The 72,089-nt window shown below is 36.0% G+C and overlaps 1 protein-coding gene and 1 pseudogene across 1 annotated transcript; one reads left to right on the plus strand and one right to left on the minus strand.

The window, feature by feature from the left end:
- The first annotated feature begins 14,524 nt into the window (after window positions 1-14,524).
- LOC149203386 (protein argonaute 1B-like) lies at window positions 14,525-46,340 on the plus strand (annotated as a pseudogene).
- Window positions 46,341-53,181: 6,841 nt separating this feature from the next.
- On the minus strand, window positions 53,182-59,099 carry LOC149203387 (serine carboxypeptidase-like 45). Its single transcript, XM_089403420.1, has 10 exons — window positions 58,318-59,099; window positions 57,621-57,722; window positions 57,399-57,494; window positions 57,210-57,302; window positions 57,024-57,091; window positions 56,251-56,535; window positions 55,488-55,627; window positions 53,987-54,079; window positions 53,716-53,833; window positions 53,182-53,587 (listed from the first exon to the last, which is right to left on the minus strand). Exons 1-10 carry the CDS (start codon window positions 58,544-58,546, stop codon window positions 53,435-53,437), a joined length of 1,377 nt encoding a protein of 458 aa, XP_089259546.1. The 5' UTR covers window positions 58,547-59,099; the 3' UTR covers window positions 53,182-53,434.
- Window positions 59,100-72,089: the final 12,990 nt, after the last annotated feature.

Raw genomic sequence — 72,089 nt, forward strand, 5'->3', positions numbered from 1 at the left:
TAATTTGAAGTTCAGGTGTCTATTCAAGAAACCAAGGACCATTTTGGCATCAAGGAGAAAGAGAAGAAGGTTGGATGTTCTTGCAGAAGCATCATAGCACATGGATTGAGGAAAAGAACTAAGTTTTGGTTGCATGAGGACATGCAACACCTTCACAGTGGGGGTATGTAGAGCCTTGAACCTGTACCTCCTTACACACCCTCTCAGCCTTCTTTTCCCATTCATTTCCTCCTTTTCCCACTCATTTCATCCACCAAGTTGATTGAATCATTATATTTTAGGACTTTTTACATGATTTTCTAACTATGCTAAGTGACTATTGTTTGGTTTAGAATTTTGGTTCAGTGTGCTGCGTTTCCGCAGCCAACACAGGTTTCCGCAGCTGATCCAGGTTTTTGCAGCCAACACAGGATTCCGCAGCTGTTTTATTAAACGATATGTTACAGGTGTCCTCCAAGAAGATGAGCCACATGGGCAAGTTCCAGGGGTCAAGGACATGGTACGTGTCCCTCCAGATCACCCAGAACAGCCATAAAAGCCCGCGGTCAACGAGGAGGCAAATACCGGTCAACAGAAGTGTCCAGTGGTGGCACGGCTCTGCGTTGCTCTGTTTTTGGGCACGTGAAGCTAGGTGGCATCATCCTCAGCCACGGAGACAATCTAGAAGCACGAATCCAACAGCCACATTCTCCAGATTGAATGAACACGATGACAGTTACCTAGATCCGGGGACGCAGAGGATTCACGTGTTTTTAAAACAGCTGGTTAATAGCATAGATCTCGTTAAAGTAGTTTGCTTTTCTCCTTATAAATAAAGCGTCCTTGAACGCTGTAGAGTTAATCGTTGTTGTAATCATTTTGTATGTAATTTTGAACTCCCCACTGTACTTTACATTTGCTGTCAATACATGAGAAGACTGTTTTGCATTTAAGCGTATAACTGTTCCTTGAACCGGCTGAAGTAGGCAGAGGGCCCCTGTTTGCTGAAGTCTTGTACAGTAACCTTTAATTTCCTGCATTTCTTTTTCTTGTTTCATGTATATTAGCTGTACAGATGTCTTTTAATTGCTGCGTTTTTATTTCTTTCCAACATGTATATTAGCTGTACATAAACTTTGATTTCTGTTGATTTACATTTCTGCACTTTTATGTTCATGACTGATCAGTGTGTTATGCAGGTTTCTTAGGCAAGCTCGGGACAATTTTCTTTCTTTTCTTTTCATAACTAGTGGCATGCATGATCATCTTGTCTATGTTGCTGACCTTCATTGTTTTGCAGTTTTGATTTTCCTTACTGTCATTTCTTTAACTTGCATATTTACTTTCTGCTCTTAGACATCAAGTTGTTCATCTATTGATGGTTCCTTTTCCATAATCAAATAACTTTATTGGGAGCCAAAATATCATTTAGCATAGCATGATTTAGTTTGCTTTAGAACTCACATTACTTGACTTATCCATAACTTTTTCTTACATGATAAACTCAGCTGAAAGGCAAAATGTTAAGAGAAAGTTAAAGTATTGTGACTAGTCTCTCTTATGTAGTTTCACTTAGATTTCACATTGCTTAACATTTCATGATATCTTTTCATAGAGAAGATTAAATTGAAGAGTTGAAATAGTGTGAGATAGTTGTTCCTACTTTTAGTGGATTTAATATAGATTTCATTTTTCATTTTCATTCAGCAGCAGAGATACTGGGCCGATGTCATTAGTGTTTTATTTGATGTCTTTATTTTCCTTTACGAGTTGATTTTATTGCAGTTGTTGTTCAAGCTTTCTTGTAGAATACTTTTTAAGTTTAGAGAAATCATTTAGAGATCACCACAATCATCCACATTCCACTTGCTTTATTACACTTCCATCACATCACAGCAGGAAAGATACATTCGAAAACAAACCTAAAAAAAACTAAAAACTACAAAAGATTAAGAAAACGGTTATCTAAGTACATACAGTACACCTCACTTCATCAGCTTACAAGCCCCGGGTTGACATTTAAAAGTTGCAATTTAGACTTCACTAAATTGACCAAACACACACCCAATACTAACAATACTTCTTGACAAATTATACAAAGGTACAATATGAACTCCTCTCAACAATACCATTCCTCCTCGAACCATCCTATAAGTATCCTTTTCAAACACTTGTTTTACACATGCATCACTCATATTGCTTACAAAAATCAAATTTCTAGCTAACCATGCGATGCACAAAAAATGAAGGAGTGTATTGATTCTTCCATCCATGAGGTTCAACTTGAATTTTTCTCATCCTATGATTATTGTTCTTGAGTCATCTCCTAAGAACACATCACCACCATCGAATCTTTCATACTCAGAAAACCACTTCTTGTGAGGAGTCACATCAAAAGATGCACCAAATTTGACCAACCATGCCTCATGATCTACTTGTGTACTTGAAAATTCCAAGTGAACATCCCATCCTTCATTTGAGGAGGTTTTTTCTTCTATATAAGGAGCATCTTCATATCTCTTCCTTGTCTCTGCAATTTTGGCTTTATTGTCTTTCTTTTAATTCCCTTCTTTTTCACATTTCCAACATACCTTTACAAACATTCATGGAGATTTTGATATTCCTATATATTTAGATCTCCCAATTGAGGATTTATTTCTATTTCTATTTTTGGAGCACCTCCTCACAGACAAAGCATATTTATTTTTTCTCTCCATGTTTTTCCATCTCATCTTCTCCAACAACAAGGATGAGACTATTTCATCAAGTTTTAAGGTAGTTACATTACAACCTATGGTAACAACTAGACTAATGCACTTATCCTCATATGAAATCTTAATATAAAAAAATAAAATTGTCTCACGACAATATTGAAATCGTTTAGATGCTCTGTCACCGAGTCTCCATCCTTCATCCTCATATTCTACAACTTTTCCATAGGAACAATTTGTTCACTAGAGACTTAGACTACTACAAAGCCCCTAAATTTTTCCACAAAGCCTTTGTTGTTGCTTCTCCTGACACATTCAATAATATTGAGTTTGAGAGACATAATCACATTGTGCTCTTTGCCTTCCAATCCAACTTTATCTAGTCTTTTGTTTACATCCTTGTTGGTGCAGTACCTGAATCCACAACAATCTAGTTATCTCTATCCACCAACAATTCCATTTTGATCTTCCATAGCTCACAATTTTGCCCATTAAATTTCTTGATCTCTATTTTTGAATAGTTCACCATTTATTTTTATTACAAGAATCACTCCCACAGATCTCCCATTGTAATAAGGCCTAGCAAAGGCTCGAGCCAAACCCCTTAGCTACAAAGGCTTCCGCTAAAAGCCAAAACTACTTTGATGCCAAATTTATGTTCTATCCCTGTACAATTAATCATTGAAAACATATTCTTAATAAAAATAAAATGGATACAATCACAAACACACATTTACACAAAGAGATTTTATCCTGGAAACCCAAACCTGAGAAAATTAACAAGCTTTTGTTTTCATTACATTTTATGTATAGTATTACAATATATATATATATATATATATATATATATATATATATATATATATATATATATCCCACAAGGTATATGAGTCGTCAATATAACCTTAATTCCATAACCAAAACTACAAAACCATGGGAAAAACCACCATGCACAACAAAACCACTTTTAACAAAATTGTGGGCTAAAAAATGTTGATGGAAAAGACCATCCAAAAAATTCTTTCAAGACATTTCCCCAAACCCTGTGTAAGGGGGTTCCCAACCCCCTACATAGCCCCAACTAGGGGGGATGAATAGCCTCCTTGGGAAATCCCTTTATCACTTGTCTCAATTGAAGTTTAATGGTGAGGATCGAACATATATAATTGAGCACATTTATATTTTTCTTAAATTTTGTGAACATTACGAAAAAAATGATGAAGACTTTTTTCTTGTGTGGCTTTCTTCCTCACCCTTGAAGGTCATGTTAATCGATGGTGTCATACCTTACCATATTCTTCCATACATTATTTTCATCATTTCCTTAAGGATATTTATCAAGCCTTTGATAGGTATGATTATCAAGATATTCTTAAAAGAATAAATCAACTAAGAATGAAGCCTAATGAATTAGTTGAGGATTTCTCTGATTGGTTCTTTCATCTTTGTTATGAATTTATTGAAGAAGACACATATTGGGATTTCCTTAAGCAAAAGTTTGAGAATTTGGTTCACATCTCTCTACACGGTGAATTTGAACCTCCTGATGTTTCTAATTCCCCAACTCTAGTAAATCATGAGACACCTCTAATTTCAGAGGAGGAGTTTACGATTACTTTTGTTCCTTGTCCTCCTCCCTTTTCAGTTCTGATGTGGGTGCCTCCTTGTGATGATAATAAAGTTGGGAGATATGATATTCAAATTCCTAATCCAACTCCTCATTCTTCTTTCCCTTTTCATGACTCAGAATCAATGGAGGAAATCTTAGAATGGCTTATGAAGCCCATGGTGAAGACTAACTCCTCCGTCCCACAAGATGATGTAACTATTCATAACTCTAGTCTCGAATCTGATCTGTATTTCTGTTATCCTTTATCATCTACATGCCATGACTCTTTGTACCATGATCAACCTGATCAATTGGATCCACCATCTAGTTTTTCACACTCTCTTGATTTTCGAGTTGCTAGTTCAAATTGCGACCAGATACAAGGCAGTCATATTACATAGATAAAGGAGAAGGAAGGTGAAGATGATTTCAATATTTCTTCTCTTTTTCAAAATCCTCCATGTGAAGATGACACACTTCCATTCCTGGATGATTTTCAATTTTATAATCTCAGTAGTGAATCAAATGTAATCAATTCTTTCAATCAATACGTACCCTTGGGAAACAATCATTCTGATGATGATGACTTCGTTGATGTATGAGATCATGAATGCCCAGGTGTATCATTTGATATTTTGGTTTCTCATGAAGACTTTACTTTAGATCTAGAATTTGATTCACTCAAAGAATATGGCCTTATCAAAACTTCCTCTTCATCTCACTATCCCTTGCGCTCTACCATTTGCGATGCATCTACTTGTGACGAAGATACTCCATGCTCTTCAGGTTCTTCATCCATTGAGTTAACTTTTCAATTGACACAAGGTAGTGGGATTATCCATGATGAAAATGAAAAAAATCAAATCATTGAGTATTATTTCCATCCCTCATCCTCTCTTCTCTTGCATGAAGAAAACTCTCCAAACCAGTTTGCTCATTAAATTTCTCCAATTCATACATCTTCAGATTTGCGATCAAGTGAATCTTTCAATTTGAGTAATTTGGTTGTTGAAGTTTAAAATCCGGTCAAGTCAATAACATATATTTCTGCCATCTGGTGAGCAGTGGTTTTATTGAAATGAGTGGTAGCAGCTATCCTCACACCATGCACGATCTAGTTCAATCTTCAAGATGCAATTTTACAATCCTTGAAAGTTTCGGGACTTTTCGGGAAGTCGAGTTACTTCAACTTCTGTTGATGGATATGTTAGGATCTCATGACTCTGGTAAGCTCCCTGAACTAAGTTAGATCTTGTTTCTCTCGCAAAATCCTTCTCTTTGCATGGTTTCATTCGATGTAAATCTCTTTTTGAAATATGTTTGGCATCTTAGATGTAATATTTCGAACTTTTGAGATTTGGTTTTTGATTGAGTTCAAGAATATTCTTCAGTTGATCCATCTTCATGAAAATATCTCACATCAAACTCAAGTTTGGAATGTGTATCTCTCATAGAGTCATGGAATTGCGAATTTGGTCATTTCAAAAACGATCTTTGGCTGGATGGATCATTCCTATTAGATTCATTTCTTAATAGTCAACACTTGGTTTGCGAATGTTGTATTGAAAATATTTCCCTTCATCGCACCTGAAATCCTCTTGAGTGATAATGAATGCATGATTTATTGCGTGAATCAAATTATTCTCCATTCACTATGTCCTGACTGGTCTCATGTGTTTGTTTTGATGGCATCCCTTTTAAATTATTTTGATGATTATGATTCTTGTATAGTTTGTCACTAGTTATAGGGAAATTGTTTGTCGCGTTCATCTTGCGAGGAAGTTGGTTCGATTATTCAGAGCATTCATAGAGCTGTTCAAACTGATTTATCTTCATTAACTACTCACTGGGAATATGATGCCTTAATCAATCCATCTGATCATAATATTAACTCTCATTCATTTTATCATTTTACCTCTAGTATATTTGATGATAGTTGTTTCACATCACTTAATATTTATGGTTTATCTCACCATTCAGATACTTGTCATGTAGTTGAGGCACTTTAGCCTTTGATGATGGTTACATCAAGTCCTCACTATCTTAACAAGCCTTCTCAATATGATCATATTTATTTTCCCTCATCAAATTCTCATCCTGATCCCATAGTTTTAATTGAAAATTAATCTTTTCAAATATTTCGGGGTTTTCAAGAGGATTGTCATGAATTTTATGATCCAATTGCTGAATGGTTGGAGCAATCTTACCTAGAAAACTCTGTCACAAATAACAAGTTTTGATATTTCCTCGTGATTTCTAAGGAGTTTGGTGTAGATGAGGACACATTCACAAGAAGCTTCTGAGGTTTGTTGAATGATGGTTTTCATCGAAAAGGTAAGAATGTGAACTGAATAAAAGTAGTGGTTGTGACACATATTTCTGCCCACAGAAAATGCCTTCCTTTTGTTGTGCAAGTTCTTCAAGCTTTTATCTTTTCTCTTACCCATTACTTTATATCTGTTTTAATCAATCGTATCTTATTGCGGGTCGAGAACAACTACGATGGCTTCATTGTAAAATTCATTATACGCAACCCTGACCTTCTAGCTATTAGGTTAGGAGTACAATTACCTGCATTCTAGTTTCCCCCTCTCTTGCACCCATTCTGAACTTGTTCTCTTTAGTCTTTATTGTATTTTCTTACTTCTATCTTTCATCATGTTTGGTTTAGACTCCTTTGTTTGTGCTTTGGTTTCACTTCCTTGTTGTGTCCTGCCTTTTACTTTCTATTATGTTGATAAGACTTTGTGACACTGCAACATTTGGCTAACTCTCCATCCTTATTCATTGTCTTGGTTACACCTTTTGGTTTATGATTTTCCAACAGAAAATACGATCCTTGTGTTAGGAAAGCCTTGTGTTGAACCACGATCTCCATGTCTATTCTGGAAAACATAATGCCTACACTCGGCCTATATGTTTTAGTTTTTTCAGGTTGATCCAATCAAGTAGAGAAGGGCAAGGGGAAAATATAAATGAGAAAACCAATATTAGAGGTCTTATATATGCTTCTCTGAAGGGAAAACCTCATCTTCTCTCAATAAGTCAGGATCCCTCTTCCACCCATGAAATAAATAAGTGTTGATGCACATTCCTATATAAATATATAAATAAAGGCGAAAGAAGAGAAAGGCTTCATGCGTAGAGAGGTGAAGTAAGAAACTCTGCCGGGGTACTATCTAGGCTCAATGGTAGTGGAGAAATGTTTGTGTTCCTGAAGTGACTCTGCTGGGGTACTATCCAGGTCTACTCATAATGGAGCAACACCAGAGATGAAAAACTACACTTTGAAAATCTAAAGCTCACAAAATTCATTACCCTTTCCTGATTCAAAACATTGTGTGATCACTGACCTTATGTTTGTGTTTAACTGAGTAAAGGAATGAAGGGGACTATGTTTATGCACATGGTAAATGGGGAAGCCATGGTAATATCAATGATGAATCAATACTCCCTGAAGAAATAGACCCTACACAAAGGAATTAACCAATGCAGAGAAGCAAGAATTCTACTAGTGTGTCACCAAATGTTGTCGCTGTGAGAACAACCTCCAAAATTTTTCTTACACTCAAATTTTGGATCCTACTATGGATCTCATGATCATCAGTTCCTTATTCACTTCTCGGTCAGTTGATGCTTTTGAGCTCCCTTCTTGGATTGGAAGTTTTAAAGTCACTTGCTCATACATGCTTAGTCCTTAACAAGTGGACGAGTGCATTCTTTTACACAATCTTAAACAAGCATAGTACGGTCCATCAATACTATGCCTGTGCAATTTGCAATCCATGTTGGTAGTCAGTGCACACTGACATCATCAATTTCTCACTTCTACCTGCGTTTGTACTTATATTTTGATGAGTTTTGCAAACTGTAGCTTCACGCACCTTTGTTTTAATGAGTGTCGTTTTCATTTTTTTGGTTGTCTCTTTTGCTTTATTTCCTTTAATTAGTGTCGTTTTCATGTTATATTCACCACAACATGTGTTGTTTTCACCATCACTCACATATTTCAAGTATCATTCACACTTTTATTTTCATATAGCAAGTGTCATCTTTGTGCGTGGGAATAACCACTTATCGTGTAAAGTGAAGTTCTGGTTTGTTTCAAGGGGAAATATTTGTGATAATGAGTTTTTATTATCATGTAGACATGTTCCACACTCATTTCCAAAGTTTCACACACTGTCACTCAATTGTCATCGTTATCGTCACAAAGTGTATCTTTAGTGTCACACTTGGAATGGGCTGTCGCAATGTTGTTACATTGAGGAAAGTATGTTTTTCATGTGTTCTGAGTGTCCTGTGTTGGTTTGTTAAGTGAACTAAGTGTGTGATCATGTTCAAATATTTATTTTACTCAACTTCCTCTCGCTGATCCAACACTTAATCAAAAATGGAAAAAACTCTTGATCGAGCCACTTAGCCTCGTCTAACCCCCCTGAACTACACACTGCACAATCTCAGTCCTCATGTAACAACCTTGTTTCTTGGAATTGCACAATGTGCAGTCTCTGCCTCCAAGAACTGCACATTTTGCGACCTCAGTGTTTAAGCCCAACCCCCGAGTCCTAGAACTACACAATCTTTCTCTCGAGCCAAGACAACATAGTGCATTGCATAGTATTAGTCCTCAAGCATCAATCTTGAGATCCTGAAATATTAAACTATGCAATCACCTAGCCTCCTATCCTCCAAGTACTGCACATTTCATAATTTTAGTGCTCAAACCCATGCCTTGGCCTCCAAAACAATGCAATCATGCCCTCCAACCAGACTTGAAATGTGCATTGCATAATCTCAGACCTCAAGCCCAACCATTGAGCTCTTGAGATGTGAAACTATGCACTCACTTGGCCTCCTTTGCCTCCCAGAACTGTGTATTTGGAAGAAACAATGTAAAACCCCTCAACCTGACTCACTGACTCCAAAAAATGCACAATCTGCTTTTTGAGGCCAACCTGAATTGCACATTGCGCAGTCTCAAGGCTCAAGCTTCAGCCCTGACTACCTATGCCACACAACTGTGCAGTCACTAAGCATCTCTCTTAGTCTGTCTTGACTAAGTCAGTGGATCATCATGCAACATTTGAGAGTAGGGTTTTATTGGATTGATGTCATCTTGTCATGAGTGGATTGCAGATGCAGGTACTCTATCATGCCATGGTAAGATGATGAAAAAGGAGGTGGATAAAGAGGACGTGCTAGAAGAGACATATGGAGCTGAAGAGATAAGATGATCATTAGGCGAGAAGATGAAGGAACACTAGATTACAACAGAAGATCAAAGATCAAGATTGCATGAAGACTCCATCTAATTCACAACCCTTTGGAGGGTGGATATGAAGAACAAAGCATATCTTTCATGAAGATGAAACATTGAACATCTCTTGTTGAAGAAAAAGGAGAAGCAAGAATGGCTTGACATTGCCATGTCATCAAGAAGTCCTTGTCAGTAGTGTCATGCCATGTCATGTCATGAGCCATCATATTCCACGTCATTCTTATGGATTATGTAATCTCTTATTTGAAAATGTATTGTAAAGTGGAACTCCAAAGGAAATGTAAAGAAGATGAAGAGTCATGCAAAGTTGAAAAGTCATAGGAATTCAAACAATCATGAGGGTAGTCAAAGAGTCACCAGGGAGGTGAAGCATCACCCCATTGGTTATATATACATCCTCATTGTATGAGCAAATACTTTTTCACCTTGGCTCCTCACGCAAGGCATTAGAGAGACACACTAGTTCTTTTGGGTAGCATGTAGTGGCTCTAATGCTCCACTATTGGAGCTAGTGGTGTTCATTGTATACATGTGCTTTGGATTATGAATATTTATAAGACTATTCTGTGCATGTTTGTAATTCATGTTTGTTTTCATCTGTGCTAAGTTGAACTATTTCAGTTATTTTAGTATTGATCATATTGATAATGTGCTGTAATGGTTATTATTGATGTCACATCCTCGTGAACTATTCCATTAGATATTAGACAAATCTTTCTTGATTGGTTGTAATGACCATCACATATTTGTGGTCTATTCCGCTGGATGTTAGACACATCCTTCTTGGTTGTGTGTGTCTCTACTAAGGTGGTACTATTACCTCTCTCTTAAGGGCTCACTTTCTTTTCTCTCTCCGTAGTAGAACAACCTTGACACACTTACAATCGATCACTCACCAAGCACACTCACTTACTTTTAGAAGGCACATTTTCATTCCTTGCTCTTGGTGACATTTAGAGCTAAGGAAAATCTATAAGAATACATGGAAACCAGGTTAATACTCCAGTTGGGGCTCCTATCACTAGTAGAAAATGATGAAATTATTGGCAAGGTGACTAAAATGTTAGTCACTGCAATTATTTCAAGTGAATTACTAATAAATTTGAGCAATTTTAAGTGACCGAACTAAAAATGACTAACTTAAACGATTAATTTAGTTTAGGGATAAAATATGCGACAAGATAATAAGTGGCCAAACTAAAAGTGGCTAATTGGAATGACTACTTTAGTCCATGACTAAAATATATGACTAGATAATAAGTGAAAAAATTAATAATGATTAACGTAAATGACTACTATAGTCCAAGAATAAAAATACGATGAAATAATAAGTACATCAAATATATGAATTAGTCATTTATGGTAGTAATTTTTAACTGTGTCACTCAACACACAATTTTGACACATCTTGTTGTTGCATGTCACTCCCCCTTGCACCAAATTCTCCTTTTAAGATATTCCATGCTTCCTTGGAAGATGTAGATTTTTCTACTTTGCACATAATCATTTCACCCATCACTTGCTGAATGAAACTCAAAGCCAAGGCATATGAACCAAAAACACTTTTCAATGGTTTGCCTTCAACCTTTAAAAAAATGACTTTGATTTGTTTAATGCCGCTCGACTTACGGAGGGCCTGCGTACCAACGTTGTCTATGACAGAGAATTATCACGTTATTTCTCTAATGCTCCCAATGGATGAGGGAACCCACATGCTTACAAAATTTGCGACCTGTAACGTGGCTCACTGTTGAGCCCTTGTGCGTTATAACACCTGATGTACCACTACAAGATGCATTATAGCTCAAACAAGAAATATTTATTTTCTCTCACTCACAGAATGTTGTTAATCCACTCTCCCTAGCTCTTTGTAACCTCGCTTTGATCTCCATGACCATATCTCTCTAGGTTCCTTGATCAACTAGGCTCTTCCTATAATGACGGGCATAGTGACCAAATTTATTTCAATAATAACATCACACCTTTGATTTGTCAACTCTTCGATTATTGATGAAGCTTCTGTTGTTGCTTCCACTTTCATGTTCATGCTCTTCTCGATCGTCTCTCTGACCACCATGTCTTCTGCCTTGTCTTTTGCCTCTCGATCTACTTCTGCGTCAACCTCTGTCTCTTGAAATAGGAACATGGATTTTGAAAGAAGTTTCTAAATTGGAATCCTTATTTTTGTCTATCCTTGTCTCATGTCATAGAAGTGATCTCATCAACTCTCAATGATGCCAAATCCTTGGCTTCTTCTATGGCTGTTAACACAACATCAAATTTGGTAGACAAAGATCTGAGGACCTTCTCAACCACTATTTGATATTTAATTTCATCACCATAAATGTTTAGATGATTTACGACTGTCATGTCTCGATTCATGAAAGAATCGATGTCCTTTGTCTCCTTCATCTGCAGACTTTCAAAATCTCTTCTAGCATTTTGCAACTTAACAATACTGACTTTGGCGATGCATTTAAAGATTTTCACCAAGGTCTCCCATGCTGTCTTTGCTGAATATGTGATCATAACCTTCTGAAACACTGCTCGGTCCACTCCCTGCTGGATATGATGCAATGCTTGTGCATTCTTCTTTTTGGCTTTTACTAGACTGGGCAGTTCCTCGGCTGTGGCTTGAACCTCTCTAAATACGACAAGGATATTTGTCTATTCTTGTTGATTACTTTTCTTAATATGCTTCAAGCGCGCTTTGCGACCCATGACTACGGTCTTTCATTTGTCTTATAGCTTCTTTCTTGATTGCAAGAAGTTATCTTCCATATCACCCCCCAAAAAAATATGATTTTCAATATGCGACCTCATAAGGCACAATACTCACCCAAAAAACACTGTCATGCTTGACAAAACACCAAAATATTTTTGTAAACTGACGAACTTTACAAAATACTAAACTTTTTTGTCAATGAAATATATTTTTTTAAAATCCTTTTGAAAAAAATCTTTATTTGCGAATCTTTTCTCCTTCCAATAATAAAACCTTTATATTCCTTTTATAAAAACACCCTCTTTATAAAAACACTCCTTTCATAAAAGAAAAATCTATATCCAAAAATTATTTCAATAAGCACTTTATAATATTTTATGAACTTTTTATTAAATCCCTTTTCGAATAAATCACTTTTAATATCTTCTTTAATAAATAACCTTTTGAAAAAATAAACCTCTTTAAACGTGCTCGCCAGTGAAAAAAAATTATTCGTGCTCTCCCAAAAGGTTTAAGGACTTCAAATTTTCCCGCAGTCCAGTCCTGGACTGATTTCACCTTTTTAACTTCAAACCTTCTGCAGCGATTTCACATTTTTAACTTCGAACCTTCTGCTGCGTGTATGGATACGACCCCGAACTATAGAGAGGAGAAACACAAATTTCTAGCCTGACTTTGTCTGCATATCGCTATTGTTTTTTCGTTCTAATTGTTTGAGCTCAGTTGGGGGTGTATTCACTCTCGCTGTGGATGGATCATAAAACAAAATAAACGTACTTCCTTGGCAGTGTTCTTTTGTTAACCCCTGCCCTGGGTTCGTTCGATCTAGCTTTGGTGATTTTGGGAGCTTATGTCTCTTTCGGATGGATTGAATGGGCACAACACTTGGTTAGGGAATTGGATCTGAAGTCTGAGAGGGAGGTGGGTATGAAGTCCGATAATTAAGATCTGTAAACCGGTAAAGAGCTCGATGACCAGCAATGGAAATGGAATCAATGGCTGGCTGGCAAGGGAAGGTCACTATAGTGTTTTAGAGAGAGAATCCAAGATAGATTCTGATTGAAATGGTTGTGAGCAGCATTCTAAAGAATCTGCCTCGGATGTGCCTCGGATGGGCGTTGAAAATGCATTGAACGAGTTTGCGACTTGGGGTTTCAGTCAGTATGTGGAGGATGTGCTCAAATTGTCCTATGGAGCCGACATCGATGCCATAAAGTTTTTTCGTTGGGCTGGCTTGAAACTTGGCAGGAAGCACAACCCCCTAGCATTTAATTTGGCAGTGGTTTATAATAAGATTTTCTGGAAGCTTTTTTGGTGGGTTTTTACGGTCAAAATCCGACAGCAATTTATTGGAATCACAAGTTTGATAGCTAGTTTCTGCACAATCAAAGTGTCCCAGGGTTTTCCAGGGTGCTGAATCCAAATATGCAGTTAAAAAACCATTTTAAATAATACACATCAAGATTTAATCTCAATTTTTTCCGCCGGATTCTGTCACCGAAATGTCCAAAAAGTCGCATCATAGACAACTCCTTTAATCTATTTGTTGATTTTCTCCACAAAGAAAAACTATTTGAGGCGATGTGGCATTGCATCAAGGTAACGAAGAACGAGGGGATCTAGCCCATGGAAACATTCTCCTCTGTGTTTGGGAAATAGACGTTTCAAAGAGGTTATCGTCCAACTGAATTCTAAATCAGATCTGGTGCGGTTCATAGTCTGCATCGGGAGATCGAGGAGATCTAGCAGGCCATGCCCATTTGCCATTTGCATTTCCAACAGCAAGGCGGGATATAAAACCTATCAATCAATAAGTTGCAGTGCTTATTGACAAGAGCTGGATCTCTACCTGAAGATTTGAAGGGTTTGTTCTCCCCAACATAGCCATCCAGTAAATGGAGATAAACCTCTAAACTATGGAAGTCAGATAGATTATGAGTGGGCTTCAAGAAGGGAGAGTTTTCGTTTTGCAGCGAAAGCTGGATGCCCACATGAAAATATGTCCAGGGAAGCCAACTGAGTAGTTTGCTCACCCATCCCATGTTCTCGTTCATAAAAAGCCCAGGCACATTCGGAACAACATCGTGCTTGTTGACCAACCTCAGAACATTCACGCCAATCTCCTCCATACGTTGGGCGAATGTTAAGTTTCCTACAGACGGAAAGGCGAAAGAAAATACGTTGTCATGAGCAGGTATACCCTGCATGTTAACTATTCTATGGAGGCAATTGCCAGAGCAGTGCAATTACCTGTTATGAAAAAGTTGAAGGCGGCGTCGAGTCAAGTAGCAATTACTTGTTACCAAAAATTTGAAGAAGGCATTGAGTCAATCAGGTAAGAAAAAGGGCTATGCACAATTTGAAAAAAAAAATGAAGTATGTAAAGTCATACCAAGCAATCACCATTTAAAATTTTCAAGTCAATCTCGTTGTGAGGGGAGATCCCTACCTTCGAGCTAAGCCATTGTTTACAATGTTGGTTTCCATTTCTGGTTGTCATGATGTGGTTATTAGTGAATTTCAAAAACCTGGAGAACATTGACTAATGCAATATAGATGAAGCTCACCAATGGAATAAGCTCCTCTCGGTTTTGCCTGAATACTCATTCCTTTTTTGGTAGCTATTTGTGTTATACAATGTTTAACTCTGTGTCTTAGGGCATCATTTATCTTGATTAAAAAAAATATTGGACTTTTTGGCAATTCATTTGCTCCTTTTTCTTCTTTGCCATTTTATTGATTTCAATTTGTAACTTTTGTATGTTGAACTATAGATTAGGAGGAGGTTGATTTCTTGAGGAAAATTAAAGACATTCTGGTTGTTTAATGTGTGCAAGTGTGTCTTGAAGTTACTAGTGATGGATGCAGCTCCTCCTATTGTTTCTCCAACCATTGCCTTAATGAAAAGACTCTTGGAGGAAAAAATGTAGTTTATATCTTGGCTCTATCTCTAGGTAGCCAACTTCCTACTGGAGAGGGTTTGACACACACTTGTGCAAAGATCCTCCAACAATATCATAATATAAGCTATAGCTCTTTCTTAGATTCCACAATTTCAATGTTTGTATCCGTTTGTGGCTTTTGGGCTTGAATATATTTCTTGAGCTCAAAGGCACAACTATTCATTATAGGCTCTTCCTTCAACTTGTTTTCCCTAACCTATTTGTATTGCCTTTTCTATAGGGTTCATTTTTTTTTTGTTGATAATTCCAATAGACTTTTCTATAAAGGTGAAAGAATAGATTCACTAAGAATTTGATATGATACCACAATATGCTTGGAATATGCTTTACAAGGCAGTCAAAATCACGCCTTGTGAACAAAGGCTCTCATAATGAGATTTATTTCACAAGACTACTAAAATGAAAATAGGAAGGCATGTATCACTTAACATTAACTAATATTCTCCTTTCTTCCATAGGAAACTTTCCTCTTGGTCTTGATTCATAATCACAAATGCTTTGAGAGAGGTGAGATAATAGTTTTGATGGCTACCTCAACCACTCCTAGATAAAATTCTTTCAAATTATCATCTTGGAATTGAATGCCTCTTCTTTCTCATTAGCTAGTTCTTGTTGAACCTTCCTGTAGTTCTCATCTCTGGTATCACTGTTTATTGCCAATTGAAATCTTGCTTTATAAATCAAGAGCAAGGAGTGTAATTTTCACCTTCAAAATATTTTGTTTGTATAAATATTTATGTTGTTTGGAGTATTTGTTAATTTTTTTTTTGTTTTTCAATTTTGGAATCTTAGTGGTACTGAATCCACTATGTGCATTGTTTAGTTTGAGGACTTAAGTCATACAATTTATTTTGTAGCCATTTGCGGATGCAGAGGGTGCTAATCAACAAGCTATGATTGGAATTCTAAAAGAACTTGGTGTAGAATATTTGGTAAGTTTGTTGATGCAGTGCAAATTTTTTTTAGTACATATTTATTGTTGACAACTTGACCCTTGATATGTGTTATGATTCTAAGTTAAGGTTTTCCATCTCCTCTCTTTATCATCAACATCAATTTATTCTATTTGACATCTGAAGGAAAACTTGCCCAAGATTAGTTTGAAATTCATAAACGAGTGTAGCATTAGAAGATTATTCCTATATTCATAAATCCAACCAACATGAACTTTTTTTGGGGGATTTGATCCTTGCATAAAAATAAATATTTGGAACTGATCAAGTGTCAAACTATGACATAAATTATGCAAGGACACTTTTGTAAAACTTAAAAATATATCTATTGAATATTGGATATATGCGCTTTAGCCATTTCATTATCATTTTATCTTGTTATGAAATTAAAATATTGATGCCTAAGAAATTAATATTGTAAACATCTAAGGTGTCTTTCATTTCAATTTTTAGAATTCACTTATTTCCTTGCAACACAATTTATTATAATTTTTGCACACTATCTCATCCCAATTTATTGAAAAATGTTCACTGACTGAAAAATGGTCGCTTATATGCACATTCTTCATGCTTATAGCAATTACTTGTTACGAAAAATTTGAAGAAGGCTTTGAGTCAACCAGGTAAGAAAAATGGCTATGCACAATTTGAAAAAAAATGAAAAGTATATAAAGTCAGACCAAGTAATCACTATTTAAAATTTTCAAGTCAGTCTTGTTGTGGGGGGAGATCCCTACCTTCAAGCTAAGCCATTGTTTACAATGTTGGTTTCCATTTCTTGTTGTCATGATGTGGTTACCAGTGAATTTCAAAAACCTGGACAACATTGACTAATGCAATATAGATGAAGCTCACCAATGGAATAAGCTGCTCTCAGTTTTGCCTGAATACTCGTTCCTTTTTTGGTAGCTATTTGTGTTATACAATGTTTAACTCTGTGTCTTAGGGCATCATTTATCTCGATTAAAAAAAATCTTGGACTTTTTTGCAATTCATTTTCTCCTTTTTCTTCTTTGCCATTTTATTGATTTCAATTTGTAACTTTTGTATGTTGAACTATAGATTAGGAGGAGGTTAATTTCTTGAGGAAGAGTAAAGATATTTTGGTTGTTTAATGTGTGCAAGTGTGTCTTGAAGTTGCTAGTGATGGATGCAGCTCCTCCTACTATTTCTCCAACCATTGCCTTAATGAAAAGACTGTTGGAGAAAAAATGTAGTTTATATCTTGGTTCTATCTCTAGGTAGCCAACTTCCTACTGGAGAGGGTTTGACACACACGTGTGCAAAGATCCTCCAACAATATCATAATATAAGCTATAGCTCTTTCTTGGATTCCACAATTTCAATGTTTGTATCTGTTTGTGGCTTTTGGGCTTGAATATCTTTCCTGAGCTCAAAGCCACAACTATTCATTATAGGCTCTTCCTTCAACTTGTTTTCCCTAACCTATTTGTATTGCCTTTTCTATAGGGTTCATTTTTATTTATTTTTGATAATTCCAATAGACTTTTCTATAAAGGTGAAAGAATAGATTCACCAAGAATTTGATATGATGCCACAATATGCTTGGAATATGCTTTACAAGGCAGTCAAAATCACACCTTGTGAACAAAGGCTCTCATAATGAGATTTATTTCACAAGACTACTAAAATGAAAATAGGAAGGCATGTATCATTTAACATTAATTAATATTCTCCTTTCTTCCATGGGAAACTTTCCTCTTGGTCTTGATTCATAATCACAAATGCTTTGAGAGAGGTGAGATAATAGTTTTGATGGCTACCTCCAACCACTCCTAGATAAAATTCTTTCAAATTATCATCTTGGAATTGAATGCCTCTTCTTTCTCATTAGCTAGTTCTAGTTGAACCTTCCTGTAGTTCTCATCTCTGGTATCACTGTTTATTGCCAATTGAAAGCTTGTTTTATAAATCAAGAGCAAGGAGTGTAATTTTCACCTTCAAAATATTTTGTTTCTATAAATATTTATGTTGTTTGGAGTATTTATTAATTTTTTTTGTTTTTCAATTTTGGAACCTTAGTGGTACTGAATCCACTATGTGCATTGTTTAGTTTGAGGACTTAAGTGATACAATTTCTTTTGCAGCCATTTGTAGATGCAGAGGGTGCTAATCAACATGCTATGATTGAACTTCTAAAAGAACATGGTGTAGAATATTTGGTAAGTTTGTTGATGCAGTGCAAATTATTTTAAGTACATATTTATTGTTGACAACTTGACCCTTGATATGTGTTATGATTCTCAGTTAAGGTCTTCCATCCTCTCTCTTTCTCTCTATTGTTTATCATCAACATCAATTTATTCTATTTGACATTTGAAGGAAAACTTGCCCAAGATTAGTTTGAAATTCTGAAAGGAGTGTAGCATTAGAAGATTAATCCTATATTCATAAATCCAACCAACATGAACTTTTTTTGGGGGGCTTTGATCCTTGCCTAAAAAGAAATATTTGGAACTGATCAAGTGTCAAACTATGACATAAATTATGCTAGGACACCTTTGTAAAACTTAAAAATATATCTGTTGAATATTGGATATATGTGTTTTAGCCATTTCATTATTATTTTATCTTGTTATGAAATTAAAACATTGATGCCTAAGAAATTAATATTGTAAACATCTAAGGTGTCTTTCATTTCAATTTTTAGAATTCACTTGTTTCCTTGCAACACAATTTATTACAGTTTTTGCACACTATCTCATCCCAATTTACTGAAAAATGGTCACTGACTGAAAAATGGTCGCTTATATGCACATTCTTCATGCTTTATAGTGATAAAAGTACTTTTGTAAATTTTTTGTGACACATATTACACTTTAACTTTGCTTACATTATATATTGTAAATTTGACAGGTTGAGCTTCAATATCTGCATGATTATGCAGGGGTCAGTACAAGCATTAGACTGACACCATCTCCAATAACACATTTCTCAGGAGTAATTGGAAACGAGAATCTTTCTATAGGGGGTGAAGTTGCGTTTTACATTTCATTAGGAAACTTCTTGAAATATGATGCATACTTGAGTATTTCAAAGCTTTATTTTGTTTCTTCTTTGACCTTGGAAGATTTGGTCCTTGCCATTCTTATAAATTGAAATAGTGAAATTTAGTGGGTTTTTTGGTACAATATAGGGGCAATTGCAAACTTTTTTATGAAGCATTGCATAGAAATTTTTATGGTGTCATACTAAAAGTTACCCATGCTTTGTAGAGCTGGTATACCTTGAAGGCATCTTACTTGCACACTATGAGTCCTCTAACAAAGAACGTTGTTGGACCGAAGATACCGCATGGTTTTTCAAGGAACGCAAATATGTTCACCATAGGCACTCAACATGATTTGGACCCACTAAAAATAGTTAAGAGGTCCCTCAATTATTATGGAAGGGCAGATGCACTACTTCAACATGAGTGGAAGCCTAAAAGTTTTGTTACTGTCTCTGGTGAGGTGGACACCAAATCCCTTCACAAACATGTGAAGGTGGGGTTATCTCTAGTTTTGAAGCCTTTAAGGATATGTCATGGATATGCACTATTTGGTACAAATTTAAGCAAAGGTCTGTGCCAAATTTTGATTGGAATTTTAGAGTTTTTCCTTTCAGAATAATTATTTAAGTGCTTGTGTTTTCCGTTGAGGCACAAAGTAGCTCAACACCTTGACGTAATTAGCAATCTAGTTTTGTGAAGTCAGATGTAATTTTTTTAAGGCATATGCTCTTGAAAATGGGTGTTGTCAAACATGGTTGGCTGGAGTTTCAATCTGGTTGAAAAGTTGTGAAACATTTTTGGTTTTAGGTAATGGTAAGATTATTAACTGAGCTCTTCAATATTTGATATGGGTGGGGTTTTTTTTCAGGCCCTTCATTTCATATTGTTTCAACATTTGGATGAGGGCTTATACCTTCCCATTTTGATTGAATTAATAATTTGAGGGTGTGATGGCCTGCCTAAATTTTCCTTGGACATTAGTTCAATGCATACATTTTCTATTGAGGCAAAAAACAACTCAATGCCTTGACACAATGAGAAATGTAGTTTTGTGAAGTCAGATGTTGTAAATTTTTTAAGGCATATGCTCTTGAAAATGGGTGTTGTAAAACATAGTTGGCTGGAGCTTCAATCTGGTTGAAAAGTTGTAAAACAATTTTGGTTTTAGGTAATGGTAAGATTATTAATTGAGCTCTTTAGATTTAATATGGGTGTGGCTTTGTTCAGGCCCTTCATTTCATATTGTTTCAACATTTGGATGAGGGCTTAGACTTTCCCATTTTGATTAAATTAATAATTTGAGGGTGTGTTAGCTTGCCCAAATTTTCCCTAGACACCAGTTAGCATCAGTTCTTGCCCTTCAACTGATCCAAAAATCATGGAAACAAATGGTGTGTAGAAATTCTCACTGTAGATCACCTGATAAAGCAATATACTAGAGCAAAATACTTGATCTACTTCTACAAACAAACTTGCGGAAGCTTAATCAATTTTGAGAAAGATCAAATAGAACACATATAATAGATGAAGAAGAAACAAACGCACATGAACGCAGAAGAATACTCTGGGGAAAGCCTCAGCTAAAAACCTCGCTATCTATATTATCATATAAATGGAAATATCTCAGGATTACACAAAGCTTTAGCTCACAAGCTATCCAGCTCTCAGTACAATTCCTCACTACTGCTCATAGATAGAATAGACAACACATATTCCTTCCTTCAGTCCTCCAAGCCTCCTATTTCCTTGTGCAGTTTCTCCTGGATACTCAAGCTGCCACCTGTGTGTAATTACCTCACACACTGCTCTGTCCTCAGACTAAATTGCGCAATCCTCATGGAATGAATTCCTTCTGCATGCAAGAGATATCCTCATGGGAATATTCCTGCAAATGATAGTACACTGTCACTTCCTCTGATCTCAACTGGGTCTCTGACTGGACTGGCATGCATGAGTTATTGAAAAGAGAATATTCAGTTATCGGAAGTACACTAGTTGCATGCATGCATGCATTAACTAAATGAACTCACAATCAGTTCCACAAACTGTTGGAACTAATCTAACTGGACTTAACTTAGTTAACTGAGCTAACTAATTACAACTCAAATTACAACTCATCCTGATCTCCTTAATTAAGGGATAAATTCCTCAATCAAAGGGATAATTGTTGCATGTCTTCACATAGACTTCATGTTTGATTTTCTCCAACTAATTAACTCAAGATGAATTAATTAATTATTTTTCAAACAGCTACTAAGATCAAATTCGAATTTTAATTCTCAATTTTAGTTCAGCGACTAACTAAAATTGGAATGCATCTCGAAATGCTATTTATAGGAATGCTATTTTGAGCACTTCTATTTTTATCATTTATTGTTGCTATTTTTAACACTCCCTCTCAACAAGAAAGGGATTATTTGTCACCTCGATCTTGTCCCTGTGGAACTCGAATTTGCATTTTGACAATGCCTTAGTCAAAATGTTTGCATCCTGCTCCTCGGTCAAAACATACTACAACAACATGATCCTCTTCACCACATAGTCTCGAAGATGATGATATTAGATATCGATGTGCTTGGACCTGTCATGAAATACTGGATTTTCAGAGAGTTTGATACAACTCTGATTATTGCAATAGATCACAGTTGGATCCATCCTTTGATCAAACAATCCAACTAGAATTTTCCGCATCCAAATGGCCTCACATACTGCCTGACTGGTAGCCATGTATTCAGCCTCTGCTGAGCTAAGTCCAACTAACCTATATTTCCTGTTGTACCAAGAAACTGTAGCTAAACCAAGGTTAAAAATTCGTCCTGAAGTGCTCTTCCGATCTGATGGACTCACTGCCCAATCTGCATCTGTGAAGCCCTGAAGCTTCACTCCCTCTGTCCATCTCTACCATAATCCATACTGAGATGTGCCTCTGAGGTATCTCGGCACATGCTTTGCTGCCTTCCAAAATATCTTGGTAGGCTGAACCATCGCTTGACTCAGCTGGTTCACCGCAAAGCACAAATCTGGTCATGTGTTCACTAAATACATCAATGAACCCACAAGATGTCGATAAACAGTAGCAGCTACTACCTCACCTGAGGTAGCATCCTCCTTCCTCCAGTTACCTACTAGAGGAGTCCACATGGGCTTGCACTTCTCCATGCGGAATCTCCTGAGTATCTCATTGGCATACTTGCCTTGAGACACAAACACTTCCCCATCCTTTTGCCACACTTCCATGCCTAGAAAGTAGTGCTTGAGACCCATGTCTTTCATCTCGAACTCTCTTGCAAGGTCCTCCTTGCAAGACTTGATCAGCTGATCATTACTTTTCAATATCAGATCATCAACATAAAGAACAATGATAAATGGCTTACCTTCTACCATGATGTGTTAAAGGTTCACATCCACTTCACTCTTTGTGAAGCCCAACCTAGTGAAATATTTTTCGATCTTGGTGTACCAAGCACAAGGTGCTTGCTTCAGCCTGTTTAAAGCTCTCTTGAGTCAGCGCACATGCGAATCACGATCAAAGGTCTCAAATCCTTCCGACTACTCTATGTACGCCTCTTCCTCAATCTTACCATTGAGGAATGCAGACTTCACATCCATATGATTGATCTTCCAACCCATCTGTGCTGATAGTGCCAACATCGATCTGATAGATGAGTACCTTGCAAAAGGAGCAAAAGTCTCATCATAGTCAATCCCCTCGACTTGTGAGAAACCACGGCAACGAACCTTGCCTTATGTTTCTCAACACTACCATCAGCTGCTTGCTTTACCTTGTAAATCCATCGGGAACTCACCACTGAATTTTCCTCTGGTCTTGGAACAACATACAAAACACTGTTCTGAACTATGGATTCATACTCCTCCACCATAGCGTCAACCCAGACTGGCTGCTGCACTGCTTCCTCGAAGGAAGATGGTTCGGTCTCTATACATTCCCCAACCAAGGCCATGTAACAAGTGTACCACTCAGGTGACCTCCTCTGTCTGCGCTGAGAAGATGGTTGTCCCACATTCTCTCTTGCATCCATCAAAAATTTGTCAGCTTCCCTTAAGCGTTTCCGCCCATCTCTGGAAGACTCCGCATGAGTGGATGTCTACAATCCTAGATCCTCTGCATGCGGTTGCTCCTCATCAATCTAAGGAAACTCCTCCTTAGGAACCAAAAGTTCCCCCTCTGCATGCAACTTGAGCTCCCTCTCAAGGGAAACTCGCATGGCCTTCTGCTCATCGAACTTTAGATCTCTGCATACCACTGTCCTCTGACTGGTAGGAAAGAACACCCGATAATTGTGGGGTGTATCAACGTACCCCACAAGTATCCCCAACTCAGTTGTTGGCTTTAGCTTCTTCCAGGCATCTTTGTTCACATGGAAAAATACCGATGAGCCAAAGATCATGAAGTGACTCACATTTGGTCTCTTCCTAGAGAAAGCCTCCTTTGGTGTCTTCATCCCTAGTATACGATGCGGGCTTCTATTCTACATGTATAATGCCGTATTGCATGCCTCAGCCCATAAATGAAGTGGTAGGCCTTGGTCATGCAGCATCACCCGAGCTACTCCCATAATCGTTTTGTTCTTCCTTTCGACCACCCTATTCTGCTGTGGGTTATGGGGTGCTGTCAATTCCCATTTAATTCCTTTTGCTGCACAGAAGTCCTTAAACTATTGAGAGACATACTCTCCACCATTGTCGCTTCACAAGGCCCTTATCTTCTTTCCTGATTCTTTCTCAACCAAGGATTTGAACTCACAAATCTTGAGAAGGTTCGATCCTTCTTCTGCATGAAGTAGATCCAACATCTACAAGAAAAATCATTAATGAAAATAACATAGTACCTTTGTTTAGCAGTGGAAGATGTCGAGAATGGTCCACACACATCTGTATGAACTCGCTCCAGGATTGCTCTAGCTCGACTATCTCGATCCTGAAAGGAAGATTTTGCATACTTACCCAAGGTACAACCTTTGCATGTATCCACTTTCTCCAGTTTACCCTTGGGAAGTCTGGTAGAAATATGTTGCATGATCTTCAAGGCCCCATGGTGCAAGTGGCCCAATCTTCTATGCCATAGCTCACCAATATCTTGGCTTTGCACCAACTCTACTTTGGAACTCAATGCAGCACAGTCATCTACCTCCAGCTTGTAGAGATTCTTTACTCGAATCCCAATCCTCTTGGTCTGTCCAATGCCGATGTGTCTCAGGAATGCCTTTCCTTTACTAAAGACTACATCATAGCCTTTGTCTTCCAACATTGCGACAGATACTAGGTTCTTCTTCAGTCCAGGCACATACTTTACATCAGTCAGGGTGAGAGGAGCTCCATGCTCCCTCTAAAACACAACCGTGCCTTCACCTGAAACATGATACTTTCCATCATCGCCCATCTCTATGCGCATCTAGAGGTCCTTCTCCTCCAAGGTACTGAATAAACTCTTGTCGTCGGTCATGTGGAATGAGGCTCCACTGTCCAGGTACCAAACACAACCCACCATCGATGAAACCATGCATGCGATGAGGGTGAAATCCAATTCGAACTGTGAGGCCAGTGCCTCACCATCTAATCCTTTCGAGGATCCCTTCTTGGATTTCTTCTCTGGACAATTTGTTGCATAATGTCACTTTCGATTTGTCAATCTTCTTCCCACCATGGGAAGACCTCGATTTTGAATGGGAAGCCTTCCCTTTCCCTTTCCTCACCTTGTTGGGTTGTGTTATATTCTTTCCATGTAGTTAATAGGGGGTTTAAAGGGCACCCGTAACCCCACTTTATGGGGTCAGTTTTGGTTTTGGACCATATGTTAGGTTGGGCAGACCCACCTATGGTTTTGTGCATGATTTTCGCACATGTTTTTTGGACGCGATGGTTTTCGGTCCATGGTATTGGACGCGATGGTTTTCGGTCCATGGTATTGGATGCTTCGGCATGTATAAATATGTATTGTAACATTGAAAGGAATATAATGAAAAATCAAGCTGGTAGTCCCGGTTTTGGGATCCATGGAAAAATCTTTGTGCATATGTGTTTTATGGGTTATGCTCTCGCATTGTTTATTTTCTTTGTTTAAGAATTCGTATGCAGGTAATTTCTGTACAGGGTTAAAACCTACATTTGGTATTAGAGCTGTTTTGGCTTCAAGGGGACGCCTTTGTTGCTGAGGGGTTTTGCTCGAGCCTGTGGTAGACCCTGTTCAGTGGGAGATCTGCGAGATCGATTCTGGTGGTGAAAGAAGATGGCGAGCAGTGGAAAGATAGAGATTGAGAAGTTCAATGGTCAGAATTTTGAGTTGTGGAAACTCAAGATGGAGGATCTGTTGGTGGATAAAGATCAGTGGATCGTGGTAGATCCGGGTACTAAACCATCGGGAGTGACTGATGAAGAATGGAAGAAGTTGGATCGGAAGGCAAAGAGCACAATACGATTGTGTGTCTCGGATTCAGTATTGCTGAATGTATCAGGGGAAGCTACGGCAAAGGCTTTGTGGGTCAAGTTAGGGACTTTGTACCAATCTAAGTCTCTGGTGAATAAACTGTTCCTATGGAAAATGCTGTATAACCTTAGGATGAAAGATGGAGACTCGGTGACAGAGCATCTGAATGCATTTAATACTGTGGTAAGTCAGTTATTATCTATTGATATTAAAATTTTAGATGAAGATAAGTGCATAAGTCTATTGTGTTCTCTACCCGATTCGTGGGATAGTCTGGTAATCGCAATAGGTAGCAATGCAACTGCTTTGCAGTTTGATGAAATAGTCTCAGCCTTGCTGACGGAGGAGATGAGACGGAAAAATATGGACAACCAAAATGGTGATGCCTTGTCTGTACGAGGACGGTCCCAGAACAGAAACAAAAATAAGTCATCAAGTGGGAGATCTAAATCTAGAGGGAGATCTAAATCTCTAAGAAAACCTACAAAGGTGGTGTGCTGGAAATGCGGAAAGGAAGGGCACTTCAGAAGGGATTGTAAATCTAAAGCTCCTGATAAAGGAAAGGGATCTGATGATGCTCCTTTTGCAGAGGCGAAAACCACCTCAGATGAAGGTGGGGATGTGTACTTGGCTTCTTCAAGTACACATGTATATCATGAGGCATGGTTGATTGACTCAGGTGCATCCTTTCACTTCACTCCCCATAGAGAGTGGCTCTGCGAGTATGAGAAATACGATGGTGGTGATGTCTTCTTAGGAGATGATAGGAAGGCTAGAATCATTGGTCGGGGAAAAGTAAAGTTGAAGTTGCAAGGTGGAAGGGTTAGAACACTTCCGGGTGTTCTACATATTCCTGCATTGGCCAGAAATCTGATTTCTGTAAGCAAGTTGGATGATGCAGGTGTAAAGACGGTGTTCGAGAAAGATACCTGCAAGATGGTTCGAGGAGCACTGATATTAATGCGGGGAGTTCGGATTGGAACTCTATACAAGCTGCAAGGTAGCACTGTTGTTGATGGGTGCAATAGTTCTATGGTTCCTGGAAATGGAGTAGAGAATCTAGTGGTCTCTAGAGAGAAGACCATGTTGTGGCATCAAAGGCTTGGACATATTGGAGAGAAGGGCCTTCGAATACTTCATGGTAAAGGTATGGTAGAAGGTATGAATAATAGCTCTCTGGATTTTGATTTCTGTGAAAATTGTGTATATGGGAAGCAGAATCGGGTGAGTTTCCCCTCTGGTGGTAAGAGGACGAAACAGATATTAGAGCTTGTGCACAGTGATGTGTTTGGACCTGTGAAGGTTCCATCACTAGGTAAGTCTGTGTACTATGTATCATTCATAGATGACTTCTCAAGGAATACATGGATATATTTTCTTAAGAAGAAATCTAAAGTCTTTGACAGGTTTAAAGAATTTAAGGCTCTGGTGGAAAATCAGACAGAGAAGAAGATAAAGGTGCTGAGGACAAATAATGGTGGAGAATTTTGCAGCAAGGAATTTGAAGAATTTTGTAATAAGTGTGGTATAGCACGGTAGAAGACTACTCCATATACACCTCAGCAAAATGGAGTCGCAGAAAGAATGAACAAGACATTGATGGAAAGGGCAAGAAGCATGCTCAGTGGTGCCGGGTTAGGACAGGAATTCTGGGCAGAGGCGGTGGATACTGCATGTTACCTGATCAACAGATCACCTTCATCAGCGTTGGAGGATAAGACTCCACAAGAAGTATGGACTGGTAAGAAACCCTCTCTTTCACATCTAAGGGTATTTGGATGTGATGCATATGTACATGTTCCAAAGGAGAAACGAACCAAGTTGGATAGTAAATCTGAAAAGTGCATCTTTATTGGGTATAAGGATGGTTTAAAGGGTTATAAGCTTTGGAACCCAGTCACACGGAAGGTTGTGTATAGCCGAGATGTGTTGTTCAGAGAGGTAAAAGATGTTATTCAACATGAAGTCCAACCAAAGGAACCTGAGAAGATAGAGTTTGAGCCAAAGGAGGAAGAATCAGACTCTGCAGCAGAGGAGGAATCAGAAGATGAAGAGCCACAAACTCCAGCTGTGAGAAGATCAGTTCGAGAAAGAAGGCAGCCAGAAAGGTATAGTCCATCTGCTTTCAGTTCAAATTTTGCTTTGTCTGTTACTGATAATGATCCCAGAACTGTGAAGGAAGCAGTGGATTCAGAGGATGGAAAACTCTGGAAAGAGGCCATGGTCGATGAAATGGTATCTTTGCACAAAAATGAGGCTTGGGATCTGGTGGAGTTGCCGGCTGGAAGGAAACCCATTGGCAGCAAATGGGTGTTCAAGAAGAAGACAAATGCAGAAGGAAAGGTGGAGAAATACAAAGCTCGGTTGGTAGCAAAAGGTTATTCCTAGGTGCCGGGAATTGATTTTGGTGATATTTTTTCTCTTGTTGCCAAGGTAACTTCTATTAGATTACTTTTATCTGTTGCTGTTGCTTTTGATTTTGAGGTAGAACAGATGGATGTGAAGACAACATTTCTTCACGGGGATTTGGAAGAGGAAATCTACATGAAGCAACCTGAAGGCTTTGCGGTGAAGGGTAAGAAAGAACTGGTATGCAAGTTAAAGAAGTCTTTGTATGGGTTAAAACAGTCACCAAGGATGTGGTATCATAAATTTGATACATTTATACGGGGACTTGGCTTCACCAGAAGCAAAGAAGATCATTGTGTGTATTTTAAATTAAGTGGTGACCATATTATTTATCTGGTCTTATATGTGGATGATATGTTGCTGGTTGGAAATGACAAAGAAATTATCCAGAATTTGAAGACCCAATTGTCCTCCAAATTCGACATGAAAGATCTTGGTGCTGCAAACTATATTTTGGGCATGGAAATTAAAAGAGATCGGTCAAAGAGGAAGCTCTAGTTAAACCAGAGGAAGTATGTCGAGACAATACGTTTAATATGCAGGATAGTAAACCGGTGAAGGTTCCTATTCCTGTAGGTGTGAGGTTATCTGCTGAACAGTGTCCCAAGACACAAGAAGAGGAAGAGGACATGTCCCGTGTTCCATATGCAAGTGCAGTGGGTAGCCTGATGTATGCAATGGTCTGTACTAGACCAGACATTGCACATGCAGTGGGAGTATTGAGCAGGTTTATGTCAAAACCTGGGAAGGAGCACTGGACAGCAGTGAAGCGGGTTTTCAGGTATTTGCGTGGCACTAGTGATTATGGTTTGTGCTACCAAGGAAGACCAGGATTGGACAGAGTGTTGGATATTCATGGCTTTGTTGATGCAGACTGGGCTGGAGATCTGGATCAGAGAAGATCTACAAGTGGGTATGTGTTTGACCTATTTGGAGGTGCAGTCAGTTGGATGAGTAAGAAACAATCTGTAGTGGCACTATCAACTACAAAGGCAGAATACATGGCAGCCACTCATGCAAGCAAGGAAGCAGTTTGGTTGCAGAGATTGTGTTCAAGTATGGGGTTAGTACAGGGAGCTATAAGAATAGACTGTGACAGCCAAAGTGCAATTTTCTTGGCAAAGAACCCTGCTTATCATTCAAAGACAAAGCACATTGATGTTCAGTATCACTTTGTGAGGGATATGATAGAAGACAGAAAGGTGTTGCTGGTAAAGGTGGACACTTTGAAGAATACTGCAGATGCATTGACAAAATCTGTGAGCTCTGAGAAGTTCTCTTGGTGTAGAGAAGCAATGGGAATCTCAGGGCTGAAAAAATGACTAAGCTCTCCTGTGGCCCCCTATGGAAAGAAAACAACAAGTGGGAGATTGTTGGGTTGTGTTATATTCTTTCCACGTAGTTAATAGGGGGTTTGAAGGGCACCCGTAACCCCACTTTATGGGGTCCGGGGCAGCGCCCCAGAAAATTTTGGTTTTGGACCATATGTTAGGTTGGACGGACCCACCTATGGTTTTGTGCATGATTTTCGCACATGTTTTTTGGACGCGATGGTTTTCGGTCCATGGTATTGGATGCGATGATTTTCAGTCCATGGTATTGGATGCTTCGGCATGTATAAATATGTATTGTAACATTGAAAGGAACATAATGAAAAATCAAGCTGGTAGTCCCGGTTTTGGGATCCAGGGAAAAATCTTTGTGCATATGTGTTTTATGGGTTATGCTCTCGCATTGTTTATTTTCTTTGTTTAAGAATTCGTATGCAGGTAATTTCTGTACAGGGTTAAAACCTACACACCTTTCTCGCTAAGGCCAGATTTTCTTCATCATCATTCTTTGATGAAGAACCATCTCTGGTGCTTCTCCTTATCTCCTCATGCATCAGATATGACCACAGTCGTTCCCAATCTGGCAGTTTCTCTCTTCCATTTATTGAGTCTTAGTAGCTATGCTAGCTCTTAGGAAGACCAAGGAGAGCAAGACTCACCATGTCATCATCGACTGTCATGATTCCTACACTTCCAAGCTCATCCCTGCAGGTGGTGAGCTTGTTCAGATATGTAGAGATCGTGTCGCCCTTTTCACACTTGATTTTCTGAAGCTTGTCTTTCAGCGCCAGCTTCCTCTGATTGCTTCTATTCTGATATAGATCCTTCAATATTTTCCACATTGAAAATAGTGTCTCCTTCCCATGGAGACTTGAGACAATGTGGTTTCAAACTCCCTCCAGAAGAATCCTCCTCACTCTAGGCACACATTTCTTCCATTTCGCCAATTCTTGGGCATTAGCAGCTGCTGGCTTGGGGACTTCTTGATCAATGAAGTCCTTCAAACCGTTGTCCTCTAATACCATTTCCATGTGATCCTTCCAGGCTATATATTTCGAGCTGTCATCCAAGGCATACTTAAGTCTCAAACCGTTGAACGCCATTGGTGAAATTTGAGATGTGATAAGAATTCGATTTCTATAATCAAGAACTTCAACCTTCGAACTTCTCCCTTCTTTTCATATTATTCTCTGCTTTGATCACCTTTGCTCTGATACCATGTAGAAATTCTCACTGTAGATCACCTGATAGTGCAATATACTAGAGCAAAATACTTGATCTACTTCTACAAACAAACTTGCGGAAGCTTAATCGATTTTGAGCAAGATCAAATAGAACACATATAACAGATGAAGAAGAAACAATCGCACATGAGCACAGAATAATACTTTGGGGAAAGCCTCAGTTAAAAACCCCGCTATCTATATTATCATACAAATGGAAATATCTCAGGATTACACAAAGCTTTAGCTCACAAGTTATCTAGCTCTCAGTACAATCTCTCACTACTACTCATAGATAGAATAGACAACACATATGCCTTCCTTCAGTCCTCCAAGCCTCCTATTTCCTTGTGCAGTTTCTCTTGGGTCCTCAAGCTACCACCTGTGTGTAATTACCTCACACACTGCTCTATCCTCAAACTAAACTGTGCAATCCTCAAGGAATGAATTCCTTCTGCATGCAAGAGATATCCTCATGGGAATATTCTTGCAACTAATAGTACATTGTTCCTTCCTCTGATCTCAACTGGGTCTCTAACTGAACTGACATGCATGAGTTATTATGAGAGAATATTCAGTTATTTGAAGTACACTAGTTGCCTGAATGCAAGCATTAACTAATTGAACTCACAATCAGTTCCACAAACTGTTGGAACTAATCTAACTAGACTTAACTCAGTTAACTGAGGTAACTAATTACAACTCAAAGTACAACTCATACTGATCTCCTTAATTAGGGGATAACTTCCTCAATCAAAGGGATAACAGTTGCATGCCTTCACATAGACTTCATGTTTGATTTTATCCAACTAGTTAACTTAAGATGAATTCATTAATTATTTTTCAAACAGCTGCTAAGATCAAATTCGAATTTTAATTCGCAATTTTAGTTTAGGGACTAACTAAAATTGGAATGTATCCCAAAATGCTATTTATACGAATGCTATTTTTAGCACTTCTATTTTTAGCATTTCTTGTTGCTATTTTCAACACAGTGTTGTTCATCTAACTGTATTTCATGATTTAGAAGGTGTATTTACCATCTTGAAGTGGTTTAGCTATATTACTCCATATATAGGAGGACCTCTTCCTATTGTGAAGCCTCTAGATCATCATGATAGCTATTCTCTAGAGAATTCATGTGATCCTTGCGCAACTATTCCTGGTGTAGAATATAATGGTAGGTGGCTTGGTGGAATGTTTGACAAATAGTGCTTCATAGAGACATTAGAAACATGGGAAAAAAAAGTGGTTACTAGGCGAGAAAAACTTGGGGGAATTCCTGTGGGTGTTATTGTTGTTGAGACCCAAACTGTGATGTGGGTGATTCCTGTTAGCCCTGAGGTGCAGTGCTGACGTTTTGAAGGCTAAAGGAAGAACATGGTCTGCTTTGTTGTCCCAAAAAGGGCCCCACACGGGCCATTACCCCACTTTCTTCACTCTTCCACTTACATTTCATTCCACTCATTTCCTAATCCAACCCTCACATTCCGATGAAACCCTCTTTCACCTTAGCCTTAAGTGAATTAACCAAAAAAACCTCTAAAAAAAAAAAAACCTTACTTTTCTACCCTTACGCACCCTCCGCACATTTCTCGAGGACATCTCATACCTCTGTGTCCCTCTGCCGTTGATCTTCTCCCACCGATCTGACAGCCCACGTTTCACCCGATCAACAAAACATGCCTGATTATTCCCTGCCAGATCTAATGGCTGTTACCCATATCACGCAAGCAACAAGCGAGAGGAATACCTGCCCGATAAAGGTGGTTTTTCTCTCTCCTTCGCTGCTACGTGTCATCCACTAAGTGGAATCAGGCGGACTTCACCATTTAACACTTACCGCCCAATGCCCTTCCAATTGAAACCATAACCGCGCGAAAAAAACCACCCCCGTGTGTTATCATCTGCAGGCCTTCTTCGCCCGATAGCCGTTTGATATGCTCACCTGAGATCTAACAGCCCAGACATGTTCCACTCTCGCCACGACCTCAGGCCTCCTGTGCCCGATATCCACCGTGCATTCCCCTCGATCCAATGACAATCATTCATGATCGCTCACGCTTGTCCTCCTCCGCTTTGTCATTTCTCCATCCGTTTGATTCGACACGTCCTCACATCCATGCACCTCGTACTCCACTTCCTATCAGTTACCCGGGGAAGAAGGTGGTCGACTCTGTCAGTATTGTGACAGTCAGATCGCTGAACCGAATTAACAGAAAGCATGGCCGAAGGAAGAAGGACACAACACAATCTCTGCAAACAGAATTAAACAGTCATGGAGCCTCACCGGCACAATCAATCCAACCATCTAACAAGGTAGTGTTGTACCAATATTAATTATCGCTTTCGTGATGGAGGGGAAATTGTGTCCTTGAACGAAACTAGGCAGTTAATGACAATAGGGGATATATTAAGACACCTCTAGCCCTAAAAGCTGGAAAACATTGTAAAGAGCTATAAATAGTTGAAAGCAAGATGTAATCAGGGTTCAACTTCTGGAGACTATAGATATTTTGTTCCTTGCAGTGTCTCATCTTCATTCTCAGTAATACAAGCTTCTTTTGCCGTTACATGTTCAATTTCCATTTCCCCCCTATTCTAAACTTGCACATGGATTAGTTTATTCATGTTTTCTCCTATATCTAATGCTAGATAACTCTCATCTTATCTCTGCATTGGTAAATCATATTTGCTATTGAATAGGTCATCCATGTTTCTTCTGTATCTAACGCTAGATAACTGTCATCTTATCTTTGCGTTGATAGATTAGATTTGCAAGCTTCATTTACTGGCTGCAACCGGCCATCATATGTCATATATGTATCTGCTAGTGTGGTCAATATTCTCCATTCATTTACTTAATCTGCAAACTATTGAGCATTAGTGGTCTAAAGCCTTGTAGGCTAAGGGTGTTCATGCATGTCTAGAGTGAAAACATAATTGAAGTGGTTATCTGGCTTGAACCAAACCATCATCAATTCCAATAGTTCCTAGAACAAAATTGAAAAGTATATGTTACCAGGCATCTCTGAATTACAACCTAGGAGAGTTTCTTGGAGTGATAAAATAATTGGCGTCGTTGCTTGGGAGAGGAGACTGAAGCTCAACTTCCCTGGGAGATGACACAAATCCAACTTTGATGATAGACAAAGTCTAGACACATTTTTGGTTGTAATCATCTATCTGGCGACTCTACTGGAGGTCAAATCTTTTGGCATTCCACATCATAAGTTTTGGCTCAGTTTGTGAGGCATACTCGGAGAAATCCTCAGAAGTCACCAGCTGACCCAGTACCTGACCCTGAAAAGATCATCAAAGAAAGAAAGGTATCACAGAAAGGAGCATCAAGATCAGGTAAATCTAAACAATCCTCTATATCTCTGCAAGAAAGGCTTGTAACAGAACAAGTACATGCTGAGAGTATAGCCTTTGGCGCTAGCAGTGAAGAAAAAATTTCAGAGATTCATAAAGCTCCTTATTCTTTAGGTTCTCCTTTTGCTTTAAGCCCAAAGGAAACCTCACCCCCTACCCATCATATTCCTTTAGTCCTGTCAGTCACTCCTCAATTCCCTACCTTTCAGACTACCAGTGCTCTTGTATCCACCACAGCCATGGCAGGTCCACAAGCACTCACCAAAATGGAAAGAATCATAGCTGCTAGGTACAGACCTCTAGTACTGCCCACTCCTTTGAATGCCATGCCTACTGGAGAATATCAGAAATACATGCCTAAGTTCACTGGGACTGAAGGGGTTACTGCTAAAGAACATCTTGAGTCATTTTATAGCTATGCCGATAATCTAGACATTAGTGAAGATGATGTGTGGATGAGAGTATTTGTCAAAAGCCTAGATGGAGAGGCAAGAAAATGGTTCAGAGAATTGACCCCTAGATCCATAACAGATATCAAGGCCTTAGATGATGTATTCCTAAAGCATTTGGGGGATAAGAAAGACCTGCTCTACTACCATACTGAGTTTGGGAACCTAAAAAGGGAAAATGGGGAGTCACTTTCTCATTTCAATAAAACGTTTAACCATATGTACAGTGAGATACCAGCTGAAGTGAAACCCACCCCTACCTCTACTAAACTTACTTATGCCAATGCCTTCGATTCTGATTTCTGTCTACTATTGAGGGAGAGAAGATGTGCTTCTCTGGCTGAAATGCAGGATGCAGCCTTGGAGGTAGAATCCAACATCATGGTTGCAGAGAAACTCAAGGGACATGTTGACCGAAGGAGACAGAGGGGTGAGTCTTCCTCATCTTCAGACCCCAAGATAGATAAGATGACCAAGATGATAGAGTCACTAGCCTCTGAAGTCTCCAAATTAAAGGTTGAGCAACACCCAGGGAAAGGAAGAGTTCCTAATACCTTTGTTCCTAGGAATCTGAATCCATATAGAAAAGCCAATGAGCAGTTGCAGATTATGCAAAGGAGCAAAGATGCCAATGAAGACCAAAGGGTGAAGACCCCTTTTCAGAATGTAGTCATGGAAGAGGAGCTGTTCGAAGAAGATGATGAGATCCATTGTATGGAAGACAAAGGTAGCGCTTCCTTTTTGACCTTGGCTGCCTATGAAGAGTCGCTATTCAAGGACCAGACCAGCCAAGAATGGGATGGTGGGGCTGTCCTGCAAACCGAAGATCAACAAAGATATAATCTGAGGTCAAAGATGAACAATGCCAAGGAAACCCCTATTCAAAGAACTGCTGTCCTTGTAATGTAGCAAACTAATAAGCAAAAATGACTAGCAGCTGATCCCATCATTCTCAAAGCCCCAGCTCAAGAGGTAAGAGGTCCCGACAAGTCCCCTTCTCCTTTCAGTTTTGAATCAGAAATCTAGAAGATGAAAATATCTATACCTCTGGTGGAACTAGTGAAGAATGAAGCCTTTAAGAGACCCATCCTTGAGGTCCTTGAGCTTAAGGCCACACAAGCATCAAACGACTATGTGAATTTACAAGATGAAAAACCTACAGTTGTTCTTAGCCCAATGACTGAACCTTCTGATGACAATTCCCCATCATTCTATGTCTCCTTGACTATTCATGACAAAATCCTCCACAATTTTTTGCTAGACACAGGTGCCAGCCATAATCTAATGCCCAAGGTTGTCATGGATGAGTTGGGCCTTGACATCACTAGGCCTTATCATGACTTATTTTCTTTTGATTCTAGGAAGGTGAAATGCTTGGGGCTAATCAAAGATCTAGCCATCACCTTATCTCAGCTGCCTATGAAGAGTATGATGATGGATATTATGGTAGCAGATGTTCCCCCTAAGTTTGGCATGCTTCTTTCCAAGGGATGGATGAAAATATTGGGTGGAACGTTACAAAATGATCTGTCCTATGCTATTGTCCCAGTCTTTGGAGGTGAGAGTAGGGGATTATACAGGGAAGCTCAGTTAGCTTATATCATCAGTGATGAGAAGAATCCCACTAATCATCCCATCTATGCTATTGACACTGATTTTGGAGCTTGTATCCTCCAAATTGAAGAATCCTAGTTGGCCTCCATGCAGCTCAGGAAACCTGTTTGTCAGGTCACAGAGGAAGAAGGCCCACAAATTTGGGACATGTTCTTTGATGGAGCTTTCTCCAGGGAAGTTGCAGGAGCGGGTGTAGTTCTGATATCTCCCACACAAGAATGCATACATTTATCTTTCAAGCTGACTTTTCAAGTCACAAATAATATAGCAGAATATGAGGCTTTGATCTTAGGCTTGAACGTTGCTAAAGAAATGGGCATCAAACATCTGAAGGTGTTTGGAGATGCAGACCTTATTATTCAACAAGTGAATAAGACATTCCAGGCGAAGCATCCCAGGTTGAAAGCATATAGAGATGAGGTATGGAAGCTCAAGGATTCATTCAATAGATTTAATATTTCATACATCCCTAGGACTAAGAATCAGCTTGTTGATTCCCTCGTTGTGTCTACTAGTATGTTTGTTCCTCCTTTACCCCCTAGATTGACTTATGAAGTCCAAGTAAAATACAGACCGTCATTGCCTGATAATGTCAAGTATTGGAAAGTATTTGAAGATGATAATTAAGTTAATAAGTTTCTACAAGTAATTGATGACTTCTCTGAAATGCAAATTGATCAAGAGAATGAAGCCATGGAGGAGTGCCATCTGTCCCAACTAAGAAACAAAATTGGTCGAGACTGCATTGTTCAACTGCCTAGTAATCATATACCCAAAGGGCTGGTGCCTCTAGAGAAGCTATTTGATCATAATGATGTACCCTATAAGGCTTCCCAGAAAGAGAATGAGTCTACAGTCCATAGACATAATATAGGGAGCCCAGATCACCCAAAGTACATAAATCTGTCTGCCCACTTGTCTGCTACCCGAAGCTTTGAATATTGCACCCTGATGAATGCTGGGGCTACTTTTTAGAGGGCCATGGACATAGCCTTTGTGGGAGAGAAAGAAAAATTTGTCCTTATTTACTTGGATGACATAACAGTGGTTTCCAGTAGTCACATGGAACACTTGCAGCATTTGAAGAAGGTGTTTCTAAAGTGCAGAAGGTTTGGGATCTCAGTAAATCCCAAGAAGTCACAGTTTGCTCTAGAAGAAGGCAAACTCTTAGGACATATTGTTTCTACTTCAGGTGTCAAGGTTGATCCAGAAAGGGTTCAAGCAATACATGCATTGTCCATCCCAAGGTCAAAAAAGGACATTCAATCTTTTTTGGGTAAGATTAACTTTGTGAGGAGGTTTATTCCAAATTTTGCAGAACTAGTGAAGCACATCACCTCCATGTTAAAGAAGGGATTAGAGATAAAATGGACAGAGGTTGCAAGAAGATCTTTTGAAGCCATCAAAAGAGCCATCATGGAGGCTCCCACCTTGGTCATCCCAAACTACTCCAAGGAGTTTTATATTTTCTCTTTCACTTCTTACGATACACTTGCAGTAGTCTTGTTACAGAAAAATGATGAAGGTATAGAACACCCAGTGGCCTTCTTCAACAAAACTTTGAGGGATGCTGAATTAAGGTATGACCTCATTGAAAAACAGGCATATGCCCTCATAAAGTCTTTAAAAGCATTCCGAATCTACATTTTGCACTCAAAAGTAGTTGCCTATGTACCTTCAGCTTCAGTAAAGGATGTCCTAACACAGCCAGATGTTGATGGAAGAAGGGCCAAGTGGATTGCAAAACTCATAGAGTTCAACATAGAGGTAAAGCCCACCAAGCTTGTCAAAGGCCAGGGCCTGGCTCAGCTTATGGCTAAGGAAAATTACAATTTGCTGGACATAAATTGCATAGGTGCAGAATCGGGAGTTGAACAAACAGAGGAGGCAATAGAAGAACAAGGGCATAATCAGTCATTGGCTGAGAATTTGGCTACTTGTGAGTGGTATTCCAATATATCTCATTTCTTGTTGAAGCTCGAAGTCCCTCCAAGGCTTAGCTCAAGTCAGGCTAGGACCATCAAGCTCAGAGCAACCAAGTTTTGTATTAATAAGAACTTGCTTTATTGGAGGGACCCATCTAGAATCCTCTTGAGGTGTCTGGACAAAGAACAATCTGTCGAAGTCATGCACCAGTTTCATTCCAACATCTGTGGAGGGCATCATTATTGGAAAACCACAGCCCACAAGATCCTAAGGGCTGGGTATTATTGGCCTACTCTATTCTCTGATGTATTTTCATTTGTGAAGTCTTGTGACAGATGCCAGAGGTTTACAGGAAGACAATAGCTGAAATCTTTGCCCCTGAAGCCAATACACACCAATGGTCCCTTTCAGTAGTGGGGTTTAGATTTCATAGGGGAGATTAATCCACATTCCAGTGGCCAGCATCGGTGGATCTTAGTAGCCACTAACTATTTTACCAAATGGATTGAAGCCATACCCACTAAGAAGGTTGATCACCAGGTTGTCATGAAGTTCTTAACTGAGAATATTTTTACCAGATTTGGCTACCCGACCAAGATAGTTATTGATAATGCAACAACTTTCAGAGCAAGGGAATTGGTGGACATGTGTGAATCAATGGGCATTAAATTAGTGCATTCTACCTCATATTATCCTCAAGGCAATGGCTTGGCAGAATCATCCAATAAAATCCTGGTAAGGATAATCAAAAAACTGCTGGAAGACAAAAAATGGAATTGGGATTCTAGGTTGAAGTTTTCACTATGGGTTGACAGAGTTACCACCAAGAAATCCATAGGCAATTCTCCATTCAAGCTGGTGTATGGTACTGAGGCTGTTTTTCCAATCCAATTGACTCTCCCTATGGCCAAATTCTTGCAAGAGGAGCAGGATGAGGAAAGTGACATGGCAAGGAGGATGAGTGACTTAGTTGAAGTTCACCAGATCAGAGATCAACTGATTGAGAAGTCAGTAGTGCATCAAAAGAAGATCAAGGAGGTCTTTGATAAAAAATCAAAGATGGACAGTTTTCAGGTTGGTGACTGGGTTCTCAAATGGGATGCATTGAAGGAAAAGAAGGGAAACCATGGTAAATTTGATGCCTTATGGACATGACCATTTATCATTTCTCGAGCCCAGACGAACAACACTTTCACTTTGAAAAATTTAGAGGGGGAAGGTGTTTTTGACGGCCCAATCAATGGGCGGTTTTTGAAACTTTATTTCATTTAAGGCTTTAAAGCCTTGGTATTGTAAATATGTTTTTCAGTTTTATTTCATACTAGTTAGACTCCATGCCCAATGGAACACTATGTAGTAGTTTTAATTTTGTTGTTTACTGGAAAGGCAATGGTTTACAGTTCTTGAAACCTCACAGGGAGGCTTTCATCCCCAGAAGGAGCCAGTGCTAGCCCTGAGGTGCAGTGCTGATATTTTGAAGGCTAAAGGAGGACATGGTCTACTTTGCTATCCCAAAAAGGCCCCCACATGGGCTGTTACCCCACTTTCTTCACTCTTCCACTTACATTACATTCCGCTCATCTCCTAACACAACCCTCACATCCCGACGAAGCCCTCTTTCGCCTTAGCCTTAGGCGAACTAACACAAAAAAACCCCTAAAAAAAAAACCTTACTTTTCCGCCGATACGCGCCCTCTGCACATTTCCCGAGGAAATCTCGTACCTTCGTGTCCCTCCACCATTGATCTTCCCCCACCGATCTGACGGCCCACATTTCACCCGATCAACAAAACATGCCCGATCGTTCCCCACCATTAGATCACCCTCTCTAGATCTAACGACTGTTACCCATATTGCACGAGCAACAAGCGAGAGGAATACCCGCCCGATAAAGGTGGTTTCCTCTCTCCTCCACTGCTACATGTCATCCACTAAGTGGAATCAGGCAAACGCCGCCATTTACCACTTACCTCCCGATGCCCTTTCGATAGAAACCATAACCGCCTGAACAAAACCACTCCCGTGCATTATCATCTGCACACCTTCTCCACCTGATAGCCATTCGATCTGCTCACCTGAGATCTAATGGCCTGGACATGTTCCACTCTCACCACAACCTCAGGCCTCTTGCGCCCGATCTCCACTGTGCATTCCCCTTGATCCAACGACCCTCGTTCATGATCGCTCACACTTGTCCTCCTCCACTCTATCATTTCTCCATTTGTCCGATTTGACACGTCCTCACACCCATGCACCTCGTACTCCACTTCCTATCAGTTACCCAAGGAAGAAGGTGGTCGACTCTGTCAGTATTGTGATAGTTGGATCGCTGAACCAAATTAACAGAAAGCATGGCCGAAGGAAGAAGGACACAACACGATCTCTGCAAACAGAATTAAACAGTCATGGAGCCTCACCAGCACAATCAAGCCAACCACCTAACAAGGTAGTGTTGTACCAAGATTAATTACCGCTTTCGTGATGGAGGGGAAATTGTGTCCTTGAACACAACCAGGCAGTTAATGACAGTAGGGGATAGATTAAGACACCTCCAGCCCTAAAAAGCTGGAAAACATTGTAAAGAGCTATAAATAGCTGAAAGCAAGATGTAATCAAGGTTCAACTTCTAGAGACTGTAGATATTTTGTTCCTTGCAGTGTCTCATCTTCATTCTCAGTAATACAAGCTTCTTTTGCTGTTACATGTTCAATGTCCATTTCCCCCCTATTCTAAACTTGCACCTGGATTAGTTTATTCATGTTTTCTCCTATATCTAATGCTAGATAACTGTCATCTTATCTCTACATTGGTAAATTGGATTTGCTATTGAATAGGTCATCCATGTTTCTTCTGTATCTAACGCTAGATAACTGTCATCTTATCTCTGCATTGATAGATTAGATTTGCAAGCTTCATTTACTGGCTGCAGCCGGCCATCATATGTCATATATGTATCTGCTGTTGTGGTCATTATTCTCCATTCATTTACTTAATCTGCAAACTATTAAGCATTAGTGGTCTAAAGCCTTGTAGGTTGAGGGTGTTCATGCATGTCTGGAGTGAAAACAAAATTGAAGTGGTTATCTGGCCTGAACCAAACCATCATCCATTCCAATAGTTCCTAGAACAAAATTGAAGAGTATATGTTACCAAGCATCTCTGAATTACAACCTAGGAGAGTTTCTTGGAGTGATAACAATTCCTACAGACCCTAGTCAACTTGATTCCGCTGAGAGAGTAGTACCTCAAGTAGGTCAGGTTTGATTTCTAGATTTAGCATGTAAAACAACACAAACCCTGCTAGATTTTAACAAAGAAGAGATTCCTATGTTTATCTTGGTGAACTAGAGAGGGTTCTCTATTGGTCAAAGGGATATTTTTGAAGGAATTCTTCAAGTTGGATCTACCATTGTGGAGAATCTCTACACATACAAGCAACTTGTGTTTGTTTACATACCAAAAATAGGGGAACTATGGGGAGGAACATGGGTGGTAGGTGATAGCAATATTAATTTAGATGAAGTTGAAAAGTATGAAGAAACAACAAAAAAAGGAGGTATACTAGAACCAAAGGGAATGATTGAAATCAATTTATGTAAAAAAATATTTGCTTGAATGCATGCATAGGCTTGACCCAATTCTCATTTCACTAATGATCATCTCGGGGTTGAAGTAATACGACAACAAATTAAATCTTGGGAAAAACATAAGCCTCCTTTTTATAACAAAATTTCCATCAGATTCGTCGAGTTGCATGACACATCCTTCTCCAAATGTTCTTAATATAACTCTTGTGGACCTTGATGGTATGAAAAAGGTTCGAGTGAGTGATCAACCTTTTGATATTGAAGCCCATATTAGAGCAATTATTTTTTCATATATCAAGCATGAAACATGCATAATTCTAGTAGCTTCACTTGAAAATGCAGATTTGTCAAATTATGATGCCCTTCATATGGCAAGAATTGTTGATCCTGATGGTAAGTACATTTGTAGGGTGTTTGAGATGGAAAATGGGATTTGAGTTTAGCTATTTCCATTTTGACATCTATGCTTTGATGGATGTTTTAAATGTTGTTGGAAAAAATATCCATTATTGTATTTTTAGTAAATTGAGATATTATAATTTTTTAACATAGATATTCATGGAAGAGCACCGAACTAAAGTTGTGTCTACAAAGGTAATTTTTTTACAAAAATTAGCTGAAGATACTATAGTATTATAATGCTTTTGTATGGAGTTGTGAAAGTGATGCGATTTTAATGTATTTTTCTAGTTGGATATTATGGACCGAGGAACTGATGCAACTAATTTCCATTTGGGAAATGTAATCCCCCTATGCCTAGATTATATTGGAGTTGTCGATCACAGTCAAGTAGTATGTCTAATAACTATCAAGCATCTCATTTTTTTCTAGAAAATAACTTTTGTAATTTTTAGGCTTACACACTTGCACTCATACATAATATTCTTTGCAAGTTTTGTATAAAGACACTATTAACCTGTGCAATGAATTATCTACAACTTGAACTCTCTCCTATTTATTTTGGTCTAGCTAATAGTCATTTAACTATTCTAGCTCTACTCCCTTTTCATTTGTCATATATGACATTCCTTTTCCCATAACCTCATACAAGGTTGGGCATCACAAGAACCTAACTTGCAAAAAGTGTACTATTGGCACAAACACAAACACAAATTGGAAGGCTAGTAGAATAGGTAATGAATGTGCAGAATTTAACCAACATGATTTAAGATGAGGAAGTGATCTGTTTGTTATTGATTAACTTGGTGAAAAATTATTTAATGTGGATGAATAGTATGAGTAAAAAGGTAGATCAAAGCATTTAAGGCATGATCGATAAAATTGCTAGTCTTCTAAAAAACCTAAATGCTATGCTTGTGTCATTAAAATTGACATGAAAATTGTTACTAAATTTTATAGTGTGGCAAAGACTTGAGAGGTAAAATCATGAACTTTTCAGGAATTACTACATATGGTTGAAATTAAAAGAGAATATCTTGTTATTCAACCATTTTCTTGAAAAACAACACCACCTCATAGTGATGGAAAGGGAACTAGGTAACCTCCTATCTCTATTTATTTACAAAGTAGAGGCACCAAGACTTGAGCTTAGTAAGTACTTAACCATCCTTAATTATGTTCAATTTTTCCATACTTGAACAAATGAATTTTGTAAATCATTTGATGTGTGCAACTAGGATTTGGCATGGAACTAGCTTTTCATAATTGTTTAGCTGCTGCATTTAGTGTATTTTTCACAAAATTTTAATGATATAGAAACTAATGTGTTGAGAATCTTATTGAAAGAGTGCACTCATACTGACTATATATTCAACAACCACAACTTCAAACAAGCAAGAAACATTATGTTGTCTCTATTGGGCTCTCTACTCAACTTACACACCAGATCACACATTTTTCACTTGACAATTTTGGAAAGTAAGATTTCAAAGCTAGCTTACATTCTTCTTCTTGGTATGTACTTGTTTCTGTGATCCAATGCTTTTTATGCCCTGCATATGAAGCAACTAATTGAAAACTAACCCAATTGTTTACATCAGTCAGGTTGAAAGGGTCATGGAAGTGCCTGTGTTCATGCAACCATCCTCATTGGATGTCTCATCCATGAGAAACATGATTTTTAATCAAGATTATGTAGTGCCTAGTATTGAAGTGTTCTCCTCTAGCCCACCAATGCCACTGGATGCAAAATTCACTACTTGTAATGGAGGTGGTCTGGATGGGAATGGATTTTTACACATGGGAAGTTTAGAAGGGTTTCTAGGATCTATTGAGTAGTTTCTTGTGACTAGGATGACAACAGAGTTGAATAAAAAGTTTCCAAATAACCAAGGTATGGCATCTTTTCTGAATATTTGAATTTCTTTGGAAGTTGAAATTTGATTTATGTGGATATTCAGAAGATGATTTTTATAGACAAAACTAACTAGGTTGAGGTATCAATTTCCCTTCCACAAAGTTTTTCTGGTCATGCATTTTTTTTCATCAAGTATGGATACTTTTATGAGTCCACCCTTCTAAAATACATGTAAGTCTTCATGGAATTTCAGATATGTATCACTTATTATTTTCTTGAATTCTTGCAAGAGAATTTAATAATTTATGTTTGGGAAATCTAAGAATTATATAATACTCCTTGCAGGTGAGGGCATAATTGTGGAACTCGTGACAAAACCAGTCTATAACTCATACTGAGACAAGGTATAATGACTTGCAATTTGGTTTCCTTATGTAGATATGAAATAAAAAAGGATAAATTTTGTAGAGATAAAGGTATGAGACAAAATAGGGAAAGTTGGGAGATTATAAATTTGTCAGCTTCCATGAGCAGAGTTAACTGTTAGTCATTAAGTTGTCATTGTCAGAACTAGTAGTGTCTTTCCAAACCATCCAACTTTCCCAACATAATGACATCTTTGTTTACGCAGGGTCTAGATGATTACATGCTCATGTGCCATCCAAAATAATGAACAAAGAACCATGCACTATAATCTGTGAAAAAATGGTAGGAAAAGACCCCCCAAATTCCATATGTAATTAATGGAAGCACCATATGTTTTCACTGTAGTATCAATAAGAGTATTTATTGGCTTCAGTGCCTAGAGAGAAATAAGTGTATTCATTAGGTTGGGGATATGCATAAAGAGAATTATGTGTTTAAGGTTACCTTTTGTAAATTATCAAATTTCATTGTTTCTCGTTTGAGGAAGATCATCTTAAAATCAATGTTATGCCTTATTTTGTACAAAGTCATTGTTTATCTATAACTATAAGAGAACCTGTGCAATGTTACATTCAAAATTCATGGTTCAAAATCCAATTTTTTTTCTAATTGTGGGATTATCCCTGTATCCATCTTATCCATATTGAAACAACTATATCCATGCAGCGAGTTGAATCTCTGTGGTGGTAATTTCAGGCCTATGCATCTCTTGCACCAAATTATCAACCTTTAGTTACTTTTATGGTGGTTCAAAAACATCACCATACCAAACTCTTTGCAAACAACCATCCAGATCGAAATGCTACAGACAAGAGTAGAAACATATTGCCAGATAAGAAGATAATTGTTATGGAATACACAACTATTAGCTGTCCCATACTATGTATGATAGTCCTCTATTGATCATAATTCTATTGTAAGCTTCCTTCTATTTTACGAAAGAGTTAGTGAGTATGGTATTTTTTGATGATATGATAGGCACTGTAGTTGACTCCAAAACTTGCCATCCAACAGAATTTGACTTTTACCTCTGCAACGATGTTGGTACTCAGGTACCATTGATATTACATTTTCCATTTGGTTGGATAATAGGTTTATATATTCTGAGGGTAATATGTTGTTGTTGAACTTATCAGAAATGAACATGTTGACTGGAAGATTAACCGATCTCTATTTATGATGTTTATAGGGAACTAGTAGATCTGCCCATTATCATGTTCTTTGGGATGAAAACAAATTCACAACTGATGGATTGTAGTCCTTAACCAACAATCTATGTTACACGTAGATCTCTACCTCATCCTCTTTACCCCTAATGCATTGTGTAGATTAGATAACCTATTTTCAAAATCTTATAATTCGTTTTTAGTTTGTTTCTTATTAGTTTGGACTTTTACTTTGCTTATTAGTTTTTGAGTTGTATATTGAAAATTTTATAGTTTTAGGTTGAAAAATTCATGTTTAAGTAGTAGGATAAGAGTTGGAAGTTATAGATGGAAAATATAAATAGATATGTAGTTGTAGTTGGTTTTAAGGTAAATCTTAATTAATGTTTGAAATAATGTTAGTTCTTGAGCAATGATTGTTTTTTAGTTTCAAAAAAATGATGTTTGTGCTCATCTAGTTGAAAATTGGCAGTTGGTTTTTGTTCTTAAATTGAAACAAATTTATATAAAAAAGTAATGCCTTGTATATTTTATTGGGTTCCTATTGACTTGTATCGATTGATTTGTGGCAGATACATGAGATGTACATGCTTAATTTCTATAGGTAGGTCTCCAATGCTAAATCATAAATATATACTCGGTTCGTATATCTGGGGATTGTCCTTGACATACATTTTATTTGTTATTATGTACAAGTACCTCGAGCGTATTATGCCCATTTGGCTACATTTCGGGCTCAGTTTTATATGGATCCAGAAACATCAAACAATGGTTCCTTATCTAGTGGTGTTCCTACTAGTCACATGATTGCAACTAGTTCAGGTTCTCAGAGTACTCGTGTACCTACAAGAGCAAGTGTTCGACAGAAAATGTCAAGAGACTTATGTTTTATTGTTAGATTTTGTACACAGATGTTATACATTTTTAAGTTCTATATATCCCGTCCCTTTGTTGGGTTAAGAAGGAAATTGAGTGACATGCTAGGTGCTTCATTGTGATTCTTTCAAATTATAAAGTTCTAGATTTCGAAAACTTAAAATCACGCTTAGTCACTTGCTTTTCACCTCTTGTACTATTTGACATTTTTTAATTGGTTGTGGCCATTTTAATTAAAGAGATAATTAAACTTTAGTGTGAACATTTGTGTTGTGTGTTTTCATATTATATGGGCATGAATATTGTATGATATTTTTTTAATATAGTCACAAAATCATACTAATTCATTTATGTTGATTAATAATGAACACATAAAATGAATATAAAACTACTAAATTAGTAGCTTATATCGATTAATAATGAATATACATAAAATGAATATATAGTGACTAAGTTAGTCGTTTATAATGATTATTAATAAAAGTAAATGAAATGAATATAAATAACTAAATGAGTCATTTATATAGAGAATATGAAGTTACCAAAAAAAGATAAATGACTACTGTAAATGATAAATTTGTGATTGCAAATGATGACCAAAATTTGCATATATACGACTATTAGTAGCTAATTTACAATAGCGTATAACATGACCACAATTTAGTCATATTTCTTTGGTCATTAATAAGTTTCAAATGACGACTAAAATTTGCATATATATGACTATTAGTAGCTAATTTACAATATCTTATAACGCGACTAACATTTTGGTCATATTTCTTTGGTCATTAATTGGTTTTCTTGGGTGATCATATAGTAGAATATTTTGTTGTGTAATTGGTCATTAATTGTGGCAATTAATGCCTAGATCAATGACTAAATTAATGAATAAATGTATGACTAAATATACTAGTAGACGATAAAATTGAGACAACCAATTAATGACTAGGCTAAAAATGACTAAAAGTTGGTCGCATTATAAGATATTGTAAATTAGCTACTATTGGTCACTGACTGAAAATTGGTTGTTTATATGCAAAACTTAGTCATTCTTTTAGTAACTAATTAGCCATTTTGTACATCAAAGGCACCTTACACGATGAGCACTCTAGAGCTAGTGGAATTGAAGTTGCAATTGAAGGAAATTCTTGACAAGGGATACATTAGGCCAAGTGTGTCGCCTTAGGGTGCACCAGTGTTGTTTGTGAAGAAGAAAGATGGTACTCCGAGGTTATGTATTGATTACAGACAACCGAACAAGGTAACCATCAAGAACATGTATCTATTGCCAAGGATTAATGACTTGTTTGACCAGTTGAAGGGAGTAGTAGTGTTTTCAAAGATACATTTGAGATTAGGATATCATCAAGTATGCATCAAAGAAGAGGACATCTACCAGACTGCTTTTCAGACCAGGTATGGGTATTATGAGCTTGTTGCAATTTCATTTGGTTTGACTAATGCTCCAACTACTTTTATGTGTTTGATGAATAATTTATTATGTCCTTATCTGGACAAGTTTGTTATTGTATTCATTGATGATATATTGAGATATTCTAAGAATGAGGAAGAGCATGCTGAACACTTAGAAACAATATTTAGATTGCTAAGAGAGCATCAAATGTATTCCAAGTTTAGTAAGTACAATTTCTTTCAGACAAAGATACATTACTTGGGACATGTTGTTTCCAAGGAAGGCTTAACAGTGGATTCGGAAAATATTAGAGATATCATGGAGTGGGAAGCTCCTAAGAATATGGATGAGGTCATATCATTCATGGGGCTAGCAGGTTACTATAGGGGGTTCATCAGGAACTTCTCACGGATCACATATCTTATTACATCCTTGTAGAGGAAAGGAAATAAATTTCAATGGACAAAGGAATGTGCAACAAGTTTTTAATAGTTGAAGTAGTTGTTGACAAATGCTCTAGTGTTAAATATTGCAGATCCAGATAAAGAGTTTGTGGTGTGCACAAATGGTTGCAAGATAGGACTTGGTGGAGTATTGATGCAAGAAGGATATATAGTATGCTATGAGTAAAGAAAACTGAATGAGCACGAGCAGAACTATGTGACACATGATCTTGAGTTGGCAGCGATCATCTGTGCTTTGAATATGTGGAGGAACTATCTTCTTGGAAAAATATTTATGTTGATGAGTGATCACAATGGACTGAGGTACTTGTTTGACCAACCAAATCTGAATGTTATGCAAGCTAGATGGTTGGCCACCCTTAGTGAGTTTGACTTTGAGATCAGATACATTAAGGGGAAGGAGAACAGGGTTATAGATGCTCTCAGTAGAAGAGTACAGGTAAATCATATAACAACTATGATTTCTTATGGGACGGATTTACAGGGTCAGATCCTATAGGCAGGACAATAGGATGACAGGTACCAACAACTTAAGCACAGGTTATAGTAGGGTATAGGTGAACAAGATGTGGACTACCATCTCACAACAGATGGCTTGGTCATATTCAGGGACAAGATCTATGTTTCGAATGGCAGTGATTCAAGAAGATTATCTTGAGGGAGTTTCATGTCAAGCCATATTCGGGTTAGCTAGGAAATCAAAAGACATTGATAACAGTGAAGAAGTTACACTATTGGCTGAATTTGAAGAAGGAAGTGGTAGAGTTTGTTGTTAAATGCTTGGATTGTCCCTAGCAATGTGACTGAGTTGGAGGGCCCTTGCTAACCAATGCATGTTTCCCTAAAGAAACCATAAGTTATTCTCAGATTCAAAATAAAGACATGCGAAATAACACCAAAAAAAATCCTTGTATTACTTTATTCAAATATTACATTACATCAAATAAGTGAAGAAATGTCCTAGCAATCTGGTGTGATCATTTTACAATATAGACTTTAAAGAATGTACTACAACTAAGTAAGTTCGAAGACACTAGTGCTACTTTTATATATTACAAAGCATATAATGACGTTCATAAATCTTATCACTACAGAGATAAACTAAGGAATGATATAGTAATTCAACCATCCTTGTGCAAATTTGGAATACTAAGAATTCAAAATGATGTGATCTCACCCAAACTAGGTGAATCTAGTACATATGTCTGTGATCTCAGATATCGTTTTCCTACTATGTTTACATGACAAAAGTAGTTGACCAATGATTTAATTTCCAGCTTATGCTTCCATGGATTACCATCAACATGATTTGGAGGATGAGGGAGCTTCCTAAGGACGTTGTGAAAAAAACCCATGTGCTCTTTTCTATCCTAAGAGGCACACCTAGGTTAACCGTGGAGTGTGGTTGCAGGAACTTAAATGGGTTACAAGACTTGTCTCTGTCAACCTTCATTAGTGGAAAAAATATAAATGAAGCCCTTTTAATGCATTCAAACTATGGACAATTAATTATTAACAACTTTTTTTACCTTTTAACCCTTGTTGCATGACTTTCTTTTAATATACATGAGGAAAGGGTATATTATGGAAAAAATGAGGGTCTATGGAGGGTTTAAGGAAGTCAATTGATAGTAGGGACAACATCAATTTAGAGCCACAATAGTAGAGATATCATAGAAAGATTGCTCTTCACCATGTGTTTCAAGATTTTATTAAGATTATGAATTTATAAATACATGAATTTTTAAATAAAGAATTAGAAGAGTGTTTAGCAAATGTAGGATCTATTAGCCCCACGTTCAATAGCAATCCAAATTCTTTGATTATGATGGGTACGATTGTTGATAGCAACCAAAAAGCCATGATAAATAAATCCAAAAATATCACGTCATATTTTCATATATGACAACACCTACTTAGAGGAAGTTCCGTCATACAAATATCTTAGAATTGATATGCATCACAAGTTCAATTAGAATTATAACATTGTGAAAAGGATAAATGGAGAATGGAAAACTTACTATGGACTTGAAAACAATTATAAGTTAGCAAATCTTTGGATATGGGATAAAAGGAAACTCCTCTTTGAGATTGTCATTACTCTTATTATTTTATATGGATGTGAGGTTTGATGTTACAAAATCTAGTGGAAGAGGATAAAATAGATCCCAAAGCACTTTATAATCTACAATATTGAGATAACACTTCTTGTTGGCCTCCCATTTTTATCACATTTTACAACGATTTATTTGGCATTTTACCACTCATATCTTACCTTCGTAACTAGATATTACCCCTCTTATCATACATTTCAATCCCTTTGAAGCCAAAATCCTTTGGCAAGCATAAAGAGATATTTTTTTTTTCTTATTTTTATTTATTCATATGTATTTAATATATTTAATTAGTTTTAAGTTGATTTTACTAATGACAAATTGTTTAGTTAAGTTCTTGTATGAGTAATTCACTTTTGGTATCCAATTGTTGTTTAGCATATTTATGCTCTTCCAGTTGGAATTTGGCCACATGGGTTTGAAGGCTGAGGTTTCGACATAATTCTATGTTGTTTAGATCATGCCTAGGTCACACATGTCAGTCTCTAGCCCTCAATCAATGTTGCAGGTCAAAGTTTCTAGACTATCAACTTCAGGTGCAATTTCTGAGATAATGAGGGTGAACCTAAAAATTTCGGAATGTGGGTTTCGTTCCTAGTATGACAAGTTGGGTACCTAGTGGGATGTTCTAGAAAATATGACATGGTTTGATAGAGATGCTAAGTTCTTCAATGCTAATTTTCCCAAAATGCACAAATTTGCCAAATTCATAATCAATGCCCAAATTTGAGAAAAATGTTAAACCAGTTGCCTACCCAGCAAGAGGAAACAAATTTTAGCCATCTTGAATTATAGAAATAATTTTTATGTTTAGTAGAAAATGATCCAATTTTATCTTGGGTGTTAACATTTGCTATTTTGATTTTATTCCATAGTTAAACAAATTTGAGAGTGGGGAAATTGGTTTTGATCCACCTTAATGCCCCTCTTGTATAAATACTTAGCCAAAGAATAAAGCTGGGTATTCTAGGATTTATTTTGTAATATGTTGGGGATTGGTCGCTGATTATTATCATATATTCACTGTGGAAACAAGCTTGTGTGTTTCCCTTTTGTAAATAGAGTAATGAATGTTGCTTGTTCTTGAGTGTTGGTGCATCACTTCAACTTAATCTAATTTTTCTTGGTAGTATTATTCAAGTTGGGAAGTGTGCCTCAATCCTGAGTAATGTTATGCCATTTTACTTTGTTAGTTAGATTACAAGTATGTTTTATTTTTGCAATTCTTTGAATCTCTAATTCCAATATGTTAGTTTGTTGAGTTTGAATCTCATTGTGAATTTCAATTTTATATTAATTTGATTGTTTTTATGCTTTGCCTTTACTTTTCATCATTTAGTTTTAAGAGGTTGAACACTAGCACTAGAATCCTTTGATTCTTCAAATCAACTTGCTATTGAGTGCATGGACATTGTCTCACATAGTGAAGGATTGCATTCTCGGGGATTTAAGAAAAGGATTAGCAAACGATCATTAGTTCCAACATGTTTATCAATGTTTAGTCTTCTTTTATGCACATGTTATTTAGCTGTTAATTTCCAACAATTGAATTTCAAAGTTTGCATGATTTCTCAATAGTTTCTTGCATTAGATTATCTTAGATTAGGACTTTAACCTCTCATATACTTTCCCTGTATCTCTAAGTTTATGAACCCCGATTCAATAAATTGATCTTGGAAATCTAAACATAAAATTTTCCCAACACTCCCTATCATATCCTCTTAAAGCAAGTATTTCCCTAGTTGGAAGTATGATTATGACTAACTTTCTTAAGTATAAGAAGAAATTAAATATCATGGAAGCCTTCTTAAAATTGCTTCTAACTCTAGCCAAAACCCCTACCTTAAGCTCAAGTGGGGATAGCATAAGGATATCCAATCTTAGCTTTATTATTAGGGCATAAAGAAGGATATCATTCTGCAAAATAGGAATAATATTAAAATATTATTACTCAAAAGTTATAGAGAAATTGTGGGGTGGTAAAGAGTTGTAGTGAAAAAGAGAACTAAGATATTATAAGGGGATGATCAACGCTAGTCTTGAAAATCAAAAGTGTCTTTGTGTCTTAATTACTATTCAGATTAAATCGAATACATCGAAAATTTTAAGGATGGAAAATTATCTTAAAGTTTAGAGACCTTGGTGAATCTTACCAGTCCCTAATATGCAAAATTTAAACCACTTGGTGACACACACACACATACACACATATATATTCAATTTTCTAGTGAATTTGTATGACCTCTATAAAATTTTGGTGTTTTTTAACATAAAATGATTTTATACTATAAATTTTAGGCAAAGCATTTTGATAAAAAATGGAAAATTGTGATTTTTTTTTGTAAAAGGCATGGAAAATTAACCCACCTACAACTATTAGCCCCTAAAATTTCCCTTCGTTGAATAATTGCTACCATAAGAACAAATTTTCACGAGCTTCATGGTGAAATTGGATATAGATCAATTTCGAAAACACCATGGGATGAAAGAGTTTGTCACTTGTAATGTGAACACAATGGGATGAAAAAAGATTGAAGAAGATGAAAAACACTTTAGCTTAGATTGTCTATCTTATATTCACCTTTGATTTAATTTTCAAAATATTTATCATAGTATTAGCCTACTTGACCTTTTAATAAATAAAACCATAATAATCTTGGAATGCTTTAGTTTTTTTTCAGCATAAAAATAAAATGCTATTTTTTTTTAATAATGCATTAGCGTTTTAAAATTTGATATACCATATCACTATATATAGGAATTAATCACATACTTTTAGTAAATTAATTCATTTAAATTAAGAATGCTTCATATGTTTTTTTTTAATTGTTATTAATCAGTTTGAAAACAAATAATGCTATCCAGTGGGGCTATTTAAGAACTCTCGACTGATTTGAACATATATAGAAATCCCTGACTTACATGGAAATATCATTTGCACAAAAATCTTCTAACCAACTCCTCACACACCATTTAGAAAGCAGCACAAAGCAGACCCTGTGACACAAAGTTGCTTGCTTCAAAGCTGGTCAATATCTAATATACAGGCACAGTATGAATACACTAAACACAGCAAGTCGTTCACCCCTGATCAGTACATCTATTTGTATTTTACATTATCTATTCACATCATGACCCTGGGAGGAGCTTGGCCTTGCAGGAATGCCTTGAATAACACTAAAGATCTCTCTGGCTGAGAAAATGGCACTTCATGAGATGCCCCTCTCACTGTTGCGAATGATAACATATTGCCATAAACCTGCACCCATCCCGCCACCTACAAAAAAACACCATCATGACCATTTTTCAATATAGCTGTAACTCTTCGATAGAATTTCAAATAACACTAATTAAACAGCAAAAAGTCTATATGATTTCTTCGATATTGTTTAGTTTAAATCTGACCTGTTTTCCCTGAAACCAGACACTGTAGGGAACTGTTGTATTTAGTTTCAGAGTTGCAGCCAGATTGTTAATCAGTGTACGTGTCCCCGTTAAAGGTATGACAGAGTCCTGATCTCCACTGCACGCATGCCATGGACAATATATATTTTAATCACAGCAATGGCTAAAGGAATATTTTATGAAAATATGCAGAACTTTAAGTTGAATTACAGAGGAACAAGCCAGCAGTAGAAAGTTATATTATTCAAAAAAATCAGAATGATATGTGTACCTGTAAATCAAGACCCGTATGCCAGTCATGGTGAGTTTTCCAAGTAAGGGGACAGTTGGGATCTCCAGATTAAGATGATCGTAATCAAGTACACTGTGATGTAAGTTTCCGAAAACAAACACACAAATGATATTTGTGAGAAGGTATGTTGAAGGCATATAATCAGTTCTATAGGAATGTGACTTATCAAGTTTTTCTTAGGGTCTTTTTACTTCTGCTGCTGAATGTACTGAATCTAATTTGTTAAGAAGATATGGGTAAGGTTTTGCTTCAAGGTCCCGTGAATTTATGTTACCAGAAACGAGAAACGGGAAACGAAACGAGAAACGAAAACGGTACGAGAAAAGGAGTTGGGAGGTTTCGCACTCAAGAAACGAGGAGAGAGAAAATGAAAATAAAAATAAAAAATACAGCGTTAGTTTCAATTTTCAATATAGTTTCAACTAAATTTCTAGCCCAAATTTTATTAAAAACCTAAATAATTATGCTTAGCAAATTGACTATTAAATATATACATTCTTATGCCTCCTAATCAATTAAGTGTATACATTTTTATGCATTTTGCGCCTTCAGCTAATTATTGTTTCCTTAAAAAAAATTCCAAATAATTATATATATATATATATATATATATATATATAAACAATAAATAAAATTTGCAATTAAATTGAATTTCTTGAACTACATATAGAATAGTGTTTAAACTATGAATTTTAACCATATATATGTTAAAAGGAAAACAAATCAACTAAAAAACGGACAATAGTACAGAAATAATCAACTTTCTATATACTTGGCATAAGCCTCTAGGTTCTTGAATGAATACATGAGTGAAATCTACAATAAAGAGTGAAAATACAGGGTTGAGAATGACATGCAAAATAGCGAACTACCACCGGTAAAAGATTTCCCATAAAACATATGCACCCGTTAGCTAAAATAACCGTAGAAAACGGCGTTTCCGTCTGGTTTCCGTTTTTTACGGGGAACGGTGGCAACCGTCCTGTTTCTGGTAACATAGCCGTGAATTGGATAAATCTGTTCCACTATGTAGTATCTGGTTTTGGGCATCTCATAGCCCCCCAAAAAATGTGATGTATTACAGATCTTTATATTTCCTTAATATAAATCCATGATGTTTTTTTTTCTCTGAAAAAAAATGTTGAAGGCATATAAAAGTATTAAGAAAACGGTTATTTTGGATATTTTTCAAATTTTGATTTTTATTGTTTAAATGGTTCATTACTTTGAAATTTTTTCCAACATTTAAATTATTGAAAATTTACAATTCAAATTTGTTTTCCCAATAAATTTATATTAAATTATGAATAAATTATATAAAAAAACAAAAAATCCCTTCAAAGCTTTTAACAAATAAACTACAACATTAAAAATAAATTAAATATAATATAAATATAATTTATAATAAAAAACTCTAAAACATCTATAACTACAAAAATAAAAATAAATGAATAAATAAAATAAAATCCTAATCACTCACTTGCTACAGGAATCCCATCTTTTAATGCTTCCAACAAGGCGAGCATGAAATGCTTTTTGCACATCCACCCTATTTAGATAAGCTGTAGCTTCATTTTCCACACAAACATCTGGCTGTACTGCCAGTCTGGGTCCTGCAATCTGTTCAAATATATTGTAAGCATTTCATGGTCATAATCTTTGAGAAAAGACAGTTGAACTGCCAGTCTGGTTTTTATAATCAGTTAATTATATTGTAAACTATAAGCAGGTTGTTCATTATAAGTTTTGAAGTTTTAAGTTGGAATTTAGTAAATTTTTGTTAGTTAAATTTTGATTTTTGTTGTTTTAAATCGTTTTTGAGTATATACAAATTCAGTACCCTGAAATACTCTAAGAGCACTTAAATTGTGGATAAAAAATCTCCAAAACCTACTTAAATTGTGGATAAAAAATCTCCAAAACCTATTTGTAATCTAGACTATGGCATTTCATTATTTATAATTGAACTCTCTTTCGTTTTGAGATTTTTTTACATATTTCTTTATTAAATTTTAATAAACCTTTGCTAAAATTACAAGTTTGAAATATATAATTTATATAATCTAACTGTACTAAATTTTTCAGAGAATTAATCTATTTATACACATTTTAAACGACCAATAATCGCATTACATCCCAAAATTCTTATTTAAAAAAATTAAATTTCAACCTCTAGTCATGATCTCTGAGAAAGATAGCTAAATTACAGGCTTTATTTCTCAACAAAACTTTACCTACTTTACCTCAACTCCCAGCATCTTAGACTTCTGGGTGTCAAGAGACGATAGACAGATGTCTAGTGTGACGTCGTATCTATCAATGTATTGGCTGACCTCCATGCTAACAATTGAGTAGACGTCTTCACAGGTCGAAGAAACACTGCCTCGGTAATACTCATCCACATAGCGAGTATAGTTGCAGCCGTTTTTCATAATATTATATGTGGAGTCAGAAATAAGGCCATGTGACCATAGGAACTCCGCCCTTGCGTTAAAATCTGTGAAGAAATCAAGCAGTGGGTTGCCAATCTGTAACCCAACAAAAAAATATTAAATCAGATCATATCTTGACTTCATGTATCAACATAAGAAAAGACAGACAGTTTTCCTTTGTAGGCTTACTGTAAAGTTTAAACCAACTGGTAGGGATTCTGTATAGAATTTTATATGCATTATTTATATTGGAAGAATCTTGTCGTACAATATAGTTGGTTTACATCTTCCAAAATAAACACAATTTGAGGCACCTTTTGACTATTTAAATTGGATCCCTTCCTTTACCAACAATAATGAAAATAGCTATAGTATCACCATAGACAGACAAAAATGAAAGTCAATAATGAAAATAGCTATAGTATCACGACAGACAAAAATGAAAGTCAGTATCTTCTGAGAAGGACAAAGGAAAGCTCAGCAAACTTTTTCTCTCAAATTGGTTAATCCAAAAATTCATTTTCAAAGAATAATTGTACAGGATATTGCTGAAAAGCTTTCCACAAATGTAGAATTAGACTTACCGCTATACCCTTCAGATTGAAGATCTTCTCCTCAACAATAAGTTCTGCCCACTGAGGAATATAGTGACCTGGTTCAGAACTTGATACATGTCAGTTTGCAGATGAAGGGAATAATAGTAGATAAATGTTCTCATCTTTCCCTGCTATCAGGTTTAGTAAAAATCTCAACTTAAAGCATAAATTCACCTGCATAGCTCTCCCCTGTTAAATACAGATCTCTGGTCCTGTACTCTGGAAACTTGTCAAACCAACCATGGAGAAATAGCAAGTTGTCCTCCGCTACAAGAAAATCAGACAATCAGATTACTGTGACATACTAAGGTATTGTAGAAAGTTTTATCATATAATTTACATCTGGCCACTGATATTTGATACCTGTTTTAGCATCATTTGCACCCAAATAGTATGATGTATCGTTAGAATAGGAAAATCCAACTCCAGCGGGAGTCTCCAGATAAAGCATGTTTGCTTCTGCACAAAGCAAACAAGCAGTAGCCTGAGAAATACAGTACATTCTTCTGAACTATTGGTAATCATTGCATTAAGAAGGATGCTTATATCATACAAGTACCAGAAATCAAATATTAGCACCCATACCTTTGTTCCAGCTGTACTCATTCGTAATCAATTTGCCTCCCCTGGGATGAAATGGACCATTCTCGGATAGCGCCCCAACGCCGAATGAAGAACAACCAGGCCCTGTAATTTTCCAGAGCCAAACATGATAAGTAGAATAAAAGATGTTAATAAACTCCGGGAAACCTATTACAAGTTACAATAAAATTTATGAAAAGAGTCAGGGGCTTACGTACTATTCTCTTAAAGGATTTCTCTACCGACTACATATATACAATGGATATACATCAGCTATGTAAAATTACATGTTCCTTCTTTGTTCAATGTACATGTACCTCTTGAACATTGAACATGACTTTTAAATATGTATTAATAATTAGCATTTAAAACATTGAGACCAAAGGAGAGATTCAGTGGATGGACATTGAATTCTCAGGATTAAAACTTGAGGACTTGAGTGCCTTAGAAAGCCACATATATTTATAGCACCATATGTAGTTTTTTTCCTGAATTATAGCTTATCTGTTCAGTTGCAAGTTTGTATCTGTGCTTTCAAGACCAGCAATGCTTTCAGTTTGGCAAAAGACAGAGTCATATTTTAATCATCACTTAGCCCTAAACAAATTAAATCTCTTTCATCCATATTTTATCAGGTTGTCTATACCATTAAACAGCATGAAAATGCCCAAAAAATGCAGAAGTTGCTAGTTCAACTAACCTCCATTGAGCCATACAACCAAAGGCTTCAAATTTGAGTCTGTCTCAGCTTCTACAAAGTAATAGAATAGAGCTCGGCCACTCTTTTCATCCACTGTGACATACCCAGCATATTGCTTGAAGGTCACAGCTGGCTCTCCGGGCAGCCTATCTACAATATCACTTCCTGGAGCCGATAAGACTTTTGAGACTAAGAAGACCAGAATGGCTAGCCATTGAAGACCATGCATCTTGAAGACACGTTGTGATGCTCTACAGATCCAAACTTTGTCTCTGAAGGAACACAACACTATTCAGCACTGATCATAAACTGTCAAAATGGGTATAGAACCATGTCTGTATCTAAGAAGCTTGCACTTCTTCTGCCTTCGTTGCAAGATTCCACACACAGACTTTTATATTAAAACCAGTTGGCTCTCCAAGCTGCTTGGCAAGTAACGAGTTACCACTCCATTAATAAAGGCTGAAAAGTGAGGCAAGGCACAACACAAATAACTTTAACAACCTTTCTTTTCTTAATCACAGATTAGGAGGCAAAGTTTGACAGGCCCCAGATTACCAGGTGTTGCGCTTTGACTTTAATACATACAGGTGATTTACAGAAGTTACTGAGTACAGGGAATAATTCCAAGGATGGCTATATAGAAAAACTAATCCCAAGGAAGACACTCTGTATCAATATTGGTGTTCACATGTTTGAATTGGAATGTTTTCACCATGGATCAATTTGATTCTAGATATGCCAAGCTCCCACCTAAATTTGTCAATCAGATGTTAACTGCATGGTCATTTACCTAAAATAATTGTTGAAAACAGTGCATTTATAGACTCATAAAGTTGGTTTTAATTTAAAAACCTGTGTCAATAATTGAAAAAGTCTCGCCTAGCCTCTCCTTCTACAGCTCCATTAAAAGAGAAATTGAAAACACTTTACATAATTTATTTGCAATTATAAATTAGCAGCCTTTATGAAGTCAAAATGTCCTTCGGTGACGTACTGCTATTGTAGGTTTTCCATATCCATAATTCACAAAGATTTACAATTATAAGTTAACATCCCTGCATGAAGTCAAAAATGTTGCACAATGATGCATGGCTATGAAGTATTCAATACCTGGAAGTCACAAATATAATGTAATAGAAATTGCACACTATGGATCAACCACTCCTCAAACGTGTCTAGCCAGATTTGAACTAAATGACCATTTACCTAATAGACGGTTGAAAACAACGGGTTTAAAGACTTCTAAATGTTATTTTTAATTTTAAAATATGCAGAAATATAAAACCAAATTACTCCTGCTTAAATATTTCAACCAGATGTCAATCAAGACTCCTGCAGGTTAATTTTAGTTTTAAAATTTATTAATAATTAAAAAAACTCTCTTGCCCTACCCTTTAACCTTTGTAAACCTAATGTTAATCAAGTAGCCATTTACTTAAAAAAAGAAAAAACCAAATGTTAATCAAATAACCATTTACCCAATAAAAAGGTGGTTGAAAACAGTGGATTTAGGGGCTCTTAAAGATCAATTTGAATTTTAAAATCTATTAATAATTGAAAAAAATATCTCTTAACCCTGCTCTTTAACCTTTGTAAAAAATATCTCTTAACCCTGCTCTTTAACCTTTGTAAAGTAAAAAATGTTCCACAGTGATACACAGGTATTGTAGTATTCAACCCTTGCAACCCACAATTCGAATGATTAGAAGATTTGTACAATTAGAATGATTAGAAGTTTTATACCATGGATCAACAACTGAAATTTGTCTAACAGATTTGAAATAAATGGCCATTTGCTAAATAGGCTGTTGAAAACAGTGGGTTTAGAGATTACAAGTCCATTTTAATTTTATAATTTACAGAAATGCCAATCAAATTAACTCCTGCTTAAATCTGTCAAGTAGATTTAATTTTATAATTTGAAGAAATGCCAACCAAATTATCTCCTGCTTAAATCTGTCAGGCAGATGTTAATCAAATGACCATTTACCAAAAAAAAAATTGAAAACAACGGACTTAGGGACTCAGGTTAATTTTAGTTTTAAAATCTATCAATAATTGAAAAAACTCTCTTAACCCTAGGCTTTAACCTTATCTACATTAATATTAAAATACAGATTAAAGACCCTTTACATTATTTGTATACAATTATCAATCAAACAATCATTTTATGAAGTCACTAATGTTCAATTGTGATGCATGATTAAGGTAATATCTGAGAGTTATAATCCCGAATAGAATGAAAATTCAGAGAGAGAACCAAGGCATTCGTCTTGTCTCAGTGGTGCAATATTTTTCTGACAGACAGATAGATAGCACGGGTCCCAAATGCATGATTGTACTTCATACAAAGGGAATAAAACAACATGGTGTGCTGTAAAAAGGATTGATAAAGTGGGCATGGCAAGTTGCTCTCTGAACTGAAGCGCATTTTGATTCAGGCAAAGTACATCTTGTAGACGGTTTGTACACATCCCAGTAAAGGTCTATTAGAAGCAATATACAAAGACAAATAATTTTGTTCTCTTGTTTTATGTATTATTAGATATATTCAAACCTTTGTGTTATGCAGAGTAATAAAACATGAAAGTTGCCAAATCTCTGTTCAATATCGGTTGTTGGGCACTAGCAGCTAGAAAATCAGCCCTGAACATGAAAATCAACGCCTGCCTCCTACTTTTTGTTATTCATATTTTAATTTTTGTTTGGGAAGATACTGTCAATGGCAGGCGATAATGGAGCACAAGCGAGGGTAACAGGGTGAATATTTGAGGTGCCTGCAGCAGCTACTGTTGACAAAAGTAGGTCAGGGCTGGCCACCACCATAGAGAAGGACAAAGGCCATCCATTGGACAGCTCATGTTGATTGGTATGGCTAATCATATATGCTGATGTGCGGGTATTGAACATATACGTTTTTGTTTCTTATCTGAAGTATAAATGGTATATATGATGGGACACATCTAACTGTATATATATTTGAATATGCACAATTTATTGGAACAATTTAAGAATATACATGTCGTTATATTTTTAAAATGTTTGAGTCAATGTAATATATATTTGTCTGCAAGCGAGGCAGAGCTCAGGTCTGGGCTAAGTTTTGTGTGAATAAGATGTTATTGTCAAAAATATGTAAAAATATGTGAAGTAATTTCGAACAGAAGTATTTAGTTTATTGGATTTAGAGTATCCTCTAAAATTGTTTTTGGTTGGTTTAGAGGGCGTTTTTTTTGGACGTAAGGAAATAGGTTAAAGGTCCAAGATCTAGAGGCATCTGGTAGGAGTGAAAGCTTGCCCCCTCACGACTACCAGCGGGTTATCCCAAGTGGTTTGCTTTTCCTTGAATAACAGTGATGAGTCAACCTGCATTCGAGGTTAGCCGGGAGAGATGGTTGTCCTTGCTGCTTGTGTGACAACTGAGTTATGATAGGTTTACCCACCTGTGAAAAAAGTAACATTAAGTTTAGGTGAATTAGTTTTAGTTTGAATAAAAGAATGGTTTTCTAACTAATAGCATGTTATCATTTGTGCAAGATTTTTAATTATCTTAATTAGTTTGAATGGAAGAATTACTCTGTTTGGTGGGAGTCTACTTGTTAGCTGTTGTGGAGTTTTCCTGGTTTTATTTTTCAGGTCCAAATTTTGTTGGTATAATTTTTTTTAAATCACAAATTTGAATTGTGAATTCTCCACAACCCTAGTGCCTCAGGGGTTTTTCACAGTGCCGAATCTATATATGCAATTAAAAACACATTTAAACTAACAAAAGATAGTGATTTAATACAGCTTTCTTTTACCAGATTCCAACCAAAAGCTCCAAGATTATGTGAAAGATTTCTAATTAATTTGAATGGAAGCATTTGGCAGGAGTCAATCTACTTGTTAAATGTTTTGGAGCTTTTCCAGCCATATTTTAAAGTCTAAATTGTTTAGGAATAATTTTTTTGAAACCACAAATTTGAACCATAAATTCTCCACAAGTTGAGTGGGCCAGAAGATTTTCACAGAGCTGAATCTATATTTGCAATCGAAAACACATTTAAACTAATCAAAATTCAAAATTTAATAATTTTTTTTTTTTACTAAATTCTAACCAAAAACTCGAGAAGATATGATGGTTACACAATATCTTTAGTTTGAATGAAATAAACTATTTATAAGTAAAAGACAATCACATGTGATATTGTACTTCTTTCAGTTGAATCTTCGCTGCAGCAACTGCTTCGTGTGACTAGACTGAACACCGATCAGCAGTAGACTACTGTGAAGAAGAGAATCCCAAGATATGGATAACCATCTGCGAGCGAGCAGTGTCGAACAAGGAACCTGTCAACACCTAATCCAATACAACATAGTTCTAAATCCTTTCAAAGATATGTGGGGGCTTTCAATATAATAAAGGAAGCGTGCTCCCCAAAGTTTTTGTGGAAAGGCATAACTTTTGAAGCATGGACTTTGATATGAGAGGTTTCATCATTAGATTTTGGCTGCATAGAATGGGAATCCCTATGTTCAGATCAAATATCCGGGCTGTGTATTGATTTTCAGGCATGTTTCTTAGGGGAGAATGAATATATATATATATATATATATATATATATATATATATTTTGAATCTACCAATAGACTAATCATAAGGTGCTTTTGTGGTTCAATTGATTTCAGTCTTGGAGTGGACGATTTTTTAGCTTTTGGGGTTTGAATATGGTGGCCAACCGGTCATAGTCAACCTGGTAATGCGTTTAGGAGATGTTTTACTTTTCAATTAGGTATGAACTTCTGAAGCCAAGTGGGATTGTACAGTCAATAATTAGGCCGGTAGGTGGGATTTCAGTGGGTTGCCACCATGTTATGATATTCACAGAACCTTGGTCCACTGAGATACATCTCACTGTTTTTTTGAATGGTTGGTGTCGGTATTCTTGTATTCTTGTGTATAAGATATAATAATAAATTTGTATTTAATGGTATGTCATCATTTATCAAAATCTGCAATACCTTGTTTTTGTTGCAGTTTTTAGATTATATATATATATAACACAGTAATGGTTGCATATCAAAAATTATAAAAATTTATTTAATTTTATTAGTTTATATTTTATTAAATTAAATATAATTTATGTTATAATATATTATATTATATTATATAGTATAGTTATATTAAATCAAATATATGGAAAATAGTAGTATTTTAATTTTAAAATTATTTTATTATATAAATAATTTAATTATTATTATCAAAAAGGAATAAGAGAATGTAGTTTTGGAATAATAAAGATAAATTTGGTTTAATAATATTTTAAAGCTAAGTTAATTTTATAAGCATTTAGCTGAATTAAAGATTTTCTCTAATGAGAGATTTAATGTAAGAAAGGACAACAAAATATTAAGGAAATTTAGTGGTAAGAGATGAAAGGAGTATTATTCAATAAAGCATTGTGAGATTACCTTAATCATTGGAATTCAATAAGATTTGAATCTCCTACCATACTCCAAAGTGCCAAGCTCTTATTTATGAAGTGTCTAGAAAAATGTAGCCAAAGCTTTGTATAACATATACAAAAATGTATTAAATTTATTTAATAAATAATGATATAATATCATCTATAAATAAATTAAAATGACTTATAGCTATAGGGCACTCTTTTTACAAGAGAGTGGTGGTAGTCCTATTTACATAGAAATTGAAAAGGATATAAGAAAAATTAAATGGAATTTTTTTTTAAATTTAAATCTTATTAATGGTAAAAGTAAAAGAAGAAACTATACTAAATATATGAACATAGTAGAGAGGCAAATTTTAGTTTTTGAGAGAGTTGGCAAAGATAGTCATTCTTGGTAGCCCAAGTGTTAGAAGAAGGGAGAAAAGACTTCACAACAAAAAAAATCCAAACACAGTTTTCACAATTTTCAAAAGAGAACAAATATTCGAAAACTTAAATAAATGAGTTAAACATATAAAATTAGTGATGGAAGAAAATCTCAGCCTTCTATTTATTTATGCACACTTGGCATTTCCTCATCTTGTAAATTTTTTTATTGTTTTTACTAGAAAATGTGTTTATGATTTGTTGGTCCATAAAATATAAATGCTTACGAATTTGTAAATATTATTGCACATATAAACCAGAAAACCGAAAATCATTTTTCAACATAATTAACTATTTTATACACTTACACTAAATATAAAAATATTATAAATCTTTAAAATTTAATTTTTAATTAAAAAAAAACCAAATTAAACATTGATATCAAAATTAATTTTAAATTTACAAAATAAAATAATTAAAAAAATACAATTTAAAAGTTCCATAATTCAAAAACCTCTAACTTTTTTTTTATCCATTTTTATTTAAAATTTATTAAAATTCTAAATTCCACCTATGTAACCCAACAAAAATAGAAATAAAATAAAATCCATAAAACTTGACTACTAAAAATTTCACTCAAATCTAAAATATCTAAAATTTTCCCCAAAAACTATAATGATCTCACACCACATGCCCATGCGCACCCTCCTATGTCGTTTTGTTTCTGTGCGTGTGCTTTCTACTTTATTCGAACTTTATATATTTTAAAATAACTTTGGCTTTTACCTAAGTCGTTGATTGTGTTGACTTAGCCGAACTATTTCTGGCCACGTGAGTTTCCCACTTTGTATAACTTTTCATGGTGCAACCTTTCATTCCATTTTTATCATAAAATGGACCCATGTAGCACACCACATTGAATCGCCACCAAAAACATATATAAATATTACTCCAATCATTCATAAACAGTTGTCTATCCGTATACCTATTTATTAAATAAAATTTATTATTTTAAATTTTGTTAGTATTTTTAATAATAAATAACGTTCACTAAAATTGAAATGATTTGACAAAATTTAAAAATGAGAAATTACTTAATTTTGTAATATTTTTAATTTTATACTTTAAAAATATTATAAAAAATTCCAAAATAATTATAGTTTTATTGATTTAAAAGCTTAAGAAAATTGGTAATATAATAAATATTTTGAAATTTAAATAGAAAGTGAGTATATAATGAATATTTTGAAATTTAAATAGAAAGTGAGTATGACTTTGACAATCTAAGATAAATTGTCTTTTATCTTCATATTTCTCAGTGTTATGAAGTGATAGAGTGTTTCATCCCATGATGTTTTGAGAATTGGTCAACATCTAGCTTCACTGTGAAGCTCGTGAAAATTTGCTTTTATTTTAGCAATATTTATTTCCTCTACATTAGTCAAGGTAGAGATATATTTTTATTTTCCAGATTGGGGTTGATTGCCTCCTAATATCTTAGTTTCATTTTTTCATTTAACACTTTATCACCCCATAATTTCCCTTTAAACTTTGATGTAATAACATTTTTAAGAGTATTCTTATTCTGCGAAATGATGTCCTCATTTATCCCCTAATGGTCTAGCCAATACTTGACATCCTTATGCCATCCCTGTTTGAGCCGAAGGTGATGGTTTTGGCTAGAGTTAGAAGCATTTTGGGAAACCTATGTCTTCCATGTTATTTAACTTCTTCTTATACATAAGATACCTAGCCATATCCATGATTTCAATGGGGGGAAGACTTGCTTCAATCATAATGATATGATAGGTTTATTTCTTTTAATCTTGAGATTATAGGTTATAGACTGCTTTGTTATAGCTTCCTCCACAACTCTCTAGAGATATTGCAACCTCAAACATCATATCTATACAGAATAACAAGAGTGTTGAGAGTCTCAAATATGAGATTTTTCTTATCCCATACTCAAATATTTACTAACTTACAATTGTTTTCAAGTTCAGAATAAGCTTTCCATCATCCATTTATTATTTTTTCAATGTTATAATTCTATTTGAGCTTGTGATGGATATCATTTCTAAGATATTGATATGAACAAACTCCCTCTAAGTTGTTTAATATATGAAAGTATCATATGCGATCATTTTGGATTTAATTATCATGATTTTTGTTTTTTCACTATTAACATTCATACTCATATTGGAACACAAAATTTGGAAGATTATTAATTTATTTCTTAATTGCTTGCCAATATCATAATGACTTCTCACCAAAAAGACAATATTATGAAAATAAAAGAGAATAATTATAATTTTCCCATACCATCAACACAACTTACATATTTCAAACACTCTTCTAACCCTTAAATTCTATTTTTTTTGTTTTGTTTTGTTTTTTTAAATTAAAGGGTTAGAAGAGTGTTTGAAATATGTACTTTGTGTTATACACACACACACACACACACACACACACACACATATATATATATATATATATAATTAATTAATTAATTTTCCATATAATAAAAATTCTATACACAACTAATGAGGTGTAGACTAATTGGTTTGTGTGGGGTTTAGTCCTCACCGGGTCAAAGATTTAGATTTCATGGGGAGAGGTTGAGGATGGGAGCCATCTTTGGGGGAATTAAACTATCCCAAGGGGCATGTGAGCTAGACTAAGCTCCGCACATTTTTAGTGATAACATCCCACTAGTCGGCATTTTTAGTGATAACATCCTACTAGTGGATCCCACTAGTGGACAAATAATTCTTCTATCTAACATTAAAATTAGCCCCAACCTAAACTTAACATACTTTGAAAAAAAAAACTGCACGCTTTTATTTATATATATACACTTTTGTTGTATTTTTAAATAATAATTATACTTATTGTTGTTTAAGCCCACAAATGAATTAAATTTTATTTTAAACTTTAAACTTTTATATATTTTATTTATTTATTTTTTAAAAATTAAATTTTTATTTTTAAAAATGACATTTATACTTATGGTTTTAAATAAAAAAACATGAGTATTGATTTTAAAATTTTCTAAATTTATAAGTTTAATTATATATTTAAATGTTTTAAAATTAAATTGAAATTTTGAAAATTCCAAAAAAAATTAAATTAAAAAATTCATTTAATCTAATAAAAAATTTCAAAATCCTGTTGAAATGAAAATTTATAATTAACATTTTGACGTGGGGAAGGGTCATGAATGAGTATTTAATTAATTTTTATTTTAAATTTTTAACCCGGTTTATTTTATTTATTTATTTTTTAAAATTTGAATTTTTATTTTTAAAAATGATGATTATACTTATTGTTTTAACAAAATGTGAATTGATTTAAATTTTATCTTAATTTCTATATAAGTTTAATTTATTTTTAAAATTTAAATTTTGATTTTAAAAAATGATGATTATACTTATTGTTTTAAAAAAAGAGAATTGATTTAAATTATATTTTAATTTTTGTGACTTTATAAGTTTAATTATATATTTGAATGTTATAAAATGAAATTGAAATTTTGGAAATTTATAAAAAATTAAAATAAAAAAAATAATTTCATTTAATCTAATAAAAAAATTTAAAATCCTAGTAAAATAAAAATTATAATTAATATTTTGAAGATTTTGACATACAATAGGGGGAATGGCAATTATAAATTACCCCTTCCTTTTATGTAAAATTTACCCAAAATTAATTAAATTTAATTTTTTTCACTAAATTTCACCAAGTTAAGTTTCTTTGAATTTCAACTATATTAAGAGGGAGAGAAGCATAAAACCCCATGTCAGTGTTGGGAAAGAGTAATCGAAAGTAAAGAAGGGTAATAACTGTAACACAACATAGTCCTTTCCTTTACTACTAATTAATTGATTAATGCCATGCTTCTTTCTAAGGGGCCCACATTTTCTCATTATTCAAGAATGCTCACATTTTTGCAATTTGGAATTAGCTTTATGTGCATTGCAGAGGAAAAAAGATTGAATTGATATAGTCCATATTTCTTAACAGACTCCTCCACACTCAATTTCTTCGCATATCCCAAAATTAACCTTTTCTTTTGCACTTGTACTAAATTAGTGTTATGTGAAGTGTGGACGAAGAAAGATTGACTCGATATTCGCACAACCTTTCTTCTGCACTTCCTGTAAACCCATTTTCCAGAAAAGAAAAGACAGAGTAGTAGCAATCTCAAGAATAACAATGTTAAAGAAGTCGCTGATGAAATCACTAGTTACAAAATTAGCCTTTTTTGTCCATGTCTCAACTCTGCATACTAAATTAGCTTCTTGTTATTCGATAATGCTCACATTTCCACAACATGGAATTAGCTTTATCCACAATGCGGAGGAAAACAACTTAACTCAATATAGTCCTTTCTCCTTAACACACTCCTTCACACTCAATTTCTTTGCACACCCTTTCTCCTTCTTACACATATCACAAAATTATCCTTCTTTTTTATGCCTCGACTTCGCATACTAAATTAGCATTATGCAAAGTGCGGAGGAAGAAATATTGACTCAATATTTCGCACATCATTTCTTCTGCACTTCCTGTACACCCATTTTTTGAACAACAAAATTTAGAGTAATAGAAATCTTAGGCATAACAGTGTCAGGGCACTCACTGACGAAAGCATTAGTTACAAAATTAGCCTTGTTTGTCCATGTGTTGACTCTGCATACTCAATTAGTTTTATGCACTTTGTAGAGGAAAAAAAGATTGACTCAATATAGTCCCTACTTCTTAACTGACTCCTCTGCACTCAATTTCTCCACACACTCTTTCTGCTTCCATCACATATTACAAAATTATCCTTTTTTTCATGCCTCGACTCCGCATACTAAATTAGTGTTATGCATATTGCAGTGTCCCTCCCCTTACCTTCAGTTCTGGAAACATTGGCTAGAGCAATGTCTCGAAACTAATCGATACTCAACGAAATTTGACCATGAGGTATAAAACTTAATAAATAATTTGATGCTTTTGGATTTTATTTCCTACAAAACAATTAGAATTGCCACAACTCATTTTTCCTTGTAGGTTATTTACTTAGTCTTTTGTCTCACTTTTTTGAGTTCATCTATGAATTTAGATATTGTTGAATCCTTTGAATACTCAAATCTACTGAATCGAACTTGAACTTAACTTGTCTCCTTGTAGGGATTGCGCACAAAGAGGCATGTAAAACGATTGTGGAGTGCAGAGCTTTCCTTATATATGTGGTACTCTAGCTCTTACATAGCATGCCAATCCTGCACAATGAAACCCACATTTGCACTCCATAATGAAAGTTTGATCCGTATCTCCGCATTTTGAATGTTTGCATTTTCAACAAGTAACAAAATGACAACTTTTTTCCGAGTGAAAATCCATATATGGCCGCAGCCCTCATGATTACATTATGGCCGAAGCCAGTCTGAATACGGCCGAAGCCGGAATACAATACGGCCGAAGCCAGGTAGAATACGGCCGAAGCCGGCAGATACGGCATAGCCGTCACAATTCGCCGAAGGGGGGACCTCCACAGGGTTCGAACTCGGCTGGCATGTAGAGACGAACTTTGTAAAAAACTATTTGTAACAAGCACCCATGAAAACTAATTGAGAATCCATTGCCAACGTGCATGTCAACAAACGCATGATGAAAACTTGGAAAATGCAACTATGTACATGTTACTTGTTAAAATTTTGTTAGGTTCTCCATGCTAATTTGCATTTATGTTCATGAAAGTGTCATAAAACTTAGACGTTTTTGAGCATTTGTGACTTGAACATTTATTGTCCAACATTAAATGAAATGTCTTTTTAATTCTTGATTTTTGCAGTAGAACAAGTGTATGCACTAACAAACACAAGTGTGCCATGATGTTCAACACTTTCACATGCATTCTCTCTTTGCACAGTTCTCCTGCATACCTTCTTGTCGCATAAAGTGATAGGTAAAACACTAGTGGATGAAGGTTTTATTGTGAAAAGTGCGGAAGTTTCCTTATAGATGTTGTTCTCTAGCTCTTACATAACACCTTAATCCCACACAATGAAAGCCACCTTACTCCACAATGAAAGCTTGGTTCATATATTCGCATTCTGAATTGTTCTACCACAATGTTCTATACTTCTGCCACTGGGGCTTCACTAGGGGAGCAATACCATACTATGTGCATTCATATCGGGGGATATATATTGAGGAGAAAAATGACATAATATATTGAGCATATAATATGGGGTAAATCGTTTTTATATTGGCAGGTATAAATAATGGAGTTCAAAGTTAATGAAAAAATATAAAGGCGTATAAAAAATGTTAATGAAAAGATGGATACCTACAATATCTAGTGAGAGTAGGGGTTTTCTAAATTGGGAAGGTGTATTGGGTTTGTATTGGTGGGGTATTTAATAATGTGATTTTTAGAGGTATTTTCCAATATGTAGTCAAATTAAGGGTATTGTTTAGTATGCCACAAATGCATGTGATATGTCAGAGGTTCAATGAGTGAAGCCCCGTGACTTCCGCATGAATTCTCCCTTTGCATAGTTATCTCACACACCTTCCTTCCACAAAATACTAGTTTTTAAATGATTGAAGTACCAAAACTATATCTCAATTCAAAACATAATAACCTATCTCTCAAAGAAAATATTGTTGAGAAAAAGAACTCGAGTATTATGCGAAGGAAGTTTCCTTCGCACTCTGCATTTGTATCTCTGCATTTGTATAAGGATCTTCACATTATGAAATTCACTAAACACAACATATTGTACTTCCACACAATGTGTTATTAAGGAGCTTCAGAGGAAAAAATCACAACTTGATATAGTGCCTTTTCCTTAACAAACCCCTCCACACTCAATTTCTCTTCACATCATTTCTTCTTCCTCCGCATATCATAAGCTACACAACATATTGCACTTCCACACAATGTTTTATTAAGGAGCTTTAGAGGAAAAAATCATGACTTGATATAGTGCCTTCTCCTTAACAAACCCCTCCACACTCAATTTCTCTTCACATCCTTTCTTCTTCCTCCGCATATCATAAGCTTAGCCTTTCTTTTATGCCTCGACTCCACATACTAATTAGTGTGATGTGAAGTGTGGAGGAAGAAAGCTTGACTCGATATTCCACACACCCTTTCTTCCTCACTCCCCATACACGCATTTTTGAGACAACAAAAGACAAAGAAGTAGTTAAAGAACACACTGACAAAATCACTAGTGACAAAATTAGTATATTTTGTCCATGTTTCAACTCCACATACTAAATTAGCTTTATGCACACTGCAGAGGAAAAAAAGCTTGACTTGATAGTGTCCCTACTTCTTAACAAACTCCTTTGCACTCAATTTCTTCACATACTCTTTCTCCTTCCTTCACATATCATAAATTTAGCCCTTTTTTCATGCCTTGACTTCGAATACTAAATTACCGTTATGCGAACTGCGAAGTCCCTCCCCGTGGCTTCAGTTTGGTGTCATTGGCTAGAGAAATGTCCGGAAACTAATTGATACTCAACGAAATTTGACTGCGAGGTATAAAAATAAATAAATAATTTGATGCTTTGATGCTTTTGGATTTTATTTCCTACAAAACAATTAGAATTGCCACAACTCATTTTGCCTTGTAGGTTATTTACTTAGGCTTTTGTCTCACTTTTATGAGTTCATATATGAATTTAGATATTGTTGAATCCTTTGAATCCTCAAATATATTGAACTAAACTTGAATTGAACTTGTCCCTTTGTAAGGATCATGCATAAAGAGGCAGGTAAAACGATTTTTGAGTGTAGAGCTTTCCTTATAGATGTGGTACTCTAGCTCTTACATAGCACGTCAATCCCACATAATGAAAACCACATTTTCACTCCAAAATGAAAGCTTGATCTGTAACTCTACATTCTAAATGTCCACATTTTCGACAACTAGCAAAATGACAACTTAG

This window comes from Pinus tabuliformis, chromosome 2_1 (genome assembly GCF_031772625.1).
Source record: "Pinus tabuliformis cultivar Carrire ecotype Pingquan chromosome 2_1, CPIR1, whole genome shotgun sequence".
Classification (NCBI taxonomy): Eukaryota; Viridiplantae; Streptophyta; class Pinopsida; order Pinales; family Pinaceae; genus Pinus; species Pinus tabuliformis.

Bases quoted from the DNA above. Each gene is read 5' to 3' on its own strand.
- LOC149203387 (XM_089403420.1), bottom strand. From the start codon at position 58,546: ATGCATGGTCTTCAATGGCTAGCCATTCTGGTCTTCTTAGTCTCAAAA. The intron at 57,723-58,317 runs GTTAGTTGAACT...GGAAAATTACAG, and splicing joins GGTTGTATGGCTCAATGGAG to GGCCTGGTTGTTCTTCATTC. The intron at 54,080-55,487 runs GTGAGTGATTAG...CTTACATCACAG, and splicing joins AGATGGGATTCCTGTAGCAA to TGTACTTGATTACGATCATC.